The following is a 72,089-nucleotide window of genomic DNA, read 5'->3' as shown; positions in this document are numbered from 1 at the left end:
GGTGGTGGCGGCGGCGGCTTAGGCGGTGGCCACAGCGGTTCCGGCGGATTCGGAGGCGGAAACAACGGCGGTGGTCACGGAGGCGGTGGAAATGGGGGCAGCGGCGGCTACGGTGGTGCCAGTGCTAAGGCTAGCGCCAGTGCTAGTGCCAGCTCCAGTGCTGGTGGCGGCGGCGGATACAAGAGCGGCGGATACGGGTAAGTTCTGAAGCACCTTCACTAACATAGTATAAAACAAAGTCGCTTCCCTGTCTGTATGTACGAGGGGCGTTCAAAATATTCTCGGTATTGATATCTTACAACCTCTTCTAAAATTTCTTTCGTTACTGGCCGCTAAGGTTTATTCATTGACATTAAAAAAAAGTATAATTCGAACCGAGATGTTCTTTTGTTTTTCTGCAATTGCTGAACAAACATGAACATCATGTGGGAATTGACAATGTTAACTAAATTAGAACATCGATGCGTGATAAAATTCTTGACAAAACAGGGTAAAAATCAAAAAACCATAAAAGAGGAAATGGATTGTGTTTACCGTGAGTCTGCTCCTTCTTTATCTACCATTCAAAAGTGGTCAAGCGAGTTTAAACGTGGAAGGGAGAGTGTTGAAGACGACCCTAGACCTGGCCGGCCTGTAGTAGCTACTTCACAAGAAAATATTGATAAAGTGGAAAAACTTATATTGGAAGATGGTCGAGTGAAGGTAAAATCTATAGCACAAGTAACCAATCTCTCTATTGGTACCGTACATGATATTATCCATGACCATCTTAATATGTCAAAAGTAAGTGCAAGATGGGTTCCGCGAATGCTGACTCGGCTTCAAAAAGACATGCGGGTAGCTTGTTGTTCCGATTTTATTGACCTGTGCGGTGAAAATCCTGATGAGGTGCTGCAAAGAATAGTTACTGGAGATGAAACCTGGGTTCATCATTATGACCCAGAGAGTAAACAAGAGTCCATGCAGTGGCACATTAAGGGTTCAGCTCATCCCAAGAAGTTCAAGGTCATCCCTTCAGCTGGCAAGGTCATGGCCACGATATTTTGGGATTGTGAAGGAGTATTACTGATCGATTATAAAGAAAAAGGTGTAAATATCACAGGACAGTACTACGCTAACATTCTACGTCCATTAAAGGATGCAATCAAAGAAAAGAGGCGAGGAAAGTTAACCAAAGGTGTTATGCTTCTGCATGACAACGCCCCCGTCCATACTGCTCATATTGCCAAGGCAGCTATTGTTGAATGTGGGTTCGAAACTGTTACTCACCCACCGTATAGTCCGGACTTAGCCCCCAGCGACTTCTTTTTGTTCCCCAATCTTAAAAAGGATCTGCGTGGAAATAAATTTTCCGATGATGAAGCATTGAAGGCGGCAGTGGAGGAGCATTTTTACACCAAAGATAAAAAATATTTTTATGCAGGATTAAAAAAAAAAATTGATCGATCTTTTAAGTGTATGAACATAGGGGGGGAGTATATTGAAAAATAAAAATATCAAACTTTTCGTACTTGTTTGTTTTCATTCTCATACCGAGAATATTTTGAACACCCCTCGTATGCTTAGGTCTTTAAAACTACGCAACGGATTTTGGTGCGGTTTTTTTTAATAGATAGAGTTATTCAAGAGGAAGGTTTATGTATAATTTGTTAACCCGTGCGAAGCCGGGGCGGGTCGGTAGTAAATAATAAATTAATCCGTTTTTGGGGTTTCGTACCTCAGAAATAAAATGAACCCGTAGATTTCACGTAACATTGCCTATGGACAACTGCTAAAAAATGCTCAATGGCATCTAGTCCTTTAATGTTGGCAGTAACGCTTTCTTTTGAATAACAAACAATAATTAAAAATAAACAATAATAAAATAATAAAATGTAAAAAAAAAAAAGTACAAAGAGATTTACTTTTTACTTCTTTGTAGTCTTATCCGATAACCGTATCGGATCGGACAATGTGAACACGCTTTTAGGATCACAATTTTATTCATTGTTCGTCAGACCTTAAAATAAGAAACATCTATGACCTCATCTTCGAAGCTCCTAAAGCTCTGTTGATCCGACTCTGTTCGATGGCTTAGAACCACTACCATCCCACTAACCCGGGGTTAAGCGATTAAACCCAGTGTTAAATTGTACTGGTAACCATGGTAACTCCAGGTTTAACCGGCTAACCCCGGGTTAGTGGAATGGAAGTGGCCCTTATTGTAATGTACCTAAAAAAGCCCAGAGTGCTTTGGCTTCTAACGTCACTTGTTTTTTGCACGTCGTACGCACGAGTTTTTTTTTGTTATTAGGATAAAATATTCTATATAGTCGTATGTTCAATCAATATACCTACAACTTAATACAAAAACTTTACGCTTATAATAGTTATTTGTACAACAAGAGATCAAAGTTTGATATTTCTTCGAGTGCTTATTTTGAGTCCCGTGCAAGCGAAAGATTCTATAATAGATTCACGAGCGTAGCGAGTGAATCTAATTTAGAATCTTGAGCGTAGTAAGGGACTCAAAAGCGCACGAGATGTAAATAACTTTGATCTCGTGTAGTACACAATATTTTTCACCTCAGCAGTGAGAACATATTAGAGAACCCGAAAAATGTATTCCTTCTTCATCACTTACCTCTATTCACTCATGTTTTCTTAAGATATACCAACAATTAAATTTTCACCTCAGCAGCTCGAACAAGGGTACTTTGCTACTTAAAAACAGTGAGCAAAATCGCATTTTGCTCACTGAGTGAGCAAAATCGCATTTTGCTCATTTTGTCTCACTCAGTGAGCAAAATGCGATTTTGCTCACTGTTTTTAAGTAGCAAAGTACCCTTGTTCGAGCTGCTGAGGTGAAAAAGTATTTCTTGTGCCAGTTTTATTTATATTATTAAAAACATTTTTATTTTGTTACAGCCGTTAAGACAACAGCTTCAAGGCAGATTCAAGAACCCCAATGTGATATTTAGATATATTTTTGCCATCATTTTGTAGATATGTATGTAATACACGGTATTTTTCTGTAATGTTTATTTTATTTATACCATATTTATATACATCACCATCAGGAATTTTATGTTTTAAGGTTAGATTTAAATAAGGATGACTCACGCTACAGTCTCCAGTATGCATTTACAAATAAACCAATTAATATTCACAGGCAAAAGCCGCTGATCCAACAACATCAAAAAATAATGCTCTTTTAAAAGTGGAAAAATTACTGTCTTGGGTGAGACTTGAACTCACGGCCTCTGGATGACTCAAGTCATTCCAAGCTTAATAGCATCGTTCGCAGATGTTAATAATGCTCTTTTTTGGAGGATAGATATATGTACAGGGTGCCATTTAAGTCGTGATCAGTAATATGTTTTTCTAACTCCATAAACAACGAGCAATTCCCCCTGCCCCTAATGCCCCTGCCCCTACTCTTACTAAAATCAGACAAGATTTTTTTTATTTTTTTGTTTATTTTTTGTCATTTATTTTACTTTTGTGGCAATGTGGTATTTAAACAGCTTTGTAAGATATTTCAAATGAAAAATTAAGTAAATTTGATTTCTAACTGGGACAAATGACAAAATTAATGTCAATGACAGTTCCGATTCAAAGAGGCGATTCAATTTACCAATTTAAATATCTTAATAAGCCGTTGTAATATCCTAAATCCACTTATAAAAGTAAAATAAATGACAAAAAATAAACAAAAAATAAAAAAAATCTTGTCTGATTTTAGTAAGAGTAGGGGCATTAAATTGCTCGTTGTTTATGGAGTTAGAAAAACATATTACTGATCACGACTCAAATGGCACCCTGTATAAATACTGAATATATTTTTTCCAAACCCCAAACCAGCAGAAAAAAAACTTGTGTTTATAAATTAATAAGCCTTGAAGCATAGCCTTGTATAATGTATCAGTCATGATAGTGATGATAGAGAAAACGGATGATGAACTGATCTGAGCTACGTTTGGAGAATATAGATTCAGTATCATCAGCCATAAGTCCCTGAGTATAGTACGGTGGCCGTCAGATATATCAGGGCGGCCAAGGTGATCAGAAACATCTGAACAAAGCCTCTATTATCAAGACGTTAAAGTGCATGTTCATATATTTTTGAGCATGTTGGCCATTCCGATATTTGTACCTAATGGCTAGTGTTTCTACCTAGATTATAAAATAAATGACAATAATAAAGTTTACTTGGGAGATAATATGTGTCACAAATCATACATAAGGTTGCCTTTTGTTCTGTTATATCATCGCCCAAATTGGCATTGAGCTCGACCCTGCCATGGCTATAGTTTGAATACTATACTTCCGGCAAAATTAGGCCAAATAACAACATATAAGAGAAAACAATTGACGTAAACACGTGTAGTCATAAAAATGGCCAACACAGGAACGTGTGTCGTTGCTGTATTTTTAGTTATTATTGTCGCCGTTCAAAGTAAGTCATGCTTACCTATATTTTATTCCCTTATTATATTTACATCATAGATTATAATATAATTTGGATCGGTTGAAAACTTTATCCATCGTAGGTACATATAAATTGTATTTCGGTAAACTCTACTTTTAATATATATACAGTACTAGCTGTTGCCCGCGACTTCGTACGCGTGGATTTGTATATTGGTGGTTATAATTATATTCTACATTAGCTTAGAACATTATGCAGCAAAAGATAGCAGTAGGGACGGTTAATCATTTGTTAAGTATTATACAACGTAATTATTCGATTTGTCTTTCACAACCTGGCTACGAAGTTTCAAGCCCCAAACTGAATAAAATTGTTCTCGATATAATCCCTCTCAACCCCCAGAAGATTTTCAAGTCCACTATTTAATAAAACCTACTACGTAACTACCTATTTACGAAGCTTGAAGTTCCTAGCTTTAAATACAATTTGAACCCTCTACCAACTTTCAACCCCTTTTTAAACCTTTTAGGGGATGATTTTTTAAAAACGCTTAAATCACTTTTCTTGTATTCTAATAATATGCCTTTATACAACGATTCAAGTCCCGCACTCAAACAAATGTTTGACCTCCATACAAATTTTCAACCCCTCGTTCACCACCTTGGGGGATGAATTATCAAAAATTCTGAAATTAGTTTTCTTTTCGTTTTATAAAATATCTTTTTACGAAGTTTCGAATTTTTAAAAACGCTGAAATTAGTTTTCTTGTATTCTAATAATATGCCTTTATACAAAGATTCAAGTACCGCACTCAAAAAAATATTTGATGTACCTACATACAAACTTTCAACCCCTTTTTCACCACCTTGGGGGATGAATTTTCAAAAACACTTAAATTAGTTTTCTTCTATTTTAATATATAATACCTTTTTACAAAGTTTCAAGTTCCTAGCTTAAAATAAATTTTGAACCCTAAGACAAACTTTCATCCCTTTTTTACCCTCTTAGGGGTTGAATTTCCTAAAACGTCGCAATTACTTTTTTTTGTAATCGGCTATTATGCCTTTCTAAGAAGTTTCAAAGCATTTGTAATGGATTCAAACTTTCAACCCCTTTTTATCCCTTTTAGGGGATGAATTTTTTAAAACGCTGAAATTACTTTTCTTGTATTCTAATAATATGCCCTTATACAAAGTTTCAAGTCCCACATTCACAAAAATATTTGATCTCCATACAAACTTTCAACCCCTTTTTCACCACCTTGGGGGATGAATTTTCGAAAACGCTGAAATTAGTTTCCTTGTTTTTTAACATAATACATTTTTGCAAAGTTTCATATACCTAGCTTAAAATAAAACTTGTACCCCATACAACCTTTCATCCCCTTTTTAACCCCCTTAGGGGTTGAATTTTTCAAAATCGCTTCTTATCTCTTGTACCTTGTACACTTTATAAATGCAACCTAGTGTGCAAATTTCAACTTTCTATCTTTTGTAGTTTCGGCTCTGCGTTGCGTGAATCAGTCAGTCAGTCAGTCAGTCAGGACACTTGCATTTATATATATAGATATATAATTTTTTTCTATTAATGTGAATATTAGGATGTTTAAATTTATACACCGTGGGCCTATTAAACCCGACAGATTTTAACCACGCATTCCTCATTCAGTCATGAGGTCATAAGGAGCAAAATTTTATATTTGCATTTTCTGCACACGACACCTTATTTCTGCTTACATCTTGGCGAAAAAGAAAAACTTTACAACGAAAAAGTAAGTTTTTTTATTTACAGATATAAATTGCTAGTTTCCTATAAAACTTTAATGTCTCTTCTGTCAATAGTCTAAACCAATTAATATAGTGGCAGCGTCACAGCTAAACAGTCGTTTTTCACTAAGTTATTACTATTTTTTTTACTTTATCTCTAAAACAAGATCGATTTCAGGAAACTTTGTATGACATTTTAGTCTCTAAGAATACACCTTTAAAATCTGTCGGGTTTAATTAGCCCACGATGTATATATTTGAAAAAGGTCGTTAAGTCATCCAATTAATTATTATCGGCACGTATTTAACCGGTCAAGTAATTAATTGAATTTGGGTAGTTAACAAAAATAGAAATGGCTACTAAAATTAATAGTTTGGCAACAAAAATATCAGGTCGTTTCACAAAAAGTTGGCACCGCCACCTGTCAATAGGTTTATGTTAGAACTTTTTTTTCATTATGTATAATTTTTATATATAAAATTTTAACACATATTTAGAGAGACTTTTTACACAGAGGCCTAATACTTTGAAAAAGATTTAATAAATATTGATTACAAAAAATATATATTGTAACTACGTTTATCCGCTAACCTGTCGTGTCCAAACGCGAGGTACTGATGTTCCGAGCTATGAAAACCACACAAATTATTGACTTAATTTAACGTCATTGCCGTATTTTATTAACATATATCCTTAACTTTTAAAGTATTACTATCGCATAACAATATTATGCTTATATTTTAAGTTATTGGGCTTCAAAGTTTGTCCAAGGCAATTCTTGACATTCACCTGTCGCGTCACGTTCACGACGATTGTATAACCCCCACCGCACCTTTCCCGTCTCACTCCGCACGAGCCGAAGCCGTCAGTCATCAGCTATCACCTGGTAGGACGAAGACGTGGTTATTGTGCTCCGCAAATAAAACACAAACGACAAAGTATCGGAAATTGGAGTTTGTAATGGGTAAGTACTCTTTATCCTGGCGTGGATATCTTGCTACTTGGGTAACCTATCGCATTACTATTAAGATATGTAACGTAATCAATAGTTTAGTTTTATATGCCTAAGTATGGAGTTCATCAAGCTAATACACTTTGTGTATTCGCGATATAACTGCCATTTTCCCCATCACCTGCATATCGTCCACCTGGCTAAAACTGCCAGGTGGATGAGATTTTGCGGCAGGTTAATGTCACTGATACCACAACTAATACTCGTAACTATATAATTGTATAGCGGTTATATCGCTTTTGTGTGTTAATTTAGGAATAAAAACTATCCTGTCTGTTAAAGCTACATATTATTCAAATTTGTGTACTTTTGTCTTACGTCTCGTTAACCTGTCCAAATAAGTCAGGTGAATGATGCAATAGCAGGTGAATGAAGCGTCATTCACTTGCCATATGACAGGTGAACGATAACTATTTAAAATCCACGTTACATATACTCAAACAGTGATTAAGTAGATTTGTGACGTCCCATGGGAAAAGGTACCTTATGAGGGTTTTTAGTTTTAGACATATTAAAATATTTTGTAAAAAGGTGAAAACATGCTAAATTTTTTTATTGTGTGATGATATGACGGGCGAGAGAGAGAGGTCAGTTCTGATAATGGGATCCATGAAGAATCGAGGGAACTCCTCAAATCTTAAAGGCATACATAGTGATTTTTGTGTTTTTATTTACAAATCAAGCATATACATTCAAAAAAGTGACATTTGATGAAGTGGAACTGCTGATGAAGATCAGAATGGAACTCTTCAACGACGCATAGTTCACGTTTGGCGATTTGTCCTCTTAGTTATGTTTGTTAAACAAGTTAAGTTTGTAAGCCACATTTTTGTCAAGCTCGAGTTCTGATGATGGGATCCATGAGGAATCGAGGGAACTCCTCAAATCTTCTGGAAATCTTTTTTCATCAGAAAATCAAGCATTTTCATTAAAAACTGTCGCATTTGATGAAGTGGAACTGCTGATGATGATCAGAACAGAACTCTTCAACGACGCATAGTACATGTTTGGCGATTTTGATTTCGACTTGGACTAGGACTGGGGCTGGGACCCGGACCCAGACTCGGGCCCGGACTCGGACCCGGATTTGGACTATGACCCGGACCTACTGCTCTCCCAGGACGTGTTGGATGACCAAAACAGCGTATGCCTATGATGCACCAAGTTTATTCCACTTGTACTACGACGGTTCAGCATCAGCTCTATCTTGGGTTCTGCTCTCCCAAGTGCTCATCAAGACGTATCGGATGACCAAAACAGCGTGTGCCTATGTTGCAGCAAACCTGAGTTCCACTAGGTACCGCGAGGGTTCAGCATCAGCTCTATCTTGGGTACTGCTCTCCCAAGTGCTCATCAAGACGTGTCGAATGACCAAAACAGCGTGTGTCTATGTTGCATCAAATCTGAGTTCCACTAGGTACTGCGAGGGTTCAGCATCAGCTCTATCTTGGGTACTGCCCTCCCAAGTCCTCATCAAGACGTGTCGAATGACCAAAACAGCGTGTGTCTATGTTGCATCAAACCTAAGTTCCAGTAGGTACTGTGAGGGTTCAGCATCAGCTCTATCTTGGGTACTGCTCTCCCAAGTGCTCATCAAGACGTGTCGAATGACCAAAACAGCGTGTGTCTATGTTGCACCAAACCTGAGTTCCACTAGGTACTGCGAGGGTTCATCATCAGCTCTATCTTGGGTACTGCTCTTCCAAGTGCTCATTAAGACGTGTTGGATGACCAAAACAGCGTGTGTCTATGTTGCACCAAACCTGAGTTCCACTAGGTACGGCGAGGGTTCAGCATCAGCTCTATCTTGGGTACTGCCCTCCCAAGTCCTGCCATCCAAAATTTTAACCTACTATTGTAATCATCGTAGTGGACAATAAGGTCCCTTTTTATAGAAAATGACACATTTTTCGATTATTTTTAGAAGGCATTAAAATTATGTGATGGACAGGTGAATGACACTCATTTCAGGTGAATGATGACAAGAAACCAGGTTAACGTCAACGGACACAGGTTAATGGAGCCTCTCGATAACCTGTCAATATTTTCAGTGGAATTTGTACTTATTTCTCGATAACCTGCTTCTACTATCGATAACCTGGGGACAAAATATCTTTCACCTGTCCTTGATGTCATTCACCTGAATTTTCAAATGCCTATATCTTCTAAACTCATTGAAGGAATTGCTTCCCTTCCACATTTTCTAATAGTTTAAGTTGCCTTTTAACGATCTCAATAAAAAAAAATGCGAAGATGCATAATTTTTGAAAAACATAAATTTTAACCTGGCGGTGCCAATTTTTTGAGAAACGACCATCAATATTTTAATGCCGTTACAGCTTTTGATTATTTTTAGGCAGGTACCAAGTATTTATTTGGCAATTGAATTAATATATTGGAGACCATTTATGAAGCACATTTTAAAAAGAAAACGGCTATCTATTAGTTAAAAAATGAAGTTCCTTTAAAATATTTTGTTTGGTCATTACACGGTCAACCTAACACGCACCTCCTCGCTTCGCTCGTCGTCGCACCTATCTGTTGACTCTAGCAGAACACAGTGGTAACTATTGAAATTAGTAATTAAAAATTTAATGATCTAATAGTATAATGGCCATCAGGCGTTTCATGATTAAAAATTTCGACTATAAGTATACTGACCATTGCGTATTGGTAAATTAATTTGAGGTGTTTTGTGTAATAAGTGACCAATATTCATTAAATTTAACTGCTCTCGTGTTAAAATACTACCTAGCTGAAACGATATGCTCAGTTATGATTAGTTGATTACTTAGGTGTGAACAACTAAATTTTATGATCGCTTTACAGTATTAGTTGCCAATTTATTATTTTAGACGCCAACTTATCACTTTAATTACGTTCCCTATAATTTTTTTAGGTGGCTTGATTTTGCTGCCAGTTTTTTTAATAATATTTGAGGCAAAAAAAATTTTTTGGCGCTAAAATATTAATGCACAGCCAAATTATTTTATTATATGCCCAATGAAAGTTCCTGTTTAATATTTTAGTTACCCGGTTAATAATAAGCCATTATTATCTGCAGGTGCAAGGTTGCGGCGTAGCGAATATTTATTCGACATCCTGGAAGACGCAAGCATCGCCGACGACCATATTATAACCATTGGTGCTGATTGCAGTGATGATGACAGGTAACTGCTGCTCTTATCCAAATAATATTTCTCTTTATAAATTACTAGCGACCCGCCCCGGCTTCGCACGGGTTAACAAATTCCTCTTGAATCAGTTTATCTATTAAAAAAAACCGCATCAAATACCGTTGCGTAGTTTTAAAGATCTAAGTATACAGACAGACAGGAAAGCGACTTTGTTTTATACTATGTATGTAGTGATAAAAATTGCGCCTGTAAGGTTTAAAAAAATACGAGCAAAATTAGGTAAACATAGAAGAAAAAATTAAATTGGAAAAACTGTATTTCTTGTTACCTAGATTCAAAAAGGGTTATAAATTTAAAAAGGATAAAAAGGGTTAGGGGTAAGAGTATTACATCATTCTTATTGTGTTGTGTTATTGTCGTGCCTATACTTAATACCTACCCTGAAAACATTTTTTTTTCTTTTAACATTTTGAAAACTCCATACGAACAGATTTACAAAGAAGAAAGTAAAAGACTCATGTGCGTACAAGTACAAACCATTCACCGTATAATAGTTATTTGTACAACAAGAGATCAAAGTTTGATATTTCTTCGAGTGCTTATTTTGAGTCCCGTGTAAGCGAAAGATTCTATACTAGATTCACGATTTCATCTAATTTAGAATCTTGAGCGTAGTAAGGGACTCAAAAGCGCACGAGATGTAAATAACTTTGATCTCGTGTAGTTCACAAAACTTTTCACCTCAGCAGTGAGAACATATTAGAGAACCCGAAAAATTTATTCCTTCTTCATCACTTACCTATTCACTCATGTTTTCTTAAGATATACCAACAATTAAGTTTTCACCTCAGCAGATCGAACAAGGGTACTTTGCTACTAAAAAACAGTGAGCAAAATGAGATATGTTCTCACTGCTGAGGTGAAAAGTTTTGTGAACTACACGAGATCAAAGTTATTTACATCTCGTGCGCTTTTGAGTCCCTTACTACGTTCAAGATTCTAAATTAGATGAAATCGTGAATCTAGTATAGAATCTTTCGCTTGCACGGGACTCAAAATAAGCACTCGAAGAAATATAAAACTTTGATCTCTTGTTGTACAAATAACTATTATGCGTAATTTTTAACGGACATATTTAAACTAATTATAACGCGTTTAAAATTATTTCAATATCAGTGTCTCACGGGAGTTGTACAGTTAACTGTTTTAATAATTGTTATGCAGCAGTGAAAGCCTGGAGCTGGGCTACATCATCATCAACAAGCGGGAAGCACCGGAAGACCCGCGCGGGCGCAGCTCACCGGCCGAGGTAGCCAGCTCTGCCACCAGCTCACAACCGCTACCTAACACCAATTCTGTTGTGTTTGTAGCAGACTGAATTAAAGGGATAGAGTATTATTTATTTATAGGTACCTAATACCTGCACCTAACTCGTTTGTGTTAACGTACAAAAAACGTGTCCAACCAAAGTTGTGACACGATTGCAGACTGAAGCAGCCTGCTGTAATTAATTTATTAAAATGAAGTAATGTATCAAATTGAAGTAAATTGAATAAAACTCAATTTGTGTTACATGTGCTTTATTTCATGCCCTTTCTAATTATTCCTATGCTAAACTTAACAAGTAATTTAAAACTAATTGTGAAAGTGTAGAAAGTTAAACTGGTAAATTACAATTTTTAAACCATACGCTTACTGCTGATAATTAATTAAATCACTTGTGTCTTTCAAAAAGACTTACCTACGTGTAATTTTTTTATATTGTAAATTACGTAAATTAAATAAATATATAATAAAAAATCCTTAATAGAACCGTAATGTTAGCAGCCTCATCGTAGCCGTCAGTTGGGTTCCGGTTATTATCTGCAACAAATGACGATTCACTATAGGTACTTAGAAACTTTGTACCTTCAACGTAGGAATATTTAAATCAAATGGTAGGTCTAGGTAGTCTAGGTACTTAAGTAAGAACTTAATGTTTTCACCTGATTACAATCTATTCTGGTTTCTACGGGCAACATTTTTAACCCATTCCCGAAAGAAAATATTTTTTTTTACATGTTACATTTCTTTTTTTGAGCGTACTGGCATCACGATACTGGCATTAACTCTTAGATTTAATAACTATTGTAGTCGGTATTCGGTATGTTAAGTAACACATTATTAACAAAGTATTAGGCTACTAAGACGACGTAAGCGCAATTTGCGCTATGAACAGCGTTTATTCAACCGGAGCATTTATTTCGGCGTCTGACGCTGTATTGTATTACCTACTGTTTATCTTACCAAGGGTTAAGTTAATTGCCTACTTACGATCTCATCCAATGGTGCCCGAGCCGGACTGAGAGCTAGCACTGGCTGAGGACTTCGAGAACGTCTGCGTTTGGCCGCCGTGACCCAAGCCGCCTGGCAAACCATGCCCGCCGAAGCCCGAACCGCCGCCGCCGCCACCGCCACCGCCATAACCGCCTTTGTGATAGCCGTCATGGAGACCATGATGTTCATGGATGATAGCTAAAGAAGTGTTTGGAATAGAATAAGTAATTATCATCATCATTAAAAATAGTTATTTGTTTTACAAGTTGCCCACTTGTTGTTTGGTCGCCTCTCGTGCTAATATTGCTACCCGAGCAAGCGATCGTTTGCAAAGCGAGCAGAAAATGAATGCATCATATAGTCTGTGCGGAAAGAGAAGAGTCGTGGAAGGTAAGGGAGCCCATACATTCTCAATGTAGGTATATTTCGAGCCACTAAGACGAAAATATTTCTCTTACTTGGTGCTGCAACTACACAGGTCACCAACGCCAGGCAGAAGATGAGCACTAATCTCGCCATTTTACCCGTTTAACACTGGACGTGGATGCACACTGTTCAGACCCAACGCGACACCCGTTTTATATGCTCGAAACTGTCAACTAATCGTGCGTGTTGCTTTACGCGAAATTGATGAAATACAAGTCATTCCTTTTTTTTTACGAATCCGTTGGTGATCGGTGTGAAGCAGATTAATTCATTTTGGAGATACTGCACTGATCATACAGATACGCAAGGATAATCTGTGTGACTAGGGTAGAGATGATCGTATTATAATACTGTTTTTGGATTGGAATATCTAGAAAAAAATGGACAGTTGTTGCGTCCAGTGCCCTGTTTATCAAAAGCTTGTTACTTGTAATACAAGTGGAAGTCCCTTTCTAATAAAAGCTGTCAAAAAGGACTTCCGCTTGTATTAAAAGTTACAAGCTTTTGATAAACAGGGCACAGTAACCACTTACCACGTAAAATTACCCGTATACTCCTTGGAGTCAGTGTCTCTCACAAGCTTGCCTATATTTTTATAGACAGTTAAGTTGAACACCTTGTTCTAGAACCCAGCAAAAATAAAATGAACGCCATGTTGCCTCCCATTACCTACTTATATTTGACATGTGCCACAACTATTTACTGCAGTGTAGGTACACACCTAACTGCTGGTATAGATTGACCCTCATCCAATTCTAATTGTACAAAAAAACTGCTGATATAACATAAAAGTCAATAAACTCTTTGCCAATTTGTAAAGTCTCCTACATCCAAAGGTCGCTATAAATGAGACACGCTTCGCCCCACAATAGAGCGGTGACACGGTGATTTTTTAAATGCATTAGTTTCGGCAAGTTTCGGTGATGTTTCGGTGGCATTACAAACAGGAAAATAGGATGGGAAAACATTCAGTGCTGTTCAGTGTTGTTGGGCCACTATACACCAGTGGCCCAACAAACAACATGGGCAATATTTTTACCCCACCCGCCCGGAAAGGGTCTCTTTATTCTTTGAAAACAGTGGATGTATATGTATATCGCTCTTTATTCACAAGTAGGGTTGCCAACCGTACTATATTATATAGTATTGTACTATATTTTGGCTCTCTGTACTATATACTTTTGGAAAAATAAATAGTACGTACCTACGCTAAAATACTATATTTCCGATTAAACGTACCTATATTCCACTTATGTTTAGTATTTTATCTAAAAGTACTATATTTTTTTGAAATGTACTATATTTTTGATGCCTTATTCTGGAAAATACTATATTCTACCAAAAAATAGTTGGCAACCCTATTCACAAGCGAAGTGGGTTCTTCAAATATTTGTGTTATTAATTTGAATTCGATCATGTAAGCTTTTTACGGCTAGCATTTCCCTTGGGATGGTGTGAAGAATTTGTTTCTTAGGTAGGTACCTATCTCGTGTTAAGATCAAGATTCCACTTTTTGAGCTACTCGCCACGCTCGTGGTTGCCGAGTTCAGTTCGAGCAGAGTTGTTTACCTGTGGCGATATCTATATACGATATGTCGTTTGATATTTATGTACCATTCGCTTTTCGGTGAACGAAAACATCGTGAGGAAATCGGAATAATCTCAATAAGGCCTATAGTTTCCCCTCTGGGTTAAAAAGTCAGATGGCAGTCGCTTTCGTACAAAATTTGTACCTACACCATTTCTTGGGACTAAGTATATATTAAACATTTTAAGGGAGAATTTTAAGTTCTTAAGGGAAGGGTTCAGATCATTGGGTTTCGATTCTCAGCAACTTTTGCAGTTGGCTGTGTGCTAGAAAAAAAAAACAACAAGTCTCTCAATATTTTTTATTTACAAATAATTAAAAAATACGTGACAGTCGTCACAGTAACAAATCTATAGTTACCTAAATACAATATATTACGTAAACAGTTCACCGGATCATTTTCAGACGGACTTTGGATATTAATTTATAAAAACTTGAGCGTTATTGCTTCAAAACGTAGTAATACAAAACGTGAATAATAAATCTTATCTCATAGCACATAATAAATAATAGTACTAGGTACAGAAGACTCACTCTCTAACAAAACGCGTCTGTTACGATCAGCACAGATATGGCCGCTAGGTGGCGGCAGCGCCACGCGCGGCTTATGGCTTTCCCCAAAATTGGGGCGGAACGGATGTACTTTTAGCTACATGTAGCAAAGCGACGAAATCGCAGAGTGAGCCACGCCTGCTCATAGCAATAAGGCTTACGCAGTTTTTAAGGTTAAAAAAGGGCGTTATAAATCGTTTCGATATATTTACGCTAGTACACAAACTGAGGTAAAATCATAATACAAATACATATAGGTACAACAATATTTTTGACCCGGGAACCGAATGCTTGACAAGCATTCGACTCGCTTCATTTCCGGGCTAAGGACTCATTTAGACGGTGCGAGAACTCGCATGCGAGTTTCATTACATTGCGTCATTTGATCGGTCGGCTGAATTGATGTAACCGCAGTGGTGCGCAATGTAACTAAAATCGTATACGAGTTCGCGCGCCGTCTAAATGAGCCCTAAAGGTAAGGGACCGCGGGCCTTAGTTTGGAGATCCCTGGGCTATTACGTGCAGCAATAACGCCTTAAGCTTTTTAATTAATCAGTTTCGGTACGGCTTCGTACAAAAATCCTCACAAAATGTGTTTTTGGTACAATTTTAAATCTACTTATTTCGTTAAAACGAAGAATATTTAAATAGTAATATTATAGCCAAATCACTGAAACGAGATACCTGCCAATTTAGTTATTAACCTATTATTGTTATTTTTCTATCAGAGTTTATTAGTAGCATTATTTTTCATACTGACATAGGTACTTTAAGAAAAGGTACCTATATAATTTAAATACCGATGAAAAAGTTAAAAAAAACTTTACAAACGTCATTATTAAATTAACAAAAGTCTTGTTTCAACAACATATCTATAATTTTAAGTAGATTACAACGCTGAGGCGTTGAAAGTCTGTCGAAACATTTGCAACATTTACTATAAAACCTATCGCCCAAAGAAATCAAAAAGTCCCTATACATATCCTAAATTGCTGTCTCGGCACTGCCATTTTGTATGTACATTTTTTTTACAATTATGGCTGGGATGAGAGTCCTTTAAGCCAATTTGTATGTATGTCACCGTAAAATTGTAAACACTCGTCATATTATAATCTCGCTAGTTACATTATAAACTGACGGTAGGGAGATTATAATCTAACCTAACCTAACCTACGTTAGATTATAAACTAACGGGTTCACAATCTTACGGTGTCATGTACAATCCAGAGGTATTAATAACTAAAACTAAACGTAGACTAGGAACCATCGGCACGGACATCTAGCAACGTTACGGTTATCACACTTATACAGTGATGTCCCGCTCACACACCGGATGCTATGTTAGACCGCCTTAGAAAAGCGGCTACTGCGGTCACACACCACTGTTATGCAACTACACATACTAAAGTGAACACCGAAACGGATATATTTTACATACAAATATTAAATGTATTAAATTTTCGACTTAAATCACGTGAGTGGCCCGTTTTAATATACACATTTAAGGGGTCACTCACGTTTTAGTCGAAATCGTTTGACGTGTTTGAGAGCCATTCCCGTTGGATGGCTGACGTATTCCCGTAGAGAACGTGAAAAAGCGTGAGTGACCCATTTTTAATAGGTATATGTTATACATATATCGGAGTCTTACAAAAGTTTTGTATAAAAACTTCCCTTTCCTTACTCTCACGGTCAATAGCACTAAAAATGCATGGGATAGTGATGTCATTTTTTAACATTTTTAGCCTTATAACAGCCAAAAGCTTAAAAAGCCGTCTCGGCAATGCAATTAATTATATTTATTTTAATATAAAACAAAGTAGAATTTTTTCTATTTTTCTACACACTGGTTGTTCACAAATTCACTTACATATGTGTGTCGATAGTTAAAAATAATCAAGGTAAAATTTATTTTTTGATCTAAACTATTTGTACGAGTATATCAGAGCAAAGGTTGTCAAATAATTTAAATATACATAATTATATTTCTGTAAATGTGTATCTACATGTAACTGGCCGATATACTGTGTAGTCCGTTTTATTATAGTATGGCAACTAAAATATTACAATAATGTACAGAAAGCATTTAATTAACTATATTTATTAAATATTATAATATAAAAGCGAATAAGTAGATCAAGATAATATATATAGTCTAAATACGCATTTTTACATAATTCAACTAAATTTGTATAAAGCAAAATTGCACCGACCGAAGCACACGAAGAAAATTGTGGGATTGCAAAATTTTTAATACGGTAATTTTTTAGTAAAAAAATTTCTTCGAAGGCCGCAAAAATATCTGACACGATCTTATTTGTAGAGTCATAAGAGCGTGTGACATATTTTTGTGGCCTTCGAAGAGTAACATATTATTGCAGGTGACTGTACAACAGAAGAACCCCCTTCAGAGCAAAGATCAAAAACAAGTGTTGAATTCAAGACCAAAAATATAATTTCGATCATACTTTACAGTAAATTCAAATTAGCACAAAATATAGGTAGCGAATACCTTTCGAAAAATATACAAATCAATATATTATAACAATGTAAAATTCCGCACTAAATAATCCAAAAACATCATATTTATATTACGACAGCCCGATAAATACTAATCTAACATCGATATGCCTACAAAAACGTATTGCACAAGCTAATTATACCCGAGACGGACCGAGTAAAACTATGTATACACGGAAATAAGTAGACAATTATTATGTTTTAAACGATCACAGATCTAAAAGTTTCTGGCTTCAAGTAGAGGCGACTTCCATTCCGTCCAGCTATTCTAGTTTATTAAGAAGTTTACACGCGACCCAGCCTTTTAAAAATAAATATAATTATTTTCTTGGGAATGGTGGTATTCCACTAGCCAATTCTTTGTCCGATGTAGTCTCACTCTCTCATTAAGCAAAATGTGAGACGCAATACTCATTGGACAAAGAAATTGGATAGGTGGAATACCACCCGAAGCTATGGTGCATTGCTATCTTGATACAATCAAAATCAGGGTTTACTTTTAGTCTTCATTCCTAATAGGATTATTTGCGATGCATTCAATTTTAAATGTATCCAATTCATGTTATCTATGGGTCTCTTGGGTGAAATCAGCATTTTAGCCTAGATAAAAGTGACTATAGGCATACTTACTACTCGTTTACGTTTAGCATACCTATATACTTACTATTATATAGCCCAAATGTATCCAATATCATGTAAGTATTTTTGTGTATAAATTTATAAAAATGATGGATCTGATATATTTGTAAACATTCGCATCGCCATAGCTTCCTGTTGTAAAAAGTTCATTATAATACAACAAAAGAAGTAGAATTATATTAAAGTAGATTTAAAATAGACAACAGACTTATATTATACTAAACATAGAGCTTATATTTAAGCTAACTTTATTATTATGTATGTGATTATAATTGTTCAATTAATGTATTTACAATTTATAAGTAATTTGTAAAAAAAAACTTGCACTTAACTAAAGTAAAGTCTAATCACTAGCCATATAATTCGCAATAATTGTAATATTAAAATAAAGCTGCAATCATACTATAACATCGATTCATTTAAGAAAAATGTTAAATATTTAACCTGATAGTATGAGCCCAGCTTTACAACAAACTCAGTCCCAGAAATATGTGATTGATAGCTATAAATACACAGCATTAAATGGTGATGTAGAAACAATTCATCCAGCGACAAATTTATCAAGTTGAAGCATTAAATATGTATGTATTACTAAAAATTGTGTTAAAAAACATTGGATAAAATAGAGGAGACCCAATCTTAAGTCAATCGAGCTGGAAAGGCAAACGAATGAGTACATTTATGATAAGTACTTTCTGAACTCACTTCTCGAAAGTGACCCTGAAATTTGAATGCTGAAGAATAAATTCAGCACGTTGGTGGATTTGCGTATACTCTGTTCCACGGGCGCCGAAGTTTATCGCTCACGCATTAATTGTACAGCACTTGGGGTTTTTGACAATCATTGCCTACTTTTTTTATTTTCACGGAAAAATCCAGAATAGATTCATTTAAATAAAACGTATGCAATCGCCTATTATATATTATATACAAATATAGATTTAAGCTTACATTTGATCCCAGTTCACATCATTTATTACATATATTTACAGTTAAAAAATATTATGCTCGATCGTCACTGTATAAAATTGAGCAGAAATACTTATTTCATAAAATGTAACTAGTGTATAAAATGCACAAATATAACAGAAAAAAATGCAGACCTATTTTATTTAAATTTGATCTAAATTTATAATTGTTTCACTGGTCAGTGATGCCAGCTGAAAAATATAACAATATTGTTTCATATAGTTTCATAACCCACCCTTTCAAAAACCTCGGTTTGGGCTTTACTCGTTCTCTTTCAAAACTTTCTAGGTCAAAAACATAATCTTAGCTTAGTCATAATTTAGTGTAACTTGTCGTTTAGATACGTACATTCAAGGTATTCGATTTCTATGCCGCTTCGTACCCTAGACAGTATTATTGATTCTGTGGCGAAGGTACGAAGTAGCACACAAATCAAGTTCCTCGACCGATCCTAGTAAGTCTAAACTTCTAGATAACAAAAACCATACTAATTGACAATTTTCGTACATACAAATGTACACTTTGATCAATTACTTCACAGCGTAAAGAATTACTACCAATATGCGTCACAATCGCCACTAAAGAACTAGTCATATCCGTCAACGCCTAAGACCTGCCACAGAAGTGTCACTCGTAGCGTTAACCCAGCGGTAGTTACCTTGCAGGGTTGTCACCGTTTAGAAGTGTGACTCGTAAAGCTGTCAAAGTTGGCTTTCCGGCGGCTGCGCGGCGGCGGCGAGCGGCGCCTGGTGCTGGTGGTGGTCGCGCGGGGACTGGTGGTGGTCGCGGTCGCCCGGGTTCATGTCGATGCGGCCCGCGCGGCTCCACACCAGCATGTCCATGATGAACGCCAGGAACATCAGCCCCGATGACAACCCTGGGGAGATAGAAAAGGGTTTAAGTTATTTGAAATATAATCTTTCATATACAGTCCGCAAGACATTCCTACCTCATATTGTAATCGCAACGAGCGTACCTACCTCGTAATGCATATCGGACCTTATATAATAAGCCCTTAAGGGCCACCACACACTAGCGTCTCCCGAGCGTTGGCGTTAAGTCCACTCCTTACGGCTGCTACTCGACGCAACGTTGGCTCAACTGCGCAGCGACGCCATTTTCCATAGCGCTGACTAGACGACGACGCTAGGGTAGGGTGGCCCTATATCAGGGGTGCGAAACTCCTCGCTTCGGGCAAACTCGGCTCCGTTCGGCTCAGCATCGCTCCGAGCAATTATTAGGGTTGGCACAACTCGAAGTCTCTTTGCGTGCACAACCACAGATAATTGAATTTTGACAACCCTAATTAGCCTAAATCCATAGTGCCATATATAAGAAAAGGACAGCATGATTCGACCCTGAACCGCTGTCACACTTCGGTTTTGTAGGACTATTATTTATTCTGTGCCTATATGTGACAATAGGGCGTTTGACTGTATTTAAAATAAATTATTTTACACCATGCATGATATAAAGCACCAGTATATTAATAGAGAAACGTAGAGAGCAGTTATTTTTAGACACAGTTTCTATTTTTAAACTCGTATTAAACTATAAAGAGTAGGTCATTTGACTGTGACGTTACATGCTAGTGTTTCATATAAATTCCATAGTAGCAAAATCGTTTTGACAAAAAAAGAAACTGATTTGACTAGTAGTCAAATACCCTATACCAGTAGCCCGTTTATCAAAACCTTGTAACTTGTAATACAAGTGGAAGTTCCTTTTTGACAACTTTTGTTAGAAAGGGACTTCCACTTGTATTACAAGCTAAAGGTGAACCAGGATCTATTGAGGGTGCGCCATGTTGCGGAATTTCACTGGAACTAATTTTTTCATACTACACTGAATTGTCACCCTATACATGAGAATAACAGCGCCCTCTTGACAATTATCATATATTACTGGTCAGGCTATACAAGGTTTTGATAAACGGGCCACAGATCACTTACCCAGGAACAGATGCCGCAAGTTGTCGTTGTCGTAGGAGGCGCAGGCGCCGAGCGCGCCGCACAGCACGTCGCGCGCGCGGCACGCGGCGTCGATGGCGGCGCCGAACACGATGGGGCACGGCACGTTGCCGAACACGCCGATCGCGAACTGGATCACGCCCATCGCCATCGCCTTGTCTGGGGAGAGATGAATACATAATAAAAACCGGCCAAGTGCGAGTCGGACTCGCGCACGGAGGATTCCGCACCATCAACAAAAAATAGAGCAAAACAAGCAAAAAAACGGTCACCCATCCAAGTACTGACCCCGCACGACGTTGCTTAACTTCGGTCAAAAATCACGTTTGTTGTATGGGAGCCCCACTTAAATCTTTATTTTATTCTGTTTTTAGTATTTGTTGTTATAGCGGCAACAGAAATACATCATCTGTGAAAATTTCAATTGTCTAGCTATATCGCAATATCGCAATAAACGCGTATATCTGCTTGCAAGAACCGCCGCATTCGCCGGTCACCGTGTACCCGGACAGACTGAACTCATCGGACTGAATCTCTAATCAAATTTTAACCTTAATTCTACAGCAATAAGGTTCTTAGTTCTCACCGTGTTTATCCGTACACCGTATAATGAGCAGCACCGCACCGACCTCCCCACTCGCGTGTACAAACATGAGCGCCGCGAATTGCCGTTGCAAGGGCCGCCGCACTCGCCGGTGACCGCGTACCCGGACAGACTGAACTCATCGGACTGAATGTCCAATCGAATTTAAACCTTAATTATACAACAATAAGGTTCTTAGTTCTCACCGTGTTTATCCGTACACCGTATAATGAGCAGCACCGCACCGACCTCCCCACTCGCGTGTACAAACATAAGTGCAGCGAATATCGCAATAAACGCGTATATCTGTTTGCAAGGGCCGCCGCACTCGCCGGTCACCGCGTACCCGGACAGACTGAACTCGTCGGATTGGATCTCGCTGAGTATATCGGATGACTCGTTGAAAAGCGCGTAGCGATCGAAACTGTAAATAAGAAGAGGTTTTTGGTGAATAAAAAAAAAAGCGGCCAAGTGCGAGTCGGACTCGCTCATGAAGGGTTCCGTATTTAGGCGATTTATGACGTATAAAAAAAACTACTTACTAGATCTCGTTCAAACCAATTTTCGGTGGAAGTTTACATGGTAATGTACATCATATATTTTTTTTAGTTTTATCATTCTCTTATTTTAGAAGTTACAGGGGGGGGGACACACATTTTACCACTTTGGAAGTGTCTCTCACGCAAACTATTCAGTTTAAAAAAAAATGATATTAGAAACCTCAATATCATTTTTGAAGACCTATCCATAGATACCCCACACGTATGGGTTTGATGAAAAAAAAAATTTTGAGTTTCAGTTCGAAGTATGGGGAACCCCAAAAATTTATTGTTTTTTTTCTATTTTTGTGTGAAAATCTTAATGCGGTTCACAAAATACATCTACTTACCAAGTTTCAACAGTATAGTTCTTATAGTTTCGGAGAAAAGTGGCTGTGACATACGGACGGACAGACAGACGGACAGACGGACAGACAGACAGACAGACATGACGAATCTATAAGGGTTCCGTTTTTTGCCATTTGGCTACGGAACCCTAAAAACCGGCCAAGTGCGAGTCGGACTCGCGCACGGAGGGTTCCGCACCATCAACAAAAAATAGAGCAAAACAAGCAAAAAAACGGTCACCCATCCAAGTACTGACCCCGCCCGACGTTGCTTAACTTTGGTCAAAAATCACGTTTGTTGTATGGGAGCCCCACTTAAATCTTTATTTTATTCTGTTTTTAGTATTTGTTGTTATAGCGGCAACAGAAATACATCATCTGTGAAAATTTCAACTGTCTAGCTATCACGGTTCGTGAGATACAGCCTGGTGACAGACGGACGGACGGACAGCGGAGTCTTAGTAATAGGGTCCCGTTTTTACCCTTTGGGTACGGAACCCTAAAAATGGCTAGCCGATTTTGTTGATATAATTTACGTATTTGTTAAGACTGCGCCGACCGTCCAGTGGCGCCCTCATTAAGGGAATTGTGTTTTCTAATAAACCAATAAATTTATGTATAGCTTCAGTATATAAAGGGGCTTCCCCACCCCTCACGCCAATGACCTTCGATCTAAATCCCTTAGTTTTCTAATGTTTCTTGTAGCTTATCATATTAACAGCAACGGCTTTTACGCAATCCCATATTTACTTCAAAGTTCATAGTCTTCGAAATATTTGGCATCAATGTGGAACAATTTTAGGCCATAAAACTGGTTTTCTGACCATAACTTTTGTGTTAATTAGTTTAAAATTAAAATCCTAGAGACAGCAATCTAGTTACGTAAAAAGTGTTTTTTTAGAAAATGTTTAAAAAAATCATTAAAAAAATAAGTATTCGTTTCTTTCAAAATTAGGTAGACAAAAATGGAGACAAAATATTAAAGAACCGATAGCCGTTTGTCTTAAATAGGTATCTGTCTGTAGCAGGGATCGGAACCGGTTTTTTGCAAAAACGTAGAAATAGCCATAATTTTCGAATTAGTTTATACTCAAAATGTAGGACTCAGTTGTGTTTTTAGATTACGACTTCGTGTTATTAGATTGCCCAATTAGAAATGAAGTAATTAGCAAAGAACGAAAAAATACCGTTTCCGTTCCCATACAAAAAATACCGGTATCCGATCCCTGGTCTGTAGTACAAATGTAGGAGATACAATTCAAAACTTGTCAAAAATCGATGAAAACCGATGTTGTCCTACTTGAGCGGTTATATCCGCCCTTCGACTTTGCGACGACCGCTATGGGACGGTGTATTGTGGGGCCGGGATGTGGCGTCTGTAAGCTAGTGGTCTGGACTCACGCGCTGGTGGCCTTGGGCGCGGTGCCGTTGTTGGGTATGCAGCCGCAGCCGTGGTACAGCCACGTGCTGTTGTCCACCTGCACGCTGCCGAGGCAGCCCGCTTGGCACGGCGACGTGCACGTGCACGTGTCCTGCACTGGAGTATATAAACGATGAAAGACAACTCACGCGCTGGTGGCCTTGGGCGCGGTGCCGTTGTTGGGTATGCAGCCGCAGCCGTGGTACAGCCACGTGCTGTTGTCCAACTGCACGCTGCCGAGGCAGCCCGCTTGGCACGGCGACGTGCACGTGCACGTGTCCTGCACTGGAGTATATAAACGATGAAAGACAACTCACGCGCTGGTGGCCTTGGGCGCGGTGCCGTTGTTGGGTATGCAGCCGCAGCCGTGGTACAGCCACGTGCTGTTGTCCACCTGCACGCTGCCGAGGCAGCCCGCTTGGCACGGCGACGTGCACGTGCACGTGTCCTGCACTGGAGTATATAAACGATGAAAGACAACTCACGCGCTGGTGGCCTTGGGAGCGGTGCCGTTGTTGGGTATGCAGCCGCAGCCGTGGTACAGCCACGTGCTGTTGTCCACCTGCACGCTGCCGAGGCAGCCCGCTTGGCACGGCGACGTGCACGTGCACGTGTCCTGCACTGGAGTATATAAACGATGAAAGACAACTCACGCGCTGGTGGCCTTGGGCGCGGTGCCGTTGTTGGGTATGCAGCCGCAGCCGTGGTACAGCCACGTGCTGTTGTCCACCTGCACGCTGCCGAGGCAGCCCGCTTGGCACGGCGACGTGCACGTGCACGTGTCCTGCACTGGAGTATATAAACGATGAAAAACAACTCACGCGCTGGTGGCCTTGGGCGCGGTGCCGTTGTTGGGTATGCAGCCGCAGCCGTGGTACAGCCACGTGCTGTTGTCCACCTGCACGCTGCCGAGGCAGCCCGCTTGGCACGGCGACGTGCACGTGCACGTGTCCTGCACTGGAGTATATAAACGATGAAAGACAACTCACGCGCTGGTGGCCTTGGGCGCGGTGCCGTTGTTGGGTATGCAGCCGCAGCCGTGGTACAGCCACGTGCTGTTGTCCAACTGCACGCTGCCGAGGCAGCCCGCTTGGCACGGCGACGTGCACGTGCACGTGTCCTGCACTGGAGTATATAAACGATGAAAAACAACTCACGCGCTGGTGGCCTTGGGCGCGGTGCCGTTGTTGGGTATGCAGCCGCAGCCGTGGTACAGCCACGTGCTGTTGTCCACCTGCACGCTGCCGAGGCAGCCCGCTTGACACGGCGACGTGTACGTGTACGCGTCCTGCAAACGAACAATATTGTAGGCGACGGGCAGGGTAACAGTTGATATATGTAAGTAACCGGGTAAGGAATGGAGGGCAAATCCGCCAAGGGCAGACGTTGCAACTTATGACCCCACGCGGAAGCCAGTTGGATTATCGGCCCCCAGACGGGATTGGTGCCAATTAAACAGGTTTAGAACAGAACATGGACTCTGCGGGGACTATATGTTTAAATGTGGCTGGAGAAATTCATCGGCGTGTGACTGCGGAGCTCCTGTGCAGTCCATAAAACATATTATTTATACGACCGTCCAAAGAGGAAATACACTGAATATTCCCTAGACTTGCTCTTCCCTGATGTGAACGCAGCCCACTGGGTGAAGAAGCTAGATATTAGATTATAGTCCTTAATTGTTACCTATATTTCCACAAATATTTTGTTAGTAAGCGACCAGACTTTGTAGCCATACGATTAAATAAAACTAGAGGTTCTGTTTTAGTTTTCAAAGATATATTTTATGAATGTTACGAATAGGGTTTGCTCCCGGGAAATACCGGTACCGAAAGTACCGGGAATTCCCGGGATTTAGAGCCAAGCAAAGAACCGGGATTTCAAAATTAAAATCCCGGTACTCCCGGGATTTTCGGGACTAAAATTTCCGGTACTATATTTGACTCCTTTCTGTTACTTAGCATGAAATATCATGTTTTATAAAGAAAATAAATATATTTTATCAATCTAAGGCTGATGGTAATACTTTTACGGCTGACCACTACATTAAAATAAATTAAAAAAAAAAGTCAATGGGTTTGACAATGCCGACAATATAAAATTGCGTAATTTGATACTTTAAGGGCATAAATGTTTGTACGATAAATAATTTTATACGAACAATTAGTTATTTCATATTTGTATACTAACTAGAAGCAAAAATAGAGACAATTTTGTAATTAATAAAATACTACTTTTAATTCAAATTCAAACACGGTATAAGAAACTCACATATGATAATGATATTTTAAATGAATTAATAATTCTGGCTGAATAATTTCTTGATTTGTCGTATTGATAGTTCTGTTATTATATGTTCGAACTGTTCGAAGTTCCACAGCCCATTTTGAACGCATGCGAAGATTATCATTTTTTTTATCCTTTTTCACAAAACGTCTTACATATTTAAAAAAAAATGATGATATTACTGAGTCACCATTCAGTTTTTGCCAATCAACAAAGATAGTAAAAATATCATATAGTTTAGGGAAGAAAAACAAATTATATTAATGATTGTGTGACTTAAAGACACATATTATGGTACAAAAGAAGTGTGTACCTCCACTGTGCTACTTTTTTATTGTTTTAAGAAAGATTCGTGGTCGTTTTACGCTTTTTTTTTACTGAAAATTGATGTGGAAACTGATTTTTGAAGGCAGTCCCGAAAGTACCGAAAGTACCGGGAAATCCCGGTTCCATTTTTGCCCGGTACCGAAAATCCCGGTTCTTTTAAACAGTACAGTGCCTAGGAATTTAACGATCTGCCGCACCTGTCCGCACACGGGGCTGTAGGCGACGCCGTCGCAGGCGCAGGCCGCGCTGCAGGACAGGTTGCCGCCGGCTCCCGTCACGCCCGAGCTCAGCGCGCGGTAGCTCTCCTCGGGGCAGCTCACGAACATCAGCACCACCATGCCTAGTTGTGTTCTGTATATGTAACGCACCTGGCCGCACACGGGGCTGTAGGCGACGCCGTCGCAGGCGCAGGCCGCGCTGCAGGACAGGTTGCCGCCGGCTCCCGTCACGCCCGAGCTCAGCGCGCGGTAGCTCTCCTCGGGGCAGCTCACGAACATCAGCACCACCATGCCTAGTTGTGTTCTGTATATGTAACGCACCTGGCCGCACACGGGGCTGTAGGCGACGCCGTCGCAGGCGCAGGCCGCGCTGCAGGACAGGTTGCCGCCGGCTCCCGTCACGCCCGAGCTCAGCGCGCGGTAGCTCTCCTCGGGGCAGCTCACGAACATCAGCACCACCATGCCTAGTTGTGTTCTGTATATGTAACGCACCTGGCCGCACACGGGGCTGTAGGCGACGCCGTCGCAGGCGCAGGCCGCGCTGCAGGACAGGTTGCCGCCGGCTCCCGTCACGCCCGAGCTCAGCGCGCGGTAGCTCTCCTCGGGGCAGCTCACGAACATCAGCACCACCATGCCTAGTTGTGTTCTGTATATGTAACGCACCTGGCCGCACACGGGGCTGTAGGCGACGCCGTCGCAGGCGCAGGCCGCGCTGCAGGACAGGTTGCCGCCGGCTCCCGTCACGCCCGAGCTCAGCGCGCGGTAGCTCTCCTCGGGGCAGCTCACGAACATCAGCACCACCATGCCTGGAACGATATAACGATGTGTAAGCCTTCGTAAGCTTTTCTCGTGCACTTATATAACCGACGCGATCTTAAATCAAAGCGATACTGAGCGGCAAAGGCCGTTTTCAGCATACATGAGAGGCGATAAGAGTTAAAAGAATAATTCGAGAACTTGTAAGTGCAATTTTGACTACGTGTGATGAAACACTCTGCATGCTTCCAAGTTTCCTACAGGCTAACTGCCAAGCATTATCCAAATAATAACAAAAGCATTTATCTATCTTATAGGAAGCGGATATTATTTGGACCCTAACTAAAAACTAGGCCTTGCGCAGAATTAACAGTCCAAGAGTTTAGGAAATCGGTTCCCATCAGACCTTAACAATTTGTACAAAAATGAACCTTGTGCCATAGGTATTAAAGCTCACCGGCGCTATAAATGGCAGCGGTAGCCGCCGTCCACGCGGCGACCTGCCGCGCCGTCGGCACCAGCTTGAGGATCACCACGCCCGACGTGATGATGCCCAGACCCATGACTAGAATACCGCCCAAACCTGGAATAAAAAGGATTGACAAAATGACATGCCTGCATTTTTTGCGTGAAAACACTGAAAACTGATTAGATTGTTGGACGAGCGAGGCGCGTTCAGCGAAGCGTCCATGTTAAACAAATGCAAACGTATGCAAGCAGCCTCAGTTCAGGTTGGTTTGGAAGCTCGACACCACGCTACACAGTACACACCCTGCCAATCTTAGGGCCACTTGCACCATCCCACTAACCCAAGGTTAAGCGGTTAAACCGTTAACTAAGTGTCAAATTGTACTGGTAACCATGGTAACTCCAGGGTAAACTCTGCTAACCCAGGGTTGTGGAATGGTGCAAATGGCACTTAGAGTTCATCTAATTGTAAGTTAAGTCTGCAGCGATTTAAGGCTAGTTGCACCAACCACAATTGACAGATTGAGCGATCAACAATGCAATATGAAAATTGAGAACATTAAAATTCTGAGTAAAAGCTAAAGTTTTTATGAAATTGACTTTTCTGGTGCGGCCCACTGTGGTCGCTGCATTTTGAGACTTTTAATAGGTAAGCAAAGTAATATGTTGCAATATTTCCCGTGAAAACTTAGCGATAATGTGTGTACTAAAAAATATCCTGGTCACGGCACCGAGTGTAACATTTCCACTTACACAATTACTTTATCATACATAATCACTTTATCGCTATAATAACGCCTGTCATCAACTAATTTTATTGTATTGTTGTTTCCCTGTATTGTTTCTGTATAGTGCACAAAACTACGTATAATTACTCACATTTTTAGCTGTACATATTACATAATTGAATATCCCATGTTTTATTTGTACTAAGTAATTGAATCATACGTTACATTTTGAATTTCATTTTAATTACGTTGAAATATTGAGCAATATTTCTAGACCTTTAATATCATCATTTACTACTATTTACGGCTTCCACGGAATAAATAAAATGTAAATAGTAAGTATCTGAGAATGGAGATGGATACTAGCCCCATAGTATTAATTTATGCTGAACGAACACGTGAAAATCAAAAACGTCATGCCTTATAAATTCATAATGCTTGTATCAGATGTGTTGTGCTTATTCATAGAGGCAATGTTCGTGTTTTGAGGTCAGCGTTTGAATTGTCATATTCACACCACATCATGGAGTAATTTTACTCAATCGCCCAATTTACATGCTGTTCAATTGTATGTTACAATGTTAGTCACCGAGTAAATCAACAATCATTTAAATATGCGTCATATTTAATAAAGTAGGTAATGCACACATTTTGTTTAAATCGAAATAAAAAAAACCGATAGTTTAACTAGCATTGATTCATACACGAGCTTCCAATAAGTGTCAGACACTCTCTACTGTATGATATGATATGATTTATTTATCTCACAATATACAATTTCACTTAAAATTACACATGGTATATTTTTACGAATTTATATTCTTCCTTCAGTTTAGTTTAGTGTAGTTTGTATCCTTCAGTGTTGTTGTTGCGTTGATTTTAACTTTATAATTAATGTATTTGCTCCTGGAATCCATTTGAACTGACTCCGTGCTGAATTAGCAGCGACAAAGTGTGTAAGACCTCAATACTAACATTATTTTTTCAAACGAATTTTACTTTTACTTTTGCTTCCAAACTCTGCCGCAGAGTTAGCTTCGACGGACTCTAAAGCTTTTCATAAAATGCTGTAAAGTATAATGTAAAGCGACCTTCTACCAAGGGATTGCTTAGTGCTAATAGCTATATGCAAGGGACATAGGCGTACTTCACATTGGATCACTGCGATGGTGTGTATTGGCAGACGACGCTACGTTTCGTCATAGTACCTCACCCGAGACTAAGTTAGCGTCGTGCGTGGGCAGTCGGAACTGCTTCTCGAGGTACTTGGGCAGGAAGCTGTAGACTCCAGAGATCGGCATCAGGTGGAGTACAGATGAAGCTGTTCGCCACATTAGGATATCGTTTGTGAGCTGCCGCTTTATTGTGGCGAAGAAATCTGAAATTATTGATAGCAGTTTAGCACTTTCAAGGTATCTCATAAGCATAATTAAAGAGATTTCAAATTTATCCAACAAATATCATGACTAAAACAAATTCTACAAAAGATTCGTATGTTGGATTAGCATATTTGAAGGATTCACAATTCTAGTATACATCGCTTTGTGTTGGTCTAAGTATAGAGTCGAACCACACTAAGTTTACATGCCAAATGCTACGTCAAGGAAGGAGCTCTTACAGGGATATGTATGCATTCTTACTGCCAAGTTTGTGCAAAGTTAGCGTGGTCAGAATCTAAGCTTTTCAATTTTTATCTTGGTATAATAGTCCTTCAGCTGGTAATTATAGTCCTGCAGTCTTCTTTACCACAGTATTTTGTAGGTCATCCACCTGAGGGCAAAACCGCAAGCTACCTGGGCAAACATTGCGGACTGCGGTGGCTGACATGTAGGGATTGCAATCCGGTCCGGCGGATCCGGTAATCCGGCCGGATCCGGTACGTTTTTCAAGCTACCGGATCCGTCAAATTTCACCGGACCCGGTCCCGGATCCGGTAAAAGGAATAAAAGCGCTAAAATATAAAATAACAGCTTAAAACACTGCTAACATTTAAAAGTTCTCGCCAATATTAGAAAGTAATTCTATTTTAATGCTCCCCTCCCCACGTTCCCGCACGCAAACAGCAACACAACAACTTGTTTGTTAATTGACGCCAGTCTTCTACCGACGAAATATGTGTCGTCGTAGTGTTGGTTGAGAATTGAGATTCCCGTGCACCGTAAGTAAGTCCTGAATTGTTTTATATTTAATTAATTGTGTTGTTACATGATAATATAACGTACATGTTGTTTCGTTTAATTTAGTACAAACCATTATAGCCCAGTTATAATACGTGTTAACTGCATTTAAAATAGAATGAAGAAATATTTATAAGACTTCATTCAGCAGTCAAGTTAAATGTTTTGTCAAATTTAAAGTAAATAGAGTATGTTATTTTGTTATTATTATGCTACTAAATAAAGCGAAGAATTGAAAGCACCTTTTTGTGGGAGTTGTGGGGCTATAGATATTTTAAGAGAAAAAGAAGATTTTAATTTGTGAGACTGATTATTGTAATAAGACTTCATGGTTACGTAATAAAAACGTTGATTTTTGAAACCTGAAACTGTCGTTTTATTAACCCATTAGAAAAATATCTTTAACTGCGCATATAACGCTAAAAACATAATAAAATACGTTTCTGGACGAATTTTTCATCCGCAATACCAATCCGGCCGGATCCGGCCGGATCCTCGGATTGAGGCCAAAATCCGGCCGGATCCGGCCGGATTCAAATCCAGACCGGATTGCAATCCCTACTGACATGAGACCGAGGTGGCAGAAGACTTATAAGAACATAAGTAAATACCTTTGAAGAATGGCTGGCTCTTATCTTTGCTCTTCCTGATGACAGGCATAGGGTCCTGCCGAATCTGCTTCGGAAAGAAGAACATAAGCGCCGACAGGATCACGATGAATCCGGCAATGAACACCATCCCTGGAAACAGACAATTAATACGACTTAATAAACGAGTTGTTACATAGATACCAAAAGTGGACAATATATGATACAGGATATTGAAGACAGTGTCCAAAGGCCAAAGATAATGATACCTACTATATTTGGACTTATGTATAAACTCTATCAAAATATATAAGTATATTCGAGAAGTGCTTGACGAGGAAAAGCACAATTGATACGTAACTTTCTAAGACTATCAATCTACAATTGCGCATTTCTTGGTTAAACATATGTAGAACCACAGGTAAAAAGTGGATGTTGCTGACTTTGCTTCCATATGAACCACATGTCAATCTAATTTACAGTTCAAACCAGATTGCAAACCATATTTTCTTTTTAGTTTTGATTGAATATATCTCAAGACTTTATTATTACTTCAATAGCAGTAACTTGCACTCTTAGCCTAAAAGATTACATAGAAAACTCGAACATCCACGTATTCAAACATATCTCCGTTTTTGGTCATGATCTTGTAGAGTAGCCGTGTAAGTGCCGGATGTCTAGACTTGTGTACGAGTATCTACATTTGCATAATTCCGTCGTCGGCGGCTCGCGTCCACATAAGAGGTCTGTTGTTAAGAAGAGGCCTCTGTTGGTTTATGTGGGCTCGCAGACCAAGTTATGACCTATTAGGAAGAACCAGAGGGCCTACCGCGAACCACGTTCGACGTGTTGTCTCTCTGTCGCACTTGTAAATTCGTACGTAAGTGTGACAGGGAGGCAACACATCGAACGTGGTTCGCGGTAGGCCCTCAGTACTGTCTTTACCATAAGGGCGCACGGGGCCCGTGCCCAGGGCCCCCATCCTCAGGGGGCCCCGATCCTCAGGGGCCCGAAGGAAAGACAGTAACAGTGAGCAACCGGGTTATGTGCATAGAAAGTGAGATCCTACAAAACGTTGCCTTTGAGGATCTCATTACTACCATGGAATGGCTGTTAGTTTACCCCCAGTCCCCCCGGGAGTATTTACCGCAGATTTGAAACCGAAGCATAAATGTAAATAATACGAAAAATATCGAGCGTTGAAAAATATTTCGGCCATTATTCAAGTGTATTGGATGTCTCATTAGAGTGACCGAATGGTACATAAATTTTCTAACTCAATAAGCATTTCGAACATGTTGTATTAATTTCTAAAAGTTTTTAATAAAATGGAAAAGATTGACGAAGTATAAGTATATTTATTTTATTCTTCTTTCTTGACAATTATGGGTAAATGTAAATCATGGATTTTATTTGCAGAGGAATCTCCCACTCTCATTCCACATTCAACTTTACGATGTATTTGCCACAACAATGAAAGCCGAACATAAACTTCCATTACGAAGCCTATGTTTATTCTAAAAATATTAACATGTCTATATTGGGCGCTACGGATAAATGATTCGCAGAGGAAATCAAATTTGGCAAAATTTTGCTAAAATTTCGTGCAAATAGATACAAAGCTAAATTCTTGTACAGGAATCATTGTGTGTTAAAGAAATTATCAAGAGCTGAGGCATATCTAATTATGGCAATTATCGTCTGATGTGTGAAACAGGCTGTCCGAAAGGCAGACTAATACGTTAGGTCAGGGGCCTATCAAGGTCTCGGTCAGGGGTGCTAACTTCCACAATTATAATGTCTAAAAACTGAACAAGCCATTCCTAAAAGATCACTAAATGTAGGTATTAATGAATTGTAGATATGATTAAGTTTATATAGAAGGGACAATATTTAAAGTTTGGTATTTATTATATAAGGTTTAGAAAGAGCGAGTGTCAACCCTTGAAACAGACAACAGTTCACGGTCCACGAGACGCCACAAGCCGAGACGAATTGCGCTAATCTACCGCCGTACGAAATAATTCCGAAACCTAGATATACCTAGCACTACGTCTAACCGAGCCATACAAACAGAAAACATTCACGCTCCCAAGGTCGCCCGGTCGCCGCTGAGTCAAGGGCGTTCGCTAGACATAAGGTACTACACGACGGGTATTGTTTACGTTAATCAGTGTTAAACAGCGTCGCATCAAAAATTGAAACTTAGAAATGTTCCGAGTGTTAGAGGCGAGACCGGTTTAAAAGTAAAAGTAGGCATGGCGGTTGTCGCGTCCCACCAAATCCTCTTGCTACGGCTGGGCAATTGTGAGGCAGCCTTGGCCGTGACCGCTAGTTATTTTAGTTGGTGACGTGGCGTGATGTAAGCGTGCGTTTCATAACGAGCGTGCGTTCGCCGTGACGAGAAAAAGCGAAAGTCGCGTGGAAATGCAGCGCTCCGGGAAAACCAGGCGGGTCGATAATATCGACACGTTGAAGTTCCACCGGCTACTATGCAACTCCTGCTAAGATTTTAATTGCTCGGTATTTTTTTAATACGCGGATTTCCGTAAGGTTATGTTTGGCAACAGCATCCTAGCCATTATTTTGCCACCTGTCCGTTATTGCGTCTGTTTGGCTGACTTTCAGGACATCTTACTCGCCAAAAATATCGTAAGGACTTCTAATCTTTTAATCAAACCGATTCAGTGATAGTTTTAAGCAGAGGTGTGGAAAGTCCTATGGCCAACCAAATTAATAAAAGCTCGGCTCTTCTCATCGAAGCGACAGCAGTAAGGGCAATTATAGATACTGCCTTTTACGTGGTCTGTTATGGGCGTTATGGCCTTATGGCCGCCTACCCCAACTCGTTTTTAAATACCCTTTTACATGCATAACAATAAAGTTGTTACGACTGTAATAAATCGCGATAAATTGTCAATAAGTGACGCAAGTCGGACAAAGAGCCAGACTGCCCCGGCCAGCCCTTTCGGAGAAGCAATTACAGCAATTGGTTGTGATTGAAGGGAGGTTAAAGTAGTGGATTGCGTTGCGACACGGTCAATATGTCCCATATCATAATTTTGCAAGCTTAATTTGAGCACTCGGCTTGAAAGAATGTGACAGTTGTTTTTCTGTTACCTATTCCATTCTGTTCACGAAGGCTTGTATTTGAAATAGATATTTACAAATCAATAATTAAGGACTAACGTTAATTATGTGCTACTAATAGACTTTTCAGCAGCCTAATATATTAGGTCTTACAAGTTCTATTGTCCGCGGTTCAGCTATTCCCAAAAATGTCGTGGATTTTTCTTAGGGGTACCTAATAATCGGGTGCATTACATTTTTTATAATTACTTTTCATATAGTTTGATATATCGTTATTTTGAATAACGTAATGAATGGCATACTACCGCAATACCTAATTAACGATATACATCATGTTATTATTGGTATAATGGCCATAACGTATATTTACACTTCGTCTAATATACATTGCCATAATTATTACATACTCTAAAGCATATTATTTTTATAACAAGTGATATCACATAATTATTTGTGTGGCATAATAGTTGCATGACATAAATGGGTTAGGTTAGGTTAGAACTGCGACTCCGCACAAACGAATAACAGCTAACTAGCAAAAGGAGGGTTAGATTAGGTTAGAACTTTGACCCTCCGTAGAATAAAATACCTACCAAATAATGGTTTAGGTTGAGTTTAAACTGCGGCCCTCGCAGAATTGAAAACCGTGAAAAAATTGGTTAGGTTAGGTTAGAACTGCGACCTCCCTAGAATAAAAACTTAAAAAGTTTGTAAAACTTTACGTTATCATTAAATGAAATATGACAAAAAATGTTATACACTGTATTTATATTTGATAAAATTGTATGAAGTATTACGTTATACAAAAATATATTATAACAAATGTCATTATAAAACATTTATTTATACTAATTAATAATTATATTACAATAGGCATTATATCAATGACAGTTTAGATGAAATGACAATATAACAAAGGAAACGTATAATAAAAATTACATTATAATGTATAATAATATATCAAATGGCGTCATAACAAATGTATGATAGTTTTTTTATAATTATATTAAGCATTACACACCCGTGCCTAAAATGGTACATTTTCTGGAGCTTCTTGTTGATTTCTGGGCCAACATATCATATTTGCACGTAAGTCTCTGTCTCTACAGATTTCAATACTTTCTTATCTAATCATCGATATTTTACGTAAAGTGTTGTGTGTGCTTCAAGAAGGATGTACGATTTTTTTTCTGAAATCGTAATGATTATTAGGGGTGTACTTTTCAGCAGCCTAATATATTAGGTTTTACAAGTTCTATTGTCCGCGGTTCAGCTATTCCCAAAAATGTCGTGGATTTTTCTTTGTACCCCTATAATCATTACGATTTCAGAAAAAAAATCGTACGTCCTTCTTGAAGTACACACAACACTTTACGTAAAATATCGATGATTAGATAAGAAAGTATTGAAATCTGTAGAGACAGAGACTTACGTGCAAATATGATATGTTGGCCCAGAAATCAACACGAAGCTCCAGAAAATGTACCATTTTAGGCACATGTGTCTAACGATTCTTATTCAAATTATACATTCTCCCACTATTATTATACATTCCACTCCATGTTTCCGCCGAAAAAAACTAATCAGAATTCAGCACTCCATTCATGAACTCACCTAGCGAAATAGAACAATAAGGAAATACTGAGAAACCATTCAATGCGTATTCGCGAATTCACTTTATTGCCAGTCCGGGCACGAATACAGTTTTCTAACACCCTACCACGTTCGAATTGCCATTTTTGAAATGAAAGTTAAACGATTATGACGTTTGTTCCCTGGACAAGAAGGGACATCAGTATAAATCCCGTGCGTGTTTAAAGCGTGGTGCGGCACACGCATCGCCTTGGCAAACGGGTCACGCGCGTGCTTTCTTCGTGGATTTTGCGCGCAAAATCTGCGCAAGCGACGTAACGGTAGATGGCAGTTCCGCGATGGAATGCCGTGGCTCATACTTGTGGCTACCTGGACCTAGATATTCTTATTCTGAACTGAACGTTTGTCTATTTTTAACATGGTATTTGGCAAATGGGGGCTACGCTTACCTTGCGGCAAGGTAATCAGTAGTCACAGTTAGTGCTTCTGACTGACTTTTTTTGGACTGGAATCGCATTGACGTTTCGCTATTGACATAGTTCTCACTAAACAGCTATTGAATATCTACAGTATTCTACAGTTACCCTAAATACGAGTAATGAATAAACCTAGGCTTCTTTACGAAGTCATAATAATAACTGGACTGTAACAGACTTATGCGAAGACAGCCTTAGGATCGTCAGCATTACTTATGCGGTCGAACATATCCAGTATTACTATCTCAATTTCCCATCTCTTCTATAATGATTAGGGAAAAAAACTTTATTATCTCTATATTAAGATTGGTATTGGAATTAAACAATTGAGTAAATATACAAAGTATCGAAATTATTGATGCATTAGCGTGATGCAGTGCATTACGAGGCTGACTTGCAAAGGCAGTTTAATTAGTGTAACTACATCATCAGACGTATTCATTGTGATGTTATATAGCATAGAAACTAGTTACAATTACGTATTAGTTATTAGTTACAAAAAAATACCGTTAGTTCAGATTTGTAGGTAATGAAAGTTATCTAGACACAAATCTCTATTCTAAATGAAATCCTTGAGAACCTTTTAAGTTCGTGCCAAATTTATTTGTTTAATTAATACTCAAGTAATTATAGTTTCGTGTCAAGATTTAACCCTAAAATTGCTTTTTATAGTAACATGCGTGTGCGTGCTTTAATACATGAATGTATACCGATGATAAAGAAAACTTGAACTTACCAAGCCACCAAGCTCCCACCCATCGCGGGTCACTGGAATCTTAGCCGGGATCGATGAGGGGATCCACGTACACCCTGGTGCAAAGAGCCCCCAGCAGGAAACCCAAGGCTGGTCCAATCACCCTGATGCCGATGGCAATAAGGGTTCATCTCCAATATGATAAAGACTTACCAAGCCACCAAGCTCCCACCCATCGCGGGTCACTGGAATCTTAGCCGGGATCGATGAGGGGATCCACGTACACCCTGGTGCAAAGAGCCCCCAGCAGGAAACCCAAGGCTGGTCCAATCACCCTGACGCCGATGGTAATAAGGGTTCATCTCCAATATGATAAAGACTTACCAAGCCACCAAGCTCCCACCCATCGCGGGTCACTGGAATCGTAGCCGGGATCAATGAGGGGATCCACGTACACCCTGGTGCAAAGAGCCCCCAGCAGGAAGCCCAACGCTGGTCCAATCACCCTGATGCCGATGGTGATCGCTGGTGACAAAGAAACATTACGTAAAATAGAGTTCTCGAACTCTGTGTTCCGAAACACATGGGAATGATTGAGGTTACATGGCAAATTTTGGGCTTACATGGGAATTTTGGAGTGACATGGGAATTTTTGAGGAAGAAACAAATAACAGATGGGCTCCTAAATCCTTTGGATTTTTCCCCAGTGAACACAATACGCTTATGTGTACGAATGCAGGCATGATGGCAAGAATGATGGCATTGTGAATGGATAATACGAGTATGGTAGAATTCGTCGTGAAAGTCTTTGATATATCAAGTGTAGCTAAAGAAATACATCCATTTTTTAAGTTTTTTGAAGAAATAATGATACTTAAGTATGTTTTTTGAACATTCATGCCCAATAATCTTCATCTAGTTTAACGTCTTAACTTTTGCGTCATTGTAATCATGTGCTTATTGTAATTTCAACGTTTATTAAAAGATATGTTATAGATGTGAAGCAAACTTCGTAGATTTAATTTAATAGTAATTTACAATAAATCCGAAAGATTTTCATAATTTAAACGTTACCTATTTCTATTGCCTTAGTTGCTTTGATAACAAACAACGATTACATGCGCTCACACAACAGATATTGAATCAGATTACGTGATAGCGATTACGGCGACGCGTGCGCATCGGCCGCAGAACACGCGCCATCTCGTATTAATCGAGCCACAACATACATGCGACATAGAGACCAATTCAAACTTACATTGTGACATCAAAATGATGTCAGTCGTGTGCATTTCGCTCGTACTTGCTCGTTCAGTCAGCTGCAGAGAAAAGGTACTCCCCCTCCCCTGCATAGAAGTTTATATGCGAAGGTGCTAAGCGAAAAGTATTGCTAACTGTCCATGTATTGGCGCGAGCAAGACGCACGGGTGACTGAATCATTTTGATGTCACAGTGTAAGTTTGAATTGGCCTCATAGTACAGGGGTTAGATTTGCTCACGGACAATGATAACATATCCATTTGTATGAAAATTTCTTTACAACCAATAACCAAGGGGATGGAAATACATATCCCTTAATATAGCTGGTCAACCAAATCTTGTCAGTAAAAAAAGCCGCGAAATTCAAATTTTCTATGGGACGATATCCCTTCGCGCCTACATTTTTCAAATTTGCCGCCTTTTTCTACTGTCAAGATCTGGTTGACCAAGTAAGTATAGGAAATAAACCTACATATTAAAAATTATTTGGACACGTAAACTTAATCGTATTAAAAAAGCCTATTATTAAGAAAACGTTTCGTTAATAAACAATGATCAAAAATCGCATGTTTTTGTATAATTTGTACCTATATTTATAAATTAATACAATAATTGTTTGTTTCCTTTCATACTTATCACAAGCTTTGTCGAAGTCTCATAACTTTCAAGACCTAATAACACGCTCCTTATATAGCACAGGATATAACGAGCTGGTATAACAACTCGAATGAAACAGGCTTTGAATTCAAGGAAGCCTTCATCGTTGACGATGTAGTAAATTTTAAATGGTAATTATGTAAAGTAACCTTTGGGGTGCTAGCGTGGTTTAATGATAGCTTTTTCTATCTTAGTGCGGGAATGCTGTAGGAATTGCAGTGAACGCCATGCTAGCATCTAGTCCAGACATATATTTGTATAGTATTTCGTTTTGGCTAAATCCACTGCTGAAAGCTGACTTAAAATTAACCGCAAAATTCGATAATGACAACGTAAAATGTCGTTACACAAAAAAATACAACAAAGTGAATTCAACAAATTATCGTCTATCCCTTTGAATCGACTCTATCCCTGGATATGCCTAGTCAGTTATCTGGTAGTCACCTGTCACCTGAGATGGCAATTTAGAACGGTAAAGTGAACGCCCTTTTTCTATTACCAACTTTAATCTCTTGTTTGTATAAATTTGTTAATCTGCTCGTTTGCTGACTATCACATAAAAAAAAACATAATGCGTATAATGGATGGCTTTATCCACGTGATAAAATAAGTGCCAATTTTGGACACCACTCGATTGAAAGAGACGGTCTGCAATTATCCCATTATCAAGCTGTCACGTAGGCAAATACGGCCATGACATCCGTACAGGAAAATCAGCCGCCTATACCATGCGTGGGCTGCTACGATATGTCTGTGTAGTAGTTTATCTAACAGGGCTAGGGCTGATAATAGGCGAGCGTTCAACTCGCGGACAAATTGCCATCACGTGAGCAAGTGCACTTGTCTAGAATGCAATTTAAACATTGTTTTATGAAGGGTTCACTGCAGAAGTTTCTAACCCGCGCCTCCTTTGAAATCCTAAAGGGGCCCACAGATTACCAGTTCGCCAGACGATAACAGTTCCAAACAACTGACAGGCTGATTTCGTCCGGCGAACTGTGGTAATCTATGGGCCCCTTAGGCCCCAAAGGTTAAGTTAATTATTGCGAACATCAACATTAAAATTGTCTATCTGGGTACATGTCACTCGAATGTCGCAAGAGTGCGAATTCGAATTTCAATTTTGGTGGTAACCTCCTTGTTATATAATTGCCAACTTAATAGTTTGCATGCATGCTTTGGGCGTGAGCAGAACGCGAAATACAGTACAGACAAAAGGGTAAATGTAGGGACCAGGGAAGACTACACAAAAACGTTCAATAGAGTTCAGTTTGGTGGATAAAGTTTCGATACGTGAAACAGTTACTTTTCTGAAACGTCAGAAGTCCGAGAGGTTAATTGTCATAACTTCTTCGTTGTCATGAATTCGCGGACGGGAAATGGGCTAAATTGCTTGATGCAGTGCGAGCGGTACTGAATGACATTCTATTCCGAAAAAGAGCTTCGTGCTAACGACCTCCCATCGGGTAATGTTCATGTTTCAAAAATGATTTAACGGCGTTGTTGTTGAGATAAAAACAAAATACTTACACAATATCGGCTCAAACTGACTGATGTTATATTTTATTATTTATATTTATTCAGAGCCCACTGTGTCCCACTGCTGGGCAAAGGCCTCCCCCCTCTTCCTCCACTCGTCTCTATTTAGTGCAATATCTGGCCAGCCTCTCAAGAAGGAGTCCAAGTTATCCCGCCATCGCCGACGAGGCCTGCCGGCTCCCCGGTTAGACTCGTGGGGCTCCCACTCTGTGGTTAACTTGGCCCACAAGTCGTCAGGCATTCGGCAGACATGACCAGCCCAGTCCCATTTTAACTTAGCCGCTTTCCGAGCTACGTCCATTATTCGAGTCTTAGAGCGCAGCGTGGTGTTTCGGACTCGATCCCTTAATTTTACACCTAATATGCTGCGCTCCATAGCTCTCTGGCAAACCCCGAGTTTGGACTTCTGAGCTTCCGTCAAAGACCAGGTCTGAGCACCGTAGGTGAGAACTGGAAGTACGCACATGTCCATGAGCGCACATGTATATTTTATACTTCAGAAAATTATTCATATTCATATTCATATTCATTTTATTTTGTATTAATCATACATTGTCAGTTTTATAATTAGGTACATAGGTATGCGAGATGGGTGTCAAACATAAATACATTAATACAGAAAAAATGTAACAATAAAATTTTAACAATGTCATTAAGAAATTAAAAACAATGAGTAGTTAATCGTCGAGCTATTCATCCAAGAATTCAGCAACGGAATAATAGACCTTTTGGATTAAAAACGACTTAAGTTTTAATGTAAATCCTAAGTTGGTGCGAACGTCTTTTACACTCGTCGGGATCTTATTATAAAGTTTAGGTCCTAATACATGTAAGGAGAGAGCGGATTTTCTCAATCTATGTTTAGGCAGTTCTAGGTCGTGTCGCCTCTGATCCTGGAAGCGATTGCTACTCCATATTTTCCTCGGAAACTTATCTAAATTTAGCCTAACATATTTAACTACCTCTAGAATTAACAAAGAAGGTAACGTTAGAATATGGAAGTCTATAAATAACTGACGAGCTGGCGCGTCAGGGGCCACCCGTGCCATTTTCCTTATAATTTTCTTTTGTATGAGGAATGGTCTGTCCCTGTCAGCAGCCAGGCCCCATAAATCTACTCCATACGACAAAACAGAATGACAGTATGCATGATAGGCTATCATTAGGTTCTCTTTAGACAGGATAGGCAAGAGCCGAGATATTATATAGTAGGCTGAGTTGAGTTTGCTGCATTTCCTGTCAATATGTTCCTGCCATTGTAGACCGGAATCCAGAGTGAAGCCCAAGAACTTAGCATGCGTGGCAAAAGTGACTGCAGTATTTTGTACGAGTACCGAGTTTGAAGTGGCAGCAGCACCTGTGCTTTGCTTCAAGTTAAATTCTGTAATGCTAGTTTTTTCAAGATTGAGAATCATTCCGTTTACAGTGAACCAATCCGAGAGGCGCAGAATGACGGACTGAACATTTCTTAGCAGATGGTCCCTGCTCTCTGCATTAACGATGGCACAAATGTCGTCTGCGTACATTATGAAATCCACAATAGGCGAGTCAAATGGAAGGTCGTTCATGAGGATAAGGAATATATTATTTCCTATATTTGATCCCTGGGGCACAGACCTGTCACCTATCGGGTTAAGACTCGATCGTTCATTATTAACATCCGTAGATTGCTCCCTGTCACTCAAGAAGGACATAATGACCTTCTGAACAATTCCACGGACGCCGTAATGGCTCAACTTGCTCGCGATGAGACTGTGGTCGATTAGATCGAAAGCGCGTGATAAATCAAAGAAAACAGCAGCTACGCGCTTCCTATTTTCCAGTTTGTCCAACACCGTTCGCAACAATAGTCGAGCGGCACCGGTCGTGGATTTACCGGTTTGGTAGGCGTACTGCTGTTTACAGAGTGACTTATTCATAATTAAGAATTTTGTTAATCGATTACACAGTCCCATCTCGAACATTTTCGACACAGCCGGGACAATTGATATAGGCCTGTAACATTTTTGTTCTTTCTGGGAGCCCTTTCCTTTATAAACAGGAGTTACCTTTATTTTCTTTAGAGATATAGGATAGTTACCGTTACACGCGGATTGATTAAATAAATAGCACAATGCATGCAGAAAATTAGTTGCTAGACTACGCAATATATGAGTCGGGAGACCATATATATCTTTAGTGCCCTTAGGCTTTATTTTTTTTATTATTGCTATGAGTTCCCCAACCGTGAATGGCGCAAGAAACATTGTTTTTGCAACACCTGGGACGTTCATTCGCAGATAATTCATTGCATTTGCAATCTTAGGTCTCTGTGGCGTATCACGCACGACAGATATGTAGTACGCATTGAGGGATTCGGCAAGTTGAGCGTCCGAGCCAGTTGGGCCGCACACTGCGTGCCGCAGCACGCTCAGCGCGCCACCCCCCCGCGATCCCTTGTTTGTTTGTGATTTGATCATACGCCAAAGGGACCTGGAAGTGTTTGGTGCATTAGCAATCGATTGGTTTAGGTATTCCCTTTTTACCCTTTTAAGCAGACCGTCGTGCTTGCATTTACTAGACAGATATAAATTATACAGTTCTCTGTTTTCTGGGTAAAACCTCAGCAGCATAGACAAAAATTGAACAAAGTTTTTACTTTCGTTTGTCTTACTGTCACACCATGATTTTTCTTTAGCTACAATTGCGACTTTTTTTAGTGGAAAGTAACAGTTGAACTTATTTGCGAAGGCCGTCATTATATTATCGAAATCGGCAAACCCGTGCGTAAAATTAAGCCAGTCAATGTGTCCAATTGAATCTAAAAATGTGAATAGTTTATTTTGAGTCAGCAGGCGCCTTAAGCAATAGCTAGGACAGTGATTCTTATCTGGGATATATATTTCGACACATACTGCAAGATGGTCACTAATCGCGCGATCAATTGGGTATGCTTTCAATTGATCCCTCATAAAATCAGTATAGCCGTGGTCTAAGCACGTTTTGGAAGTACCCTGAACTCTCGTTGGGAAATTTACGTGCGACTTAAGGTTAAATAAATCCAAAAGACCCAGTAATTCACGTTTCCGCTTCGTGGTTTGCAATAGGTCGATATTTACATCACCCATTATCAAGATATGGGCATTTTCGTTAATTATTGAGCTAAGCAATAACTCTAATTGATTAAAAAATATAGTAAAATCGCCCTCAGTATTGGAACGATAAATACATATTACAATTAAATTAATTTCAATTAATTGAATGGCAGCTATTTCAATATGCATCTCCATGGAATACTTACATAGGTCATCTCTTACTAATACATCTAAACTACTGTGTACATAAATACAAACTCCGCCGTGCTTACGTAACTGGCGGCAAAAGTGGGAAACAAGATTATAATTGATAATATTTAAAACTTCTAATTCATTAGGTTCTGGCCAATTATTTGCCGAATAATTTCATTAACGTCATGATCGATGATATCCGGATTCCGTGTAGTCATAATTGAAAGCGATTATCGCGAGTCGAAAACAAAATTAACCGTTCCCGTAATAAGTAATAAACCGCATAAGGGTGATTGACCGGAAAACAATCAGGTACTTAGGTTCCAAATGTAATCTTTCTCAGAAATCGGCCGCTGCCAAAAAACGAGCGTTCGCGTGCTCCGGGGAAAATAAAATACACCGTCCTATCATCATGCGCTTTTGCAATAAATAATGACCTCGTCAAGATCGTTTTTGAAAAAGGGCTTGACGCATTCCCTTTACGCGAACGATGAGCGAAACAACTAGTCTAACCAACCGGCTTACAGATCCTTACGTGATGGGAGAAAGGTCTTACACTGGTTCTCAAGAGCAATCAACTAGCGAAGCCTTTGGAATACCACTCAACTCCGGCTTGCAGCAACTTTTTATGACGACCTGATACAACCAGCGTTACAAATCCGCCGACAGTGCCCCCTTACCGCCCTCGTAATAGAGCCCTTTATTCCAAGGAATTTAGTTCCCCACCGACTGTACCTCCATACCGGTTCAACTGCATCATTAACCGATGCTGTCTCGAATTAACGCTGGTCGATTGTCAAAATTGACGAATTACGCATTTTAAAGGTTTAATTTTTTACGATACGGACCACCGACGGAAAATTACGACGAATGCATCGGACATTTTATGTATTGTAGAAAGGTAGTCAAAACACAAACAAGCCGATGCGAATTCGAGCCCTGCCTTTCAGTGATAACCTTGCCCGTTCGCTGCGACAAATAAGGTCATCGCAGTGCTATTTACAATCCCATATCGATGTTATAATTAGAAAGGTATTTATTGAAGTGAAAACTTCTTTAGCGGCGCTGGGCACTTTTTGAGGTGGGGAAAAAAAATTATAAACTCGAAACAGCGTAAGGCGATGACGTGCCCGTAAGGGGCGTAAGGTGATCACGTGACCGTAAGCCCCGTAAGGTGGCCACTCATAATTTAAATGGCAGTTAAATCAATAAAGAAAAACTCAATGTTATTTGACATTTATGTTGCGGACTCCTTTTCGAGACTCTTTACCTATATTCAAATAATTTGACGTTGTCATGGCAGTATGTAAATAAACATGTCAATGAAAAAGTGTGATCTTATTTGAGAATGATAATAATATATAATAAATAAATAGAATACCTCCGCTAAACGTATGTATCGTGCGTGTTACCGGGCGTCGGTAACATAGTGAGGCGAGTTTTCACTTCTATCGGCACTCCCGGAGTGCAGCCGTTGTTGCTTGTTATTGCTCTTCCTACCTTATAAAAACATATAACGCATAAATGCAGAGATGGCCGGTTGGCCCGCTACGTAGCTACGACTCACTCAGCGTTGCTTAGTTTGTGATCCAATAATGATTTTGGGTACTCCATTCTATCCCATAGACTAGGAATCCTGTCTAGAGGATGTCTTGTCTGTGTTCTATCCTAACTATTATACTATAGTTACTTCCCTTTGCAGAAGCTGGGCACCGGAAGAGAAATCAATTCTATAAATTATTGTTAACCGAAAATACTGGACTAAAAATTATTCCCACTCCCTGTTCACAATGTAAAAGGCTCTATGTGTACGGCCAGCCAATATGATACGTTAATCCACTTTAAATGACTTGTTTAAGTACTACACCGCCTATACTATTTTAAGTAATAGGCTTTATAATAAAAGGCGCCTGAATTACCTATTTTCGGCAAAATTAGGTTAAGGTTAACAGTATATGCAATTAAATAACAATTTCTTAAATGCTTAATGTTGAATGTTAAGGTCGTTAGCCAACTGACTGCAATTATTATTGTTTATTGTGCGACATATATAATCGACGGTTCACTGAACTTTGTTGTGGGCGTGACTAATACCGAGGAAGTCCGAAACACCTGAATAAGCGATGTGTGGCACATATCTTAAACAATTGTGAATGTCTTTAGTTTATTTCTAAGCAGACGCATCTTTGCAGACGTTTATAAAAATTGTTACACCAGCAGACACCAGGTACCTATGGACTGGTCCTACGACTTGCTGTGGATGCATCCGAGAACTGTAGGTAGGTATCGCCGTAGGGGAAAGAAACAACCCCAGTAACAACCGCAACCTCAGTGTTCCTGAGATTTTTCGTCCGATGTTACAGATTTTTTGCCAAATACTCATTTATCCGGACGCCTTCTTTTCTTCAAAAAATGGCTTTGTAAATCCATCTCAACAAATGAAAATTCGGGCGTTCTTCACACACACAGGTAATAACAACACCGATAGGTATATTTTTTCCTTATGCTCCTTAGATTTTATCAGTTCTTGTAAACGTGAAGACTTAAAACTGGTCAAACATATTCATAATTCGCCGAATAGTGCGCACAAAATGAGCAATGTTATTTGACTTTTTGGGTTCAACCCGGGTCAAGTTTCGCAATCCTTACCACTTAACTACCATTATCTTCTTAATGCAAATACGACCTGAATATTTGTATGAATATTATACTTATAGCACTATCGTATCTATTATCGTAACTTTTTATTTGGTTACCTTGCAATGACAAATGAATGTTAACAACCAAAGTCCAAACTGCACACAACAACAAATAATTGTGCAAAAATAATTATACTTACTTAATAAGCGAGTGTATAGATTCGTCATTTGTTTAATCGGCGAAATTATTGTAATCTAATCGTGTAGAAACTGACCTATGCCAACTAATGATAGTGCAACATGATAGCTGTAGGTACTTGTTGCAAAACGCGAAGCACGTAGCGGTGCGTTGCATTGGAATATGTGATGTCATAAACATATCATGTGTTTTTTTCTCGCTGTTGCACTTGAATCTTTGCACGATTAATTTGAAATCCAATCTGCTTGATCTTAGAGCTAATGCTCTAGGTGGAGACGGGACAAAAATAACAATATCTTCGGCGAAAAGAAGGTTTGATATCCTCATATCACCGACTATTATTCCTCTAACTTCCCAGGTAACCGCCACGCTCTTGAAAACTTCTTCAAGGCTGCTAGTAAATATTAAAAAATATCACGAGCTAAGATGGAAAAAAATAATACAGCAAAGATTGAAGTTTTCCTCAGACGCAATTATACTAGATCAATAGAGAGATAATAAGAATACTTGCCACTGCTAGGTCAATTTTTACTTTTGATTCAGTTTGTTTTTTCAATAATAACTATTATAAGCAGAGATAAATTAAATTGGAAAGTGTGGAGGCTAGAAAGTCATGATAGAACATCACAGTTTGTGTGAAGATGTATATTCTTTTTAGTTCCCAAATTAGACAATCTTCAATTTCCCAAGTTGATCAAGGAAGGAAACGAATGTATTTTAAGCTCCCCTAACAAGCGCGGAGATGCCACGTCCTGTCACGCGTGGCCAACGCATTAAGAAATCCGGCCCACTGCCCGATATTAGAGAAACCGGGAATTTGGTTAACATAACAGACTTCGCTCTTGAAATCCCAAGATTAACGTTTCTGAAGAGTAACCTTTGGGTCAATCAACTTTTTCCTGTCACTCGTTGCCATGGTTACGTTCTCCTGGGTCACTCTTTAAAACCTGATTTTTAGGCATTTAAATTCACCACGCGCTTTTCTGTGATACTTATAACCACTTTCCATTTAAGGTCGTCTAACAAGCGTGTCAGAAGAAGGTGGTGTACAATGTCTTCTAACAAACTATGCTACTAATGTCTCTTGGCTTACCGGACAGAATAACAACAAGAAATAGTTGATTCACCCCTTTAACAAAGGAATGAATGAAGCAAAATTCAATGAAATATTATAAAGACAAATACATTTTTCAAAAAACGAAGACTACTATGGGTATTTATTTACATGGGTTATATTTGGTGAAGTTTTAAAAGTAGTTACCGTGACCTGACAAGACCAAGATTGCGTTAAGAATTATTCACTTCTACGACACCCAGCGGAGGTTACAAATGTGTATATTGTAAATTACAAAACACAAACAGATAAAAATCTAACAAAATTAACATTTCAACGTCACAAAACATCACTGTACCAAAATACGGTGACATAAATGTCAGTTCCCTTTTACAAGAACTCCCAGTGCTCCAAACGCATCGGTAACTTCAGAGCGTTACGACAAACTTAACCAAGTCGCTATTCAAAATTGGAACAATCAATTCCCTAAAGGATTCCCCACAGTTCCCGGCCACTAGCTCTCCTAGCGAAGGCAAAGTTAACGTGGTAGTACCTACTGCGACAACAAGCTCAAATTGTCAGACGGCGGCCCAGTGGCACAGATGCGCTACTAAAATAGAGCTGCACCTTTTACTTCTTAATTTTATTGCATTTCAATTGGATGGAGCACGTGGCTTGCTACACGGCCTATTTTCTGTGATGCAATAGGTGATTAGACTCGCAAAGGGAGTTGATAATCATAATGCAGACTGGTCATGTATAGACGATAGGGAAAATGGGAACATTGGCATTATTGTTTGTGATATGATCGTAACAACATACTGCCAATTATACACAATCGTGTGATTTCCTGCTATAGTGTAACAGAACTATTTACTACACAGAAAACAATGTTCAAATACTTTAAATTGAACTGCACACTTTTGAAAATAGACTTTTATTCAGATCACTTGGACGTGTTTCCACTTAAATAGCTATTTTTGCTATTGACTGTCCCAATCCCAACCAAGATTGCAAAAGCTTCTGGCCACGACGTGATCGCCTGTGATTTTCTGAATCTTTTTCCTGTTCGTCTTATTAATGGAAATGTATACTGACATTGCATTTGACCTGAATTCTGTGTTATTATATCACTGATATAATAGTCCTATCGGAGACGTCCAGTGCGCCCCAATTCAGGTCAACAATCGTTACCACAAATTGATATTCGAATTAGCGATCGAGAGCAAAGTTATGCAACTGATTAATATGGTCTTAATAATTTGTAAATTTAGATTATTCGTCTATTCGCCCTTTAATCGAGATTACACGTGGTTTTCATTAGGAAAAAATCTGGTGACGAGAAATTTTCCGAATGATAAGTAGCTGATCCTTAATACAGAGATCAAGTTACAACAATTAATATGTAGCAGTTCATTGAAGTGTTTCGAATGATAAATGAATGTAGATCTGGTATGTCTACTTGACTAGAAATACAATAATGAGGAGTAAAATCGTGGCATTTGATGCGTAGTTCTAAGGATCTAATTGAAAATACGATCACTGTCTCATTCAAGTTCCCACGCCATAAAATAATTAAAATTGTGAAGCAAAAAGAAAATTTATACAAGACTGGGCCTTAAGTAGGTATAATTTGAGACATTTCGCGCAAACAAAATTTCCTAACCCATTAAATAACGACGAAACAGAGCACCGTCTTAACTCTAATACATTCAACTGGTCCACTTAACCTATTCTGAGACAAATGGGGCAGTTGAAGCATTAACCTACTACACTCTTATGAAAGAATGCATTCAGTTATCATTGCACCGATATCCTGAACGCTATCAGCTTGTAAATAGTACAAGGGCGAGTCGGACGCTCGTACAAGCGCATGCATTTTGTATTATAAATAAACTGTGGCTGGTGAAAAACGGTTTTAAGTTTCATACAATTTGTATGGAATTTGTACCGTTTTGAACGTTTGCGGGTTTACTACAGGGGTCCGAAATATTTTGAGAAGAAGTACAACCAGTAAATTCTGCACAATGATCCTTTTTTCAGCAGAAAAAAAAAAGATACAAACGAAGAAGCACAGACGCAAAATAGGGGGAAAGCACTCTAATAAATGGCCAAGTATCTAAAGACGTCAAACGTCGGACGAATGACAAGAAACGATTTAAGGGGAATAGGCTTGACTTCATAGATATGCCTACAAGAAAAGAGAATAGAAGCTAAGTGATTTAAATCTGACGCAACAATAAATTATTTTATTTCTATTAGAAGACATAATTGGACTAAAGCTTCCTAGAGAGCAGCATCTATCATAAAACTACCTGCGTCTCTTTGGCTGGGACAAATTACAGTTCTCGTGCGGTAACCATACTATTTCACCAACATTTAATAACTACTTATTACCGACCCTGGAGTTGAATTAATAAGGAGTAAATGTGAGACCATTCGGACATTTTTGTCGAGTTAGAAAATGACCAGTTTTGGTGTGAAAAATAGGATTGAGAAAGTCTTTTTGAATACATTGTCAGAATACAACATAAAATCGACCAAGATCCCGAATATCGCGACGAGCTTCGTTTTGAAGACCCCAAAAATGATTGAAGACAGACATTATATTATACGTTTTAGGGTGAAAGATTCTGTTAGCGCTAAAACTTTCAGATTTCTATTTAGCTTTCAGACTCCTGTTCAGTAAAATTTTGACATTTGACCCCCGTAATTCGAATGTAAAAAGTTGTTTTACTGCTGTATAGTGCAAGTCGTATCGGCTTACACTAGCTCGCGTGCGCCACAGTTTCTGCGCAGACACAACAAATGTACAACAGCATACTAAACTAACCTATGGTATATCTTATTACATTGTAATAAGATCTGCAAACGAATCGTTAACAAAAAGATGTAGCATAGCAAAATATATTAGTTTTTTTGTAACTATCCTTTATCTGATGTCTATAAGCAGTCGCATTTACTCGTGTTTCCAACAAAAAATAAGAGGGACAAGATATTAAAACAATATACTCTCTCGTACTAGAGTATTATCCAAACAATGGATTTGAGAACAGGGACGTTTAGAATAGGTATATTTAAGAGTCTTATAAATAGTTTTGTGATTTAATAAAAATACTTTACAGCAACAGCTATCACGAAACTGATCTTTTCAACAAACCATAAGTTTGCAAAAACGAACCTTAGGTTTTGTTTCTAATGGAAAAGTCATTTTACTAGCAAGATTCTATAGCTTAATTCACTCTCCATAGCCAAAACAATATTTTTGCATTTTTCCTAATCAGCGGGAACCAAACTGCGTACAGCGTTAGTGTATTGCCGGCATCGGCATTAGCAGTCGCCGAATGTCTACGACAAATTAGACAGTTTACAAATAAGATCTAAAATAATCTAAATCCACCTGCAGTAAGATTCACCTTTTGTACACGCACTAGTATTTTATAACTTATATACAAGTTGTAGGTTTCCACTCTTTATACAATGGCAACAAGCCGCATTTCACGCACCGGTTAATTACCTACGCAACTCGGAGGGCGGGCGGCGTGGGCGGCGCGCGCCTGATTTATGCACCTTTATGCGATTTTCATCGGTAACAATCGATTGAAACGATCTTAATCGATTCCTGCATCGAGTGCAACGCACTGAGCTTTCGTGCGAGCGCCAATGGATCTCAATTGCAGTTAACAATTCATTATGACGCTATCTTAACGATCGCGGTGCGGGCGAATTGATTTTATTTATTGCGCCAGCCATATTATGGAAATTCGGAGGCGTCATTGGCTTACTTTAGGTATAATTATATTTCTCATGGGCATGATGAGTTGTTTGTTTTACGACTTTTTTAAACGTCTGCTGCACGATATAACAAGGCATTATGATTATGTATAATTAGGTTTGAATTTTTCTTCGAACCGGCGCCACTAAGCATTTTCAACGGGCATAACATTGTTTTTCTTTGTTTTATATTGTGTAGATATGAGAGTTTTCTTTATATATTTAAGACAAATTAAATACGTAGGTAATTCTATACAAGTAATATTAGAAAGTCAAAGTATATTTAGGAAGAATGGCGGTGGATTGTGATTGTTGTGAAGCTCTCCACCAATCACTGAAATGATGAGAACGACCACTCCGTCACAACGAAGAATAAAGACGAAATGTTACCATATTTAATGATTATATACCATATATAATCTTGCGAGCGTAGAAGATCTCAAAATTAGTGAAGGTGATGTTAAGTACACATGATATTTAGGAGGCCAAGACATTAGAAGCCTTGAATAATTTTACGGTTTAGACTCACTTGTTTGCTCGCACTGTTTGCTTGAGAAAGGAGACCTAGGCTCTCCGAAACATGTCGCGCGACTTAAAACAAGTGAGTCTAAACCGTAAAATTATTCAATGTTAGTATATCTCACAACAGTTTAAATTCGAACATTAGAAGCCCTTTGAAAATTTTAAGATATACCAGTTGGGAGGGCTAGTGGTAAAAAGAGGTCACATTATTTGAGGATTCCAACATTTAGTCAAGTCGCCATCTATCTCTTCAAGTCACTTATTTCAAGTATCAAAATAAACACTTACCCATGTAGAGTGGCGACTGTCGGCTGCCAACGTTGTCGTCGACATAGGGGATCCCCAACGTAGCGATGCCCGTCTGCCCCACGCCCACGACCAGCAGGCACACGAACAGCCACGGGATCACCACCGCCGTCATCGACGCGCGGTTCGCGGTGCTCTGCACGTGCGCGGCGTCACACGAGCTGTTGTTCGCCGTCCCGTTGGAACAGATCGGAGCTGCCCCGCCTCTGTGGGAATCTAAGTGAACATCCAACAACTCCGTCCCGTATTTCAAGTGGGGCAGCACGCAGCCGATCACCCCCACGGCCAGCACCAGCATCATGCACGCGATCCATCGCGGCCGGTGCCCTCGCCCCGCCAGGTACGTCAAAAACAACGCCGTACATATCTGACCGATCTCCGTCGCCGCCAGCAACGTCCCGGTCGTCCTAGACTCTATCTTAAAAAGTTTCTCAACTGTTGTCGTCACGCTCACGAAATAGGTGAGGAACATCCCCTGCAGCACCCAACCGGAGAGGAAAACCAGCATGAAGACTCGTGTGGAATGGAAGGCGGAGCGAGGGACTGCCTGCTGGGGCGGCAGTTTGCAGTCCAGGGAGCCATTGTTGTTTCCTGTCGCTAATTTTTCCTGTTCCTCTGGTGTCCCTTCGACTCCCCTCATGGCGTCCTCGGCCGGCGGACCCGCGGGGCTCGCCTCCCCGCCCGCTGGTACTGGAGCGACCGCGTTCGCCCTGCGACAAAAGAAGCACATATCAAAACGAGCACATACTTAAGGTAGGTTAAGTGCAACACGCTTATCTCCAATTTGTTGAGCTAACTCACTTCATAATCACAGCTCAAGAGCGACTGGCACAATTGAGCGGTCCACAACCCTTAATCTACGCGATCGGCGGAGCGGAAACGGATCGCACGCGAAGTTCTAGTGGTTAACGGAATACTGCAAAAACTAGGATCGTGGGTGGTGCGGGCATGCGCATAGTGAGGGCGAGGGTGGAGGCTGCGTGCGCGCGTCGGCGCGGCCGAATGCAACTGCAGAGTGCGGCTGCGAGTGCGCCCGCGCAACGCCCGGCCCTGCTCCCCACACGGGGTTTTTATTGGTCGTCCATACGTTTTTTGCGGGACACGTATTTACATACGATGAAAGCCGTCTGCGCGCCGCCCTCCGAAGATTCCCTCTCGTCTCGTCTACGGAATGTCTTTGTCCCTCAGTTTTTTAAACCCGTATCGGTTTACAATTAACACGTAGAATTAGAAACATGGGCGTTTTTTTGTTTGTCCGGTGCGTCACGTATCGGGTCAAGTTACGGATGTTCTAGCTGAATTAACTGTCGCTGTAATTTACAATTTCATTGACGGCGAGCGATCGTAGAGCTGGCTAGGTTCGCATTAACGGCTCCTGTGGAATATTAATGTGAAACGAGTCATACAGATAACAGGACTTGCGAAACTCACCAGGCCGATGACCACCGGCGACTTCGGGTTAAGCACTGAGCCGAGTCTAAGAGCTCTAAAAACAGAAAAACCGATCTATATGTATACTGTGGCGTGCGCGTTTTTACGAGCGATACTTAATGAAGCGCAATGGTAACTGCACGCCGAGATACAAAAGTTGTGCAATGGCGGATTATCGCGCGCTATCGCTGCTGTGATAACGGGACGTGGACTAGCGCGGCAGGTTGTTGCTACCACCGCGCCTAGACATTTATCATGGATGACCTGTGCGACACGATCTCGACAAGGACACTATTTATCGGGTTTGCCGCCAAGTCGCGACATTTGACACATGTTTATTAAACTTTCTATAACTTAAAGAATAGCCACAGCCTAGAGCAAGTATTAGGCATCCAATGAATTCAATCTCGTAATGGACATTAAAATAAGCCGAATTTGTTCTCAAAACAAATATCTATTTTGGCGAAAAATACGTTTGATATTCTGCCAAAATCATAAAAGCGGCTTTGAAGCAAAACCACGACACTCCACAAAAATATTTTGATTTATTACTTTTGCTCTGTATCCTACCTACCTACACTTATCTAGCCTTGCCTTGTCTACCAAATTTATGGGATTATAACTTTTCATTTTACCGGTCAGAAAGTAAAACTGAGCACATAATACGAGCCTCGCCGTAATCAATCTTGATCTCATCACAGCAAATTGATCTCACGTCTATGTTGCAACCGATGTATGAAAGCCAGTCTATTCTAAGTAACCAAAATTTTACGAAAGTAGACTTTAATTCGACGGGATAAGGTGCGCGACTGGTCAGTAGACCTGTCTTCGATGGTCCATGACCACTAACACAACTACAATAAGACGGTTTATTTAATCTTGACCGATTCACTCCCAATAAATTTTATATAGACACGTTACGCCAGCGGAATAAATTGAATAAACTGTTTTCGAACACCTATAAAAAAAAGATATTCAAATAAGCATGTATAAATGAATAAAACGAATGTCTGAAAGGACTGGTCTTGCAAAAGTTTGGAATTGCCAAAAAGGACCACTTAAATCAATGTCAACCCATGTCAAACCTCTCGAAAAGTCAAACATACATACATACATAATATGCGCACATAATATACGCACGGTGTGCGAATCGATCGGGTCAGAATTAGCAAGTCTGATAGTTTAAGATGCAGGGAATGTTAAAAACAAAAAATGTTAGTCGGTCAAGCCATTCCCGTCAGTCGACAAAAGCGGCAAATTTAATAAATGCGAATGGTAAACGCCCCATAGAAAATTTTAATTTCGCGCGTTTTTCTACTGACAAAGTTGTTTGACCGGCTTATATAAATTATAAGAATGTCAAGCTTATCAATATGAGAAAACCAAAATTATAAAATAGCATATCACATATGGAATTTTTTTATATTCCCTAACATTTTGGATTTCACGCCTATAAATCCCGGTTTTTTATTTAATAGGCTTGCGAGGGGATATAGACTTAAGAGACTTAAGAGCCCTTTGGAGAGCTTTAATGTCATGTAGAACGCCTGCTGGAGCTTAACATTATTATTACAATAAGTTTAGTACTTACAATTTTAATTCCTAGATTCAAAGATCATCTCGCATAATTCACATATACTTAAATATATCCCGATTAAGGCCTCACTCTGTATAAATAAATGGGATATAATGTTATATATTAGTGTTTTCGGTAGCTTTAAGGACTCATACATACACTTTGTAATTCATATTAAAACGCGACATACATCGGTAGACATATTTGAGATCGAGAGATGAGTAAAAACATCAAGGCAACTCCAGGAAAAAGCAACCAGAGCTGTGATGGATGACATTTTATTATGACGACTGTTACAATGTTACGGACATATAATTTTAAGCTACATTTTGAACGGGTTTGTATATCCAATACCCAAAATAAATAAGTTATGGCAAAAAATTCATTTTTGATACATGCTTTTAGCGCGGACTGTACTTTTCTTTCGACAGACAACTAATACTCATCGAGACCATTCTTAAAACCCCAAACACAATAAGGTTCGTTGTTGTGACCATAATATTGCATTGTCACTCGACTACGTAAGTAATGCAAATTTTCAGCTTCATCGGAAACCGGAAAGTGGACCAAATTTAACTTGCAAGATTTGACCCGTGACAAGTTAAGTAAAAGCTTGTAAAATAGCTGGTCATGTTTACCTATAATACCTACATACCAAAATCCTTTTATAATATGATAAACGCTCCGTTTCCTAGCAAATATCAAGTTATCAGGCTTGAAATCTCCTTCTTAGAATTTCCAGACGTATTACAAGAATAGAATACAGTTAGTAAGGAACATTTAGGCGGCAAGCTCCAGGTGCAAACTTGCTAAGTCATCTCGAAGCTTGTGTGTGAGTGAGAGGACATAGTGCGCGGTCAAGGCGAGTGGGCAAACGCCTGCCGCGCCATCTCTTTGATAACACTAAACTAGCTGCAGCTAGAGGCACCATTCGGGAGGAGCGAGCACTCGGAATCGTCGGGATGAAAGGTTTTTGAAAGAACGGGAAAAATATTAGAACTACTCCTGAATAGATATGAGCGCCGATAGGCATATAGCCGGCGGCGGCGCGCCGGTCAAAATTGGTCGGCGGCGGCGGCGAATCGGCGGCGTGGCCTTGAAACACCTTCGATTAATGAAAATAGAATTCAAACCAACATTTTACCGAAAAAACATGTTTTTGCTGTAAGAAAGTTATGAAATAAATGCATTTTTTATTTTCAAGGATAATTTAGTGAATAATGGTAAAAAAATAATTGATATCGTATAAACTGTGGATGCGGAGGCGGTCTTAATCTTGACGAGGCTCTGGTCGGAAGATCTTAGCGATCTTTTGTGCTAAGTTAAAAATTGTGGATTGACTGTATCAGGGAAACGTCGACTGTCGACAAGCAGTCCAAAGAAAATCGAGCTCCGTCATTAACCAATATCGATTCAACAAAACCGATTTATGTTAAAAAGTGAGGCCTAACGCCGAGCTCCATGTAACACCGAAGACTTGATTTCGACGCCTCCCAATGCGAGGCCAGAGGATGAGCTGCAGGTAAGCATACAGCTAAGAATCGAACGCCAAGTGTAAGCTTGCCTGACGGCCGAACGCCTGGAGCGCCGATTGCGGCGCGCTTCTGTGCGAGGCCGAGCTGCAAGAGAGCAGAGCGAGGGCGCAGGCCGATAAAGACTGAAGCCATAGTGTTAAAGATCTGGAGCTTTTCTGCGGGCGCATTCGTGCGACGCCAAAGGCCGAGCTACAATGGAGCTAAGATCGGATAAGGACCAATGCTCAAGCGTTTTAAAACAGGCCGAAAGTTGAGCTCCAAACAGGGCCAAAAACTTGCAGGTTCAGATAGCGGCTTAATTCCATGCGAGCCATGCAAGGCCAAAGATTGAGCTCCGAGAGAGCAAAGCTTGAAATTTGAACAGTGGCCAAGTTTAATTGAGACCCGATTTCGACGCCCTTCCGTGCGAAGCCAACGGACGGACATTTGGACGTGGAAATGCTTAATATCTCAAAATTAACCCCATTTAATACCTTTTAAAGACGTTTAACCATGCTTGCAATGGTTAAATTCGCGGTAAATGACGGATGGTTAGCTGGCAAAATTAGTAATGCATTGGGATCGGTAATCCAAAGATGTGGGTTCGAGTCTCACGTTAGCCAGAGTTGATCACAGTTAATTTTTTCATTGTGATTGACATATGTCTAGTTTATATATACAATCTATAAATTGTAATGTGGAACGTTCCACAATAAAAATGGAAGGAAATCAGTATGTTTATTACAAGCATATTGATGTTAAAATTGATATTAAATAATTTCGTTTTCCCAAGACTAGTAGCGCGGTTACTAGATATATAAGTTTGCATTTGCCTTCGATATTTTTTAATTATATGGGCCTAAAATACCTTTTGAATGCCTATAAACTATTCGAAGTGGCGCCGTTAATGATCTAAACTCGATTAAAAATATATTATCTGATTCCGAAAGTAGTAGTAACTACCAAGGTCACGCCGATGCCACGCCGATAGCGCAGCGTCGGCGGCGGCGGCGCGAAAATTTTGTCGGCGGCGGCGGCGCGCCGGCGCGGCGCTCATATCTACTCCTGAATATGATGTGCCGCTGGAAAGGTTACAAAATTGCGAAATTTTTACAATGAAATTGTGTAGAGACTGAAACTTTCTGCAAACGGAAAATTTCAAATGTAAATAGTCATGAAATTTTCCAGATGTTTGACTTTAAGCAAATTTTCCCCAGCTTGGACATCTGCACTCCTGAAACTAAGCTAAGACGCTAAAGTCGAGACTTTAACTGACTAGAAAAAAAAATTTGGAGCTAAAATTATATTAAAAGCATTCAGATCCGCCATTAAGGGATAAAAGAAATAAACCGCCTAAAAATAGTAGAAGTAGAAGAGTAAGAGCCATAGTAAACACGAGCCAATGTCGACTACTTGGCGTAACTAGTGAAGGTATTGTCATTCGGGCACACAGACCTTAAGCACGAGAGCGTTCCAAATAGGAGATGGTCACATTCAAAGGAAATGATGGTCACATTAAAATTGTAAAAGAAAACTAGATCAAGGCACCAAAGTAAGCGTTAGGAAGCATCCGTCATGTCTATAAAAGATGTAGGATTGGGTGTCAAGGTGTCGTAGAGAGTCTAACCCCCTTAATCATAAAACTTAGCAACCTCTTACAAACCTCTGTTAAATTTTGTCTCTTTCTAACAAAGAATAAACTTTTATGCGCTATTCATGTAGTATCATCACATAAATTTCACCATGGACAATTAAATTGATTTGGCAATTCGTGCTTGAACAAAACGGCGATAAAAGTACACGCTCGACTTATTCCATCAGTGTTAATGCGTTAATCAGCTACTCTCCTAAATCATAAAGATCAGTTTCCTAAAGCATAATCCTCAGACGACACGCCTAAAATAGGCAGACATCTTTTTTACCATTCTCGTTATATCCAAGGTTTTCTGTGTTCTGTGTACGGTAATTCATATTCATATTCATATTCATATTATTTATTCACAATATTTATAATATTACATGTCATTTTTTTTTTATAATAGATTGTATAATTATTCGAAATAAGTATAAGTGTACATTCGTAAAAATCAATAACAATAATAATAAAAACATATTCGGGTAACTTAACTAATGCTCAACATTCAAAAATTCGTCATAGGTGTAGAATGTGTGTTCGAGAAGCCAAGCCTTCAGTCTAGCTTTAAAATATTGCAGCGATGGTGACGAGGTGACTGTCTCCGGCAACTTATTGTAAACAGTTGGACCCATTATGTGGGTCAGCTTATTGGACCTTGCAAGTCTACGTTTTACCGGGATAAGTTGATTCGGGTTCCGTAGCGTGAGGGCTGAGTCGGCGCGTTTTTTATATTGCGTCAGGTTGGTATACACGTAAATAGCGACTTGTTGAATCACTATTGACGGCAGAGTCAATATACCCAGTTCTTTAAAATACGCTTTCGCGGAGGTATCCTGGCTTACCCGTGCCACACACCGCACGGCTCTTTTTTGTAGACGGAAAACGCGCTGCCAATCCGCGGCGCGCCCCCATATCTCCGCGCCATACTGCAGCACCGAATGTATTGTCGCAAAATAGCAACTTCGTACGACATGCCGTGGTACGACCCGCGACAGGCGGCGAAGGGCAAAGCATGCACCACCTAGTTTACCACACAACTTGTCGATGTGGTTCATCCAGGTCAACTTACGGTCTACTTGAAACCCTAAGAAAGTGGTGAAGTCAACCTGCTCTACTTTGACGCCGTTAGCCTGGATCTGGAGTGGCCTTGGTGTCCGACCTCCAACGTGAAAGAGCAAGAAGTGCGTTTTGGAAAGGTTAAGCGCCAAACCGTTCGACTTAAACCACTTAGACAGCTGGTCCGCAGCATCGTTGAGGCGTGTCTCCAAGCTGTCTATATTTGGTGCTGATATAATGCCCGCGACATCATCCGCGTACATTAAAATGTCGGCGGCTGTTATCGCTTCGGGAAGATCGTTCAGTAACAATGAAAAAATAATATTAGACACTGACGAGCCCTGGGCCACACCCATGGATGTAGCCAACGGGTCTGACTTGACTTTACCGCCGTCCCCTACCACGACTTGAGATCTGCCTCGGAGAATGTCAGTGAGGAGGCCGTGCGCATTGCCACATATACCATAGTGTAGTAGTTTTGCGGCAATGACGCCGTGATCTGCCACGTCAAACGCTTTGGAAAGGTCACAGCATAGCATTGCAACCTGCTGTTTCCTCTCCAAAGCGTCGAAGACTTTTCGCACAGCCTCGCGCGCTAAGTCGGTCGTACAGCGTCCCGATCTGTATGCGTATTGTCGATCGGACAATGCGTTTGTTGCATCGAGGAACGCTGTTAGCCGAGAGCATAACCCGTTTTCCAACACTTTAGCGACGCAGGGTATAATGGAGACTGGCCTGTACCCATCGATATTCTCTCTTTTCCCTTTGCCTTTAAAGAGTGGAGAGATCTTACTAACCTTTAAGGGGTTGGGGTATGATCCTTCTAATTTGGTCCTCGTGTTCTATTTATGGTACAGAAAGAGATGTAACATCGTATAGTTTTGAAGTACGTGATATATGTTGTTTAAACGTATGATGAAAAGATGTTTTGTTCTATTTTTGAACATTACGATCCAGATTCAAGCTTAATTACGACGGTCATTGGCAATTATTTATGTACATTTACCTGTTGCAATGTAGGTACAATTTTCTGTGTTCTGTGTACGGTAATTTGGTCCTCGTGTTCTATTTATGGTACAGAAAGAGATGTAACATCGTATAGTTTTGAAGTACGTGATATATGTTGTTTAAACGTATGATGAAAAGATGTTTTGTTCTATTTTTGAACATTACGATCCAGATTCAAGCTTAATTACGACGGTCATTGGCAATTATTTATGTACATTTACCTGTTGCAATGTAGGTACAAGTGCTTGGCCATGCAATTTTGCAGCTCGCTGTACAGATTACATAGGTTCATTTCTATTATCATTATTTAGGTACCTACCTATGTTAAGATAAATATAGCTGGACAAAACAAACTCATAATTTAAATCCGTAGGTAATAAAACTAATAAAGATAACTTTAGCATTGAAAAAGTAAACAGCAAAGCTATTAAATGTAATAAGATGCAACAGTGTCATTAAACATAGATGTATATATATATATATATGATGTTAATAGTAGTTTATGCAACAGTGATATAATAAGGGTTCTTAAAATTCAAGGGTCGAAGTTACAAAACGAGACGTAGTCGAGTTTTGTAAAAAAAGACCCGAGAATTTTAAGAACCAATTATGAGCTGTTGCATACATTACTTTTTCTATGACAGCTGCAGCAAAAAAAAAAAAAAAAGTTATTATTAAAAAAAAAAGTTATTATTAAAAAAAAAGAGTTATTATTAAAAAAAAAAAGAGTTATTATTAAAAAAAAGAGTTATTATTTAAAAAAAATTGAGTTATTATTTAAAAAAAAAAAGAGTTATTATTGTAAATGAAAACATACCTCTTTCAATCAAGATGATCGGAACTTGTATCTTTAAAAAAAATAAAGCAGTTGTATTATACTCATAAGATGACTGCTAGCAGTCATCTTATGAGCCTATAGACAAAGCATTCAAATGACATTGCTTTAGATATCACTGTCAGTCATTTAATTGACACATTTAAGTGCTGGAGTAGAAAAAGTTATTTAATCACAAGTGAATGTTGACTATTTACCCGCGTGGAGCTTTGAAATGAATTAAATGATGTTGACGTAACACTTAATGTATATGACCTAACTAGTCCTTACTCCTTATGACAAAGTCGAATTCAAACGAAAACAGTAGTTGAAGGTCATGGCGATATAATAGCTAGATCGATAACTAATTCATGGAAAGGAAGGGAACTTTGACATGTTTAACTACAATTGGCTATTATAAATTATAACCAAGGAATTATATATTATTATTGAGGTATTTCGAATTGCTCCATTACAGTATACAATGTATATTGAAGTATGATATGGCATATCATATGGCTCTCTTATCTCTCCTTCTCTCCTTATCTGGTGTCCTGTAACTAGAGGGTCCCCGGCCCAGTTGGTCTGGTCTGCTCTGGTGGTGTGATGCTTATCTCATCGTTTGATATCAGCAATCTTTTGCCAGCTCTAAAACTTAATGTTTTGACCGAGAGGACCATTAAAATTTCTAAACTTGATTTATGTGAAGTTTGTTTTTATTTATGCCTAAACAATTCTTGAAGCTGTGGTATTAATTAAACAATGATCCTCAGAAAGATACTTACCTAATTATCGCACCCAACCCAACCCGTTGCATATATATATGTCGGAGCGAGACACCAGAAAGACGTATTGCAGCATTACAGTTCATAGTTAGACGCCTGTATAAAATCGATTAGCAATGTTTGGCGTATTGTTGAACTAAAATGACAGGTAGAAGGCTTTGGAACGTCAAGATGACGTAGTATCTTGAGTGAACGTAGGCACGAGCAGGCATTTTTGTCGTTATGTTGGTAGACTGGTCAGGCAGGTTTACAAACTTGAATTGGAGGCGGGAGCGGTTGGCTCCGCCGCTGGAACTGGCTTCTTTCTTCTTGATCGGACCGCGCTAGAGATCGGACGTTAGCCAAGCTCGTGCCTAATTCGCTACGTTCCTGAAGGCTTACACCTGAAGGATTATTCTGAAAGCTTATAGATTCTCACGTTGTTTAACCGTTTAGCTAAGTGTTTTATTCCAAGTGTTATTTTGATTTCTTATGTGCCATTAGAAGCTTACTTTTGTAAAATAAAGATTTGAACGGTTTCACGTGATCTTTTATTTTGATTCAAATAATTTTGGAATAGTGATTAGTTATTTTTATTATTTAGTACTCAAATAATAGTAGGCACTAGTATGGTTAATGAGTCCGAATGTTTATTTCATGCGTAGGTAGCATACCTACTATTTTGGCTGTGAAGTAATACATCTAGGTACTACCCCCACGCGCCCACCGCCATCGGGACCATCCGTCGCCGACATCAGCAAGTGGGATAGATGCGGAGTTTCATGTATTGCTTACACAGCCACCTGGGAGCGTGGTGTATTTCTGGTGACCTACATTCCATAATCTGGACACTTTGTAATGGTAAGCTCACGTGTCTAACCTTGATTGAATGGTGAGTGTAATTCATTGTTATTTGGTGAGAATTATTGTGAAATTGTGAATTATGATTGAGGCAGTCGAGCATAGCGGTCGTTACGTGACGTCATCTCTGGTATCGCCGCGTTTCTTTACAATTAATTTTTGTAATCCATTGAGATCGAGGCGATCTCGAGTTATTTTGATTTGAAATCCATACTGTTAATTAAAACCAAGTATTAGCTATCACGACGTGATATTATTTCATCGCTCACTTGTGAATCTACCCTCAATAATTGATTTGAAAATACAATTAATTTTTAAAATCCGTTGAAATCTAAGTGATCTTAAGTTATTTTGATGTGAAATCCATATTGTTAATTAAAATCAAATATTGGCTGTCGCGACGTGATATTATTTCATCGCTCACTTGTGCATCTAACCTCAAAAAATATTTTTTTTTCATAAAAATACAATGCACCGTTAGAAATTGATCCTGCTGATTTGCCAATGCAAGCATTATGTAATCTTTACCCTGTAATGTTTAGTAATTAATAAAATTGCGACAAATTATTGCTCGTAATGCCGTGATAGATCACAAATCGTGTATACTATGGAAACATGAGCTACGCATATGAAAATTAATGTTACAGTGTCCTGCAGCCAAAGCCGAGCGAACTTGCAGACACCATTACGCCCGTGACACAGAAGCAGCTGTGCATTATCTTCTGTACTGGAGATTTGGAAATAAAAGGACAGGTTTCGTTCTAATTGTTTATTAGTGAATTTTATTTTGAGTGTAATGGCGAAGCATAACAGTCGAACGTAACTAATAAGCTGTCACTTTTCGTATTGGCCCATATACCGTGTTACTTATTTTTGGAACACGTGTTTGTGTGTTCATAGAATGAAATAAAACGCACTCATTGAAGTTTAAATTTTATTCTGAGATTTTTGAAGTCCCGTATACATTGAAACATGTTTTTTGTGTCTGCCACCTTGCATTTCATAAACATTTTGAGTTTAGCCTGCATACATGATAAACCTGATACCGTGTAAATGATGATTTCAGTGGCAGCCGGCTGTGTTGAGCCGCATCGTGTCTCTTGCAGTCTGCCGCAGCGGCGGCAGCGGCGGGCGGAATGGATCGGCCTCCGTGCTTGGGTTGGACCTCACCACCACCACCTTTGACTTGGTCGCGTGCATCATACTTTATTAAGCTGGTGAGCAGTTCCCATTTCGTTGGGATTATTTTGAGATGTTTTACTTCTGCATAGAAGTCTTGAGCTAGTTTCTGTTGTTAAAGCTAAGGAAGAAAGCTATCTTTAGTGATTTTGATCAGTAATGTTCAGTTTCAGTTGATCAGTTGACGCTGATAGTACCAATGGTTCTGAGTAACATGATTTAAAGACCTGTTTTTATTTTCTTTTTTTGGAATTCACTGTTAACATTGTTTTGCTTTCGACGGACTGAAAGCTTGTACTTTCGTAGGACTGAAATTACGCCCGATGGACTGGGCACTACTGTTTTGCTTTCGATAGACTGAAGGCACGCCCGATGGACTGGGCAATACTGTCATGCTTTCGATGGACTGAAGGCACGCCCGATGGACTGGGCAATACTGTTTTGCTTTCGATGGACTGAAAGTATGCCCGATGGACTGGGTATTTTTTTTAGTGACCGCATCAGAAGTGCCGGAGCATGTAAGAGGTGCACGTGGTCTGCTTTTTATGTGCAGAATGCTCTTTGCGAGGAGTAGCACTTACGCGGCTGAGATGGTTACTTCTGACGAGGGTCTGGTATCTGCCAAAGGACTGGCAATGCACCGAAGGACTGGTGTTGTTTTGTTAAAAATGAATTCCCGTTTATGTACTGTGTTCATATGAGTAAAATTGGAACTATCAATTCAGAATGTTAGTTATTTTAAGATGTCTTACAAAAATTTAGATCACATATGACCTTTTTTTTTTAATGCCAGATAATTTCCCCGTAAATTGATATTGACGACAATAGTAGTGATACTGTCGAGCAATGAATTAGAGCTGTTGTGATTTGTGTTTTTGATGTTTGGGATTGTTCTGTTTTCACATAAATTTGAGAATATCCGCCAGATGGAGGCGATGATTATTGGAGTGTATCCGTTAGATAGCGGCGATGATTACTGATGATTATTTTTATTTAGTCGTTGCTCGATGGACTATTTTTGACTTGAGAATTGAGGATTGTTAAAGTAATTTTGAACAATTATTTTTTCTGGTTTGATTGATAACAAAGTTTGATTTTAATAGTAATTTGGGTGAGAACCAAATTGTTGGTCAGGAATGACCGAGCGATGAGATACTGTGCTGTATGTTTTGTTTCAGTATCAAATGCATACACCCACACACGAGGACGTGTGTAGCGCAGGACGGCCGTGTCGGAGCGAGACACCAGAAAGACGTATTGCAGCATTACAGTTCATAGTTAGACGCCTGTATAAAATCGATTAGCAATGTTTGGCGTATTGTTGAACTAAAATGACAGGTAGAAGGCTTTGGAACGTCAAGATGACGTAGTATCTTGAGTGAACGTAGGCACGAGCAGGCATTTTTGTCGTTATGTTGGTAGACTGGTCAGGCAGGTTTACCAACTTGAATTGGAGGCGGGAGCGGTTGGCTCCGCCGCTGGAACTAGATATGAGCGCCGATAGGCATATAGCCGGCGGCGGCGCGCCGGTCAAAATTGGTCGGCGGCGGCGGCGAATCGGCGGCGTGGCCTTGAAACACCTTCGATTAATGAAAATAGAATTCAAACCAACATTTTACCGAAAAAACATGTTTTTGCTGTAAGAAAGTTATGAAATAAATGCATTTTTTATTTTCAAGGATAATTTAGTGAATAATGGTAAAAAAATAATTGATATCGTATAAACTGTGGATGCGGAGGCGGTCTTAATCTTGACGAGGCTCTGGTCGGAAGATCTTAGCGATCTTTTGTGCTAAGTTAAAAATTGTGGATTGACTGTATCAGGGAAACGTCGACTGTCGACAAGCAGTCCAAAGAAAATCGAGCTCCGTCATTAACCAATATCGATTCAACAAAACCGATTTATGTTAAAAAGTGAGGCCTAACGCCGAGCTCCATGTAACACCGAAGACTTGATTTCGACGCCTCCCAATGCGAGGCCAGAGGATGAGCTGCAGGTAAGCATACAGCTAAGAATCGAACGCCAAGTGTAAGCTTGCCTGACGGCCGAACGCCTGGAGCGCCGATTGCGGCGCGCTTCTGTGCGAGGCCGAGCTGCAAGAGAGCAGAGCGAGGGCGCAGGCCGATAAAGACTGAAGCCATAGTGTTAAAGATCTGGAGCTTTTCTGCGGGCGCATTCGTGCGACGCCAAAGGCCGAGCTACAATGGAGCTAAGATCGGATAAGGACCAATGCTCAAGCGTTTTAAAACAGGCCGAAAGTTGAGCTCCAAACAGGGCCAAAAACTTGCAGGTTCAGATAGCGGCTTAATTCCATGCGAGCCATGCAAGGCCAAAGATTGAGCTCCGAGAGAGCAAAGCTTGAAATTTGAACAGTGGCCAAGTTTAATTGAGACCCGATTTCGACGCCCTTCCGTGCGAAGCCAACGGACGGACATTTGGACGTGGAAATGCTTAATATCTCAAAATTAACCCCATTTAATACCTTTTAAAGACGTTTAACCATGCTTGCAATGGTTAAATTCGCGGTAAATGACGGATGGTTAGCTGGCAAAATTAGTAATGCATTGGGATCGGTAATCCAAAGATGTGGGTTCGAGTCTCACGTTAGCCAGAGTTGATCACAGTTAATTTTTTCATTGTGATTGACATATGTCTAGTTTATATATACAATCTATAAATTGTAATGTGGAACGTTCCACAATAAAAATGGAAGGAAATCAGTATGTTTATTACAAGCATATTGATGTTAAAATTGATATTAAATAATTTCGTTTTCCCAAGACTAGTAGCGCGGTTACTAGATATATAAGTTTGCATTTGCCTTCGATATTTTTTAATTATATGGGCCTAAAATACCTTTTGAATGCCTATAAACTATTCGAAGTGGCGCCGTTAATGATCTAAACTCGATTAAAAATATATTATCTGATTCCGAAAGTAGTAGTAACTACCAAGGTCACGCCGATGCCACGCCGATAGCGCAGCGTCGGCGGCGGCGGCGCGAAAATTTTGTCGGCGGCGGCGGCGCGCCGGCGCGGCGCTCATATCTAGCTGGAACTGGCTTCTTTCTTCTTGATCGGACCGCGCTAGAGATCGGACGTTAGCCAAGCTCGTGCCTAATTCGCTACGTTCCTGAAGGCTTACACCTGAAGGATTATTCTGAAAGCTTATAGATTCTCACGTTGTTTAACCGTTTAGCTAAGTGTTTTATTCCAAGTGTTATTTTGATTTCTTATGTGCCATTAGAAGCTTACTTTTGTAAAATAAAGATTTGAACGGTTTCACGTGATCTTTTATTTTGATTCAAATAATTTTGGAATAGTGATTAGTTATTTTTATTATTTAGTACTCAAATAATAGTAGGCACTAGTATGGTTAATGAGTCCGAATGTTTATTTCATGCGTAGGTAGCATACCTACTATTTTGGCTGTGAAGTAATACATCTAGGTACTACCCCCACGCGCCCACCGCCATCGGGACCATCCGTCGCCGACATATATATATATATATATATATGCATACGCTAAGGCTAATAAGCGTAAATTGACAATGAAGAATACAGAAGTAGGATTACATAAAGAAATTGATCAGTTCAGACAGATATAACAGAATTTAAGTCATAAACTACTAGCTAATTAGAAATATAAATATGCTAAACAATCACTAATAGTTAGCCCTCAGCTGAATGGCTATACAGTCTGGGCATCGATAGCGCTGGCGGTTCACGAAAAAACGCTGCAAATGGTGTTAAAGGTAATTTGAGGTATGTTTTATAAAAAAAATATTGAACGGTATTGTATCTGGAGAAGCCCAAACTAGGTACCTTTTGAAAATAATTTTTATTATAATTGAAAAAAATTTACTGAAATGTAATGATGTGATATATTTTTAGAATTGGCTTAGAAAGCCCTTTCGTTTAATACCCCACACGGTAGGTTTCTAAACATTTTTTTTTAAATTCCATACAAAAAAAAGATGACGTCATAACTCCTCTCGTTTTTAGGGTTCCGTCCCCAAAGGGTAAAAACGGGACCCTATTACTAAGACTCCGCTGTCCGTCCGTCCGTCCGTCCGTCCGTCCGTCCGTCCGTCCGCCCGTCCGTCCGTCCGTCCGCCCGTCCGTCCGTCCGTCTGTCACCAGGCTGCATCTCACGAACCGTGATAGCTAGACAGTTGAAATTTTCACAGATGATGTACTTCTGTTGCCGCTATAACAACAAATACTAAAAACAGAATAAAATAAAGATTTAAGTGGGGCTCCCATACAACAAACGTGATTTTTGACCGAAGTTAAGCAACGTCGGGCGGGGTCAGTACTTGGATGGGTGACCATTTTTTTTGCTTGTTTTTTTGCTTGTTTCGCTCTATTTTTTGTTGATGGTGCGGAACCCTCCGTGCGCGAGTCCGACTCGCACTTGGCCGGTTTTTTTTTATTTGTTGGTGCTTCGGGTCAAAATGATTCAAATGTCCTAAAGCTATCGTACCGATTTTCATAGCTTTAACACCATTAGCAGCATTTTACTGATTTTCGCCGTGTACCGCCAGCGCTACGAGTGCCTAGGACCGGATTCTAGAACAGGTCCTTTAGTAAATAGATAATCGCTTGCTTTACGTCACAGGTTATGTAACTGTGAACCGTGAGATAATCTGGCGGTTTATATATATTTGAACCATTTCGCCAGCTGTTTTAACGGCAGAAGAGGGTCAGACAGCAAACATACGTTCTTCAGTAATCAGATACTGCTTATTTTTGTAAAGAAACATTAAGTAGTTCTGTAATTATGAGAAGAATAAAGATTTTTATCTATCTTCAGAATATTTTGGTTTTCATAATATATTCATAGTATAATACAACAGAAAATCGAAGCTTAGGTATATAACACGGATCACACCAGCTCATGAAATGAATTTTCTTTAAGCGGAACAAAGCTCCTGCCTTGCAAATGTTCACAGATAAGCTATAAGCTACTGCCAACTTACTCTATGTACTTAGCCTTATGAGTCGACAATAAACACAGATTATTATCGATTTGAATATTGTTAGTATCGCATGTATCGATACGATGTTTTAATTAAGAATCGATTAGCATTTAAAACGGCTCGCAGGCTGCAGATTCCAGTGCGCGGGAGTAGATCCAGTCATGTTAATTGACCACATACGTAGCAACAGCTGAAAGGGCTCTTAACGCCACAGGCGTATACGCCATTATCGATCATTCTTCTGCGTAAATACCATTTAAATTACTCAAACTTGAAAAACCTTAAGGCCTATTTTTGAGTGCGTACAGAACCGGCAAAACAGTAGGCATAGAGTACGTGCTGCGGTGAACGAATGCATAATTATCGGAATAAATGCAATAAGGTGCAATACAATGCCGAGTGGGATGTACATCTGGATAATGAATCGGTTGTGGTTCGGCCAAAAGGGCAGAAAAACTTGATACTTTCCAAGCAAGGATCAAGAAAATTAAATTACTCTAAGTAAACTGTTCCAAGCCTGGAAGAAAATCAATATATATTTTGTCCAGAAATTGAAAATTTATCATTCAATTGGTTAATTATTGAATCCAGTAGAGGTGTGTTTGCAACGGACACCTGGCATCTAAATACCTTCAGTAAGTATATTTGCAAATCAAATTAAACTTATTGCGAAGATTAATTTCAACAGCAGCTGGGAACCAAGTACAAATGATTTATCCTAATTGATAAAACAGGCATTTATGCAAAACCCTAGCCAGATTACACAGATTTGAATAGTAATTAAATTTGTTGACACAGACGTAAATATGCAGGAGATCGCAGAAGTCTGATTGTAAAATATACGTCAATTATACTGACGACTGAACGAACTGTGATCCTTAACAACGCCATGGTCATGTGAATTGTTCAATTAAATAAAAATTCCTACTTCAATATCCATATCAAGCACTTATTTCGAAACACAAACCAGAAAAGCACAAGGAAAACTCTGCCGAATATGCCTTGGAAACAAAAACAATCCCAAGATTAAAATACACACCTACTAAATACAGAGACAATAAAGCAAACAGCAAAGCTAAAGAAGTTCCAAAATAAATGACGGCCGATAAAACAAATCCATAATGAACCGCAGTAAACACAAAATTAAAACAAAAGTCTGATTAACAGCAATAATTCAGGCAAAAAGGCGGTGGTGTCAAACAAATCTTCCGAGGTGTGTCTGCATAAAACATTGGCAACGGGACCCCGCGGCGCGAGATGCGAGCGCGCGAGACTTACTGCTGTTCCCGGGAAAATTAAACGTCTTTAATATTGACGACTGCAAATGTAAGGACATTGTAATATGAGCTTGAGCTTCTTTTAACCCTAGCATTAAATTACTGCTCTTGCCTTTCTCCTACTCCTAAAGGGGCCCACTGATTATCAGTCCGCCGCCGGACGATATCAGCATCAGCTGGTCAGTTGTTCGGAACTGTCAACTTTTTGTTCTAACTGACAGGCTGATGGAGGCTTCTTGTCGACCGCCATCTTGGTAACATCGGGTCGTGATTAATTTCTTTGTTTTTGCCCATTAATGTTGTTTAAAGTGTAATACTGATAGCTTATTATACAGTAAACTAATATGGAAGTGTGCGGATAATGAAGAATTAATCTTGATACGAGTTTAATCGCCCCGGTAGCCCCACGTGGCCCTTGTAAAGTCCAGCTATCGCCTTACAAGAGCTCATAATACAACCGAACAACGTCGTGCTCTACGAGCATTTGGTATTTCTACCTCTAACCGTGGCTGGCTAGAGCCCTAGAGGCCATAATTTTATAGTTTTATATACCGTACACTGGCAGAAGTTTATTTATTACAAATAATATTAATTCGATCCCACGTGGGATCCACTTCAACGTTGGCGAAATCATCGACAGTATCGATGGAGCCATATTACCCAAAGATTGAATTGACAGGCTGATGTCGTCCGGCGGACTGATAATCAGTGACAAGAACGTGGGCCTTTCTGAAAGTTACCTTGCTTCAATTTAGGAAGTCTTACGTTATTTATTGTTACATACATTTATTTCTTTTAATCTAACGTATCGATTACTTATCGATGTATCAGATATTAATTGCGACAAATACTTTATAACTGCAAATGGTCATTAAATATGGCAAACCTGTAATTTAAAAAGTGGTAACAATGGCGGCATTGTCTTAACTTTGATGATTACATACTAACTTTTACTTGTACAATTATAATTAACTATAAACGTAGTCAAACCATACGAAGTGGATAATTTTAAATTATTCAAAGGACGGATAAGATCATTGAAACAAAAAGTGTTATGGTATTTCCAAATGTACATGGTCACCTTCGATTATAAACATGAATATTAATGGTCAAGTAGGTATAGATTTTTCTATTCATAGTAGGGTGATGTCCGGTGGAATTGCGCAATAGATCCTTGAC

At 39.5% G+C, this 72,089-nt stretch overlaps 2 protein-coding genes across 2 annotated transcripts in view; one reads left to right on the top strand and one right to left on the bottom strand.

The window, feature by feature from the left end:
- LOC134647543 (ctenidin-1-like) overlaps window positions 1–201 on the top strand; it is a 1,266-nt gene extending 1,065 nt beyond the window's left edge. Inside the window, exon 2 of the mRNA XM_063501896.1 lies at window positions 1–201. This exon is cut by the window's left edge and continues 236 nt beyond it. Coding sequence (XP_063357966.1) covers window positions 1–201 — 201 coding nt within the window.
- Window positions 202–19,975: 19,774 nt separating this feature from the next.
- On the bottom strand, window positions 19,976–54,491 carry LOC134647418 (solute carrier organic anion transporter family member 74D-like). The gene is given in 13 exon segments (XM_063501771.1): window positions 19,976–20,119; window positions 20,122–20,214; window positions 21,290–21,466; window positions 22,097–22,314; window positions 23,270–23,275; window positions 25,354–25,484; window positions 27,691–27,833; window positions 28,241–28,366; window positions 30,193–30,357; window positions 31,768–31,896; window positions 37,981–38,121; window positions 52,795–53,522; window positions 53,614–54,491. Coding segments are annotated over 13 exon segments (2,190 nt in total). The 5' UTR covers window positions 53,619–54,491; the 3' UTR covers window positions 19,976–19,991.
- Between the last annotated feature and the right edge of the window lie 17,598 nt (window positions 54,492–72,089).

The sequence above is a fragment of the Cydia amplana genome, chromosome 4, assembly GCF_948474715.1.
Source record: "Cydia amplana chromosome 4, ilCydAmpl1.1, whole genome shotgun sequence".
Classification (NCBI taxonomy): domain Eukaryota; kingdom Metazoa; phylum Arthropoda; class Insecta; order Lepidoptera; family Tortricidae; genus Cydia; species Cydia amplana.
Note: the sequence above shows the minus strand (reverse complement) of the source record. Positions and strands in the feature narration are given on the sequence as shown.